Source organism: Amblyomma americanum, chromosome 5, assembly GCF_052857255.1.
Source record: "Amblyomma americanum isolate KBUSLIRL-KWMA chromosome 5, ASM5285725v1, whole genome shotgun sequence".
NCBI lineage: Eukaryota > Metazoa > Arthropoda > Arachnida > Ixodida > Ixodidae > Amblyomma > Amblyomma americanum.
In genome coordinates this window covers 179,680,793-179,752,881 of record NC_135501.1, presented here as the reverse complement: position 1 = coordinate 179,752,881, position 72,089 = coordinate 179,680,793, and the positions used below count along the sequence as shown (strand labels likewise).

The window sequence follows — 72,089 nt, the reverse complement described above, 5'->3', positions numbered from 1 at the left end:
ATTTGATGTGTTGATATTTGTTTAATACGGACGGAAGATTGTGACGTAAAGACTGGAGCTTGTAATCGGTGCGGAAAAAGGGTACGAGCCGTGTGTCTTTACTGCGTGTGTTTAGGATGTTAGTGTGATGCTGCAATGGACCAAAAATTGCTAAAAGTGACCGAAAGCTGACAGGTGAAAAGTAATGTGAGCGTACGATTCTGTATTTATACATGCAGTTTACATGAAGAATTTTGTACTGCTGGAAAAAAATATAGGGTGGAAGATAGATAATCTAGTCAAAATATATGACGAATAGCCCTTTTTTGTAGCACGAGAATTTTGCTTAGGTTCTGTTTAGTTGTTGTCAGCCACACCAAGCTGCAGTAATTAATTTGTGAGGCAAACAAAGAGTAATATATTTGAAGTTTTATTGTTACCGGAAGAATGGCGCGAGTACGTGATATAGCCCTAGTTGCAGAGGAAAGCTTCTTATATAATTTCTCAACATGTAAATCCCATGTTAAATATGAGGAGAATGTAACGCCAAGAATCGTGTGCTGCTAAACCACTTCAATATCCTGTCCATCAAATTTAATTGGTTGATCTAAAACGAATACTTTATTACGAGCCCGGAAAAGCATGACCTTGGTTTTTTAGGATTGATTTTAAGCTCATTTGATTGTGACCAATGACCAATTTTTTCAAGCAAATGATTACATCTGATCACTAAATTATTTGCATCTGTACCTGAAAGGAGGATATTGCAATCATCAGCATATCTAATGAAATTAACTGTCGTGTCGAAACAAACTATGTCGTTAATGAATAGATGAAATAAGAGGACCTAACACGCTCCCTTGCGGGACGCCATTTATTATCTGTGATGGGGATGACATTTGATTGTTAATACAAACGCACTGTGATCTGTTTTGCAAATATGACTTGAGTAGCTGAAGAGGTTTACCTCGAACGCCATTTATTAAGAGTTTTTCAGTTAAAATATCATGATGAAGAGAGTTAAAAGCCTTGCTAAGGTCTATAAACAATCCAAGGGTAATTTGTCGGTTTAAAAAAAAATGGGTATGTTATTTTAGCGTAAGGAGTGCTGACTCTGTTGACCTTCCCTTTCTGAAACGATACTGCGCGTCCGAAATAACGCCTATTCTATTGTAAAAGATATTTATTCTCGTGTATAAAAGTTTCTCAAAGCCCTTCGAGAACACGGGCAGAACAGATATAGGTTGATAGTTTGTGGGTTCTTTCGTATAACCGCCTTTATACAACACCGACACTCTAGGTCGTTTAATGGCACTGGGAAATTCGCCAACGTCAATGGCAGGGTTAAAGATATAACTAAGTAATGGAGCAATGATCTGAAGGACTTCTTTTCTTGGCTAGATTTGCAAATTGTCTATGTCCAATGATCTACTGTTTTTTAGTGAGATGAATGTTGCATATACTTCCACCTCATCTGTGGGAGTAATAAAAAGGCTACCAATAGGCTACTGCGCTATAGGCTACAGGGTACTGCGCTACGCAATCGAGCATTTCGCCCTGAGCCTAGGAGGCCGATAGTGCGCATGCGCGAAACCAGAGAGGAGAAGCATCTCCGCTGCGCATGGCCATTTTCCTTCACTTACAGCGCGGTTCGGGTGTTGGTCTTCAAGGGGCGTCAATAATTTGTAGGCAGCATTTAGACAACAGCGTGTTTAACCATCTTCGGGCGCTGTTTATATGTGTCAAAACAACTAAATAAATAAACAATGTGTTTCACGGAATACTTCTTCAATGCTTGACATTTTAGTCACAACAACAAGCTCGGCAACATGCGTAACCAGGGGGGGAGGGGGGGAACTGCACCTGTCGCTGAGTATATCATGGCGTAGCTGAGATAAGCCACTGCCAAATTTTGCTGCCCTGCTGTTTTATGCGGAGTATGATATGTGTGCACGTCAAACAGTCGTTTGTTGACAGCCCTAACACCTGGCTGTCGGCTACCGACGCAATCGTGCTTTGCGACGATGACTGCGCGACTGATTTTGGGACTTGAAGGCATAACACAGGGGCAGCGATGGGGCCCAGTCGGGGTTGCAATCGTCGAACAGTTTCGCCGGTTGACTTGGGAAATGTACGCTGTGTCGGCTGCAATTGAAACTTGCAGAACGTAGAGCGCAGTCTACAATTTTCCAACCAAGAACTCTCGTTCTCAGACGGCAACTTCTCATTCCTCTTCAAAAACGAAGGGGGAAGATGTCCCTTTATGTGCATGAGAGGGAAGCTGTTGAAAAGACACAATAAAGCATGGGTGGGAACCCGAGGAGCCGGCCGAGACAGGGACTAAAGGGAACGTATCATGGTAATCTTTTCCAGCATCCTCGGAATAGAAAAAATTTGCCAAAAAAGCCTCCTTCGCTAATCCTGCCCCAACCAAACTACCCCGAACAGCTTCAACCGCACAAAGGGAAACCTGCTTGCTCTGCAGCAAGACTCCAGTCTGCAACTTAACGAAAAAAGTCGCCATTCTGACTGACAGCCTTAATCCCCCATCCCTCACAGACGCCCTCTGACCAACCTAAAGTGTGCTGGCTTCCCCCCTCCCTCTCCAAACACTCTTGAGCTTCATCAAGAAAAAGAGGCCTACATAAAAGTTCTGTTCTCTGCAGCACGTTTCGCAGCTACGAGCGATCTAGGGGTGCTGCAGATGAGGCCAGGAAGGTATACAAAGCTTAACCCCACCTATTCCGAGAAGTCCGAGTGAGGGACGATGGCAACGACAATGCGATCGCCTCGGCAAACACGTGACACTAAATTGATTGCCTCGGGGAATGCAAAGTTGTGGCTCATCGCGACGTGCTTCCCAATGCACTTTCTTTCTGTAGGCTGACCATGCATGCAGAGTCTACGCCTTGTGCTGCGCTTGCGGTTGTGTGTCCTTCGAGGTGATTCCAAAACACAGGGAGTGACGGGTTGTTTAATCGGCATCACTTATCCAGCGCTAGTGTGGGTAACAGTGTCATGTTCTAAAGCTTTTCTAAAGTACCGTTTCTGAAAATCTCTCACACGACATCGCCGAAGCCCGATCAAAACGCACGACAGAATTTTTTGTCGCGCATGATTCGCGCGACCCAATGTTATGAAGCAAGACAAGCTGTCTTGTCGTGCCTTGTGTCGTGCGACAAGGTTCGTGTCGTGGGTTCTTTCGCGCGACAAAGTTGTTTGTTGTAGGCTCTGCCGCACGACAGACATCTTTCCTGCATTTTGTCGTGCGAAGAAGGTCCCTGTCGCAGCATTTGTCGCGCGACAGGTTTCTGTCGCAGGTACTGTCGCGCGACAGAGGGAGTCCTGCCGCACGACAGAGATTGCGTGCCTCAGCAAAGTTGCCTGTCGTGGGTTCAGTCGCGCGAGACTTCTAGCGCGCCTCTTTTCACGCGACCAAAGTACCTGTCGTGCGGCCTGTCGTGGGACACAACAGCTTGTCGTGGGATATGCCGCGCGACAGATACATGCCGTGGATTGTGCCGCGCGATAGATACCTATCGTGGGATGTGTCGCACGACAGATTCCTGGTGAGGGTAATTGTTTTACTGTAGAATTCTAGAAATACTGTCGTGCTGTCATGTGACAGCGATAGGATCAAATTGACAAAAGATGCTTCAAAGCGCGTTCACTGCGGCGAGTCGCGAAGAGGATGCGAGGTGCTCTAGTCTGTTGGTGACGGGCACCGAGCGAAATGAAGTGCTCATTCACATTGGCGAATCGAGTTTTCAACTCGCTTCCCGCGACCTGGCTCTGTCACCGAACGAGAATTGGCTTAGAGGAGAGGCACTGCTCGAGCACTCACCCAATTCCCTTGTGTTCCCACATGACAGTGTGACGAAAGTAGTGCATGCTCAAGAGTATAATGCGGCTTTGAAAGCCCAAAAAGCTGTAATGCACAAGTGACGAAGCCAGCGGTGGCTGCATATCCGCACGCGCTTGCTGTGGTGGCATGTAGGTGCAGCCACGACAGCGCCTGCACACCAATCGGTGTGCGCAAGTCGAATCGCGCTACTGAAAGTCAGTGTCCTCTTAGCTTCTGTGACCTGTTCAAGCTATGTAACATAATGCACCGCTTCTACTACATGCGAGGAAAAGGCCAAGGACACTTCTACGCACGTCGCGGAAAAGAATGTTGTTAATCGTCAATCAGGGAATATTACTCGCCATAATCATCCGGCTACACAAAGGCAGCACGTATGTATACATGCACGCAGTTCTCTGTATAAATGTTCAAAGCAACCCCGATATCATTTTTCCGCGGTTGTTTTAAGAGCGTCAACTCTGACTACTTACGTTTGTCAAGGACAAATCTCTCTGCAGGGAAGGTCAAATTGGCCAAGACAGTTACCACACTATATCACATAGCAATAGCGGGCGCGTAGAGCCTCAGTTGTCACGGATACCTTCGATCCGTTATACATATGCCAGTATAGCGGCTATCGAAGCGGAACCCCGGGAACCCCCATTTTCATCAAATTTGGGGGCCGCGCGTTTGACGCATAATGATCGAAGTGGTGTCATTTGACTTGTCATGTTCCTGAGGATAAAATAAATATTTAGATAAACCCCAAAATGTGTGTGGGATTCGCACCGACGACCTTTTAGCCCCCAAGCCGTGCATTCCGGGGACTTCAAGACAGCCATATGGCCTAATCGTTTGTCGCAGAGGGTTCCGGATGCGGTCAAACATTTCGTCTTGTTGTAATGTACACTTTTATACAATTCGTTAACTGATATATAAGGAGGAAATATACCGGATATAGAGAACGTGGCTGCAAATCGCAATAGTAGTGCAAAATCTTCAAAGTAGATGACGCTGCTTGTATCTTAGAATGAATTTTTCCAAGACGAAACGCCCTCAGATGTTTGTATTTTGTCTTCTCCGCGTTTGCTGAGAACCCCGATCTAGCAGCCCGATCTAAACACTTGAAGCTCTCGTAGCTAACGCTCTTTAGTCCAACACTGATACAGTGTTGGCGCAGAATTTTTTAGCGGCAGTGACGCGCTGCTTTTCATAAAATAGCAAAAAAAATATTTTACGACGTCGTTCATTGCCTTCACTGAAAATTTCATGACGGTGACACAAAAATGTCTCTAAATATAGACAACAGCTTATGTAGCCGAAGGTGAAATGCGGCGGCCGGCGAGTTTGAACCGATTTGATTCTCGGTCGAAATGAGAATAAAGTCTAGGGACTGACGTCAACCGCGCGCTTTCAAGAGTTTCGTCTGCTTTGACACAGTCTAGCTCCGGTGCATCCGCGCTCGGTCCTCTAAACTGCTCTGGTCCCAGTGTGACTGTGTGCTATGACAATCTGAGCGGAAAGGAGGATGTCTGGGGGTTTTGATGTGCACCACGGCCATACAGTTGAACGACATGATAACGTACGGGCACCCTTCTCGGGGCCGGCATGCCAGCCTGAATACCGGCCGCCAGCGTCAGAAAAATGCGACAGTAATGTTTGTTCGAGTCCATACTAAGCCGTCGGATGGAGTATCGTTGGCCAATATCGAATCGTTGGTAGAAGCGATAACAGGAATACAAACAAATGTCTTCCCACGGCGCCTTTATTTGCTGCTGCTCAATCGCGGCTCTACTGGCCTCAGCGTGCTCCGCTCCGGATGGTGTCGCGGAAACCGAACATATCTTTGTTTTACTATGAGACGAGGCTCACAGTAAAACGATGACGAGAGCAGCACCTCAGCGCTAGCCAGTTTCGAAGTGCACTCAGCTGCTGCATCGATGTGAAACCGGCTAGGCTTAGCGACGACTAGGGCAGCCAGGGGGTTTCGCGTAGTTCATTGCCCGGCGCGCCCGCGGGCGGCGTCGTTCCCGAAAGCTCGGCTCGCTCACTCCGGCTGGCTCACTGATTGGCTCAACAGCTTGCGACCTTGACTCGGAAGGCTGGAAAATCGAGCAGCGAGCGAATGGCGCTGCGACTGAGCGATACTTTATGCCCACGTTTGCAGTACTGGTGAACAACCTTTAACGCCCATATGCTTGGGTTATCGGCTGCGTTGCGGCGAATCTTAGTTAAGGTCGTCCGCGACGCCATCGTCACCATCCGTGACGCACAGGCTGAGAACTTCAATTCCAGTACGTGCCAAAACAGCTTGTATTTATCGCAACAATACGAACTCGAAAACATGGCTGCTTCGATGCGCTAGTGGGCTCTTGCTTGTTAAACAACACGCGATCAGGATGCGGCGAGTGCTAGCCGCTGTTTAATATTAGCTAATGTGAGACGCAAGTATCGATGTAGTTTCATAACACAGTTGATATAAAAGCAATCTGCTTGTACTGATCACAGATTAAGCTGTTAAATTTCATGATCTCCGTTGAGCGTTCCAGTGTCGCGCAAATTAATGCATCGCAGCTACTCTCCATCGTGCCAATTGCGTTCAACTTATACACGATATTCGCCAGCTTGAGATACGGCGCTTTTCTTCGCTGTTTTTGTCGCAACTTGGTGATATTATCTGGCATCAAACGAAATTGCATTCTGTCAACACCGTCGTCTGCTCCGTCGTCTGCTAGAGCATCCGGGTCACTTCAGGGATCACAGGATCGCAGCTTCTACAAACGACATGCCAAAAAAAGAACTGAAAGCGCATTAGTAATCCTAAATAATCAAAAAATAATTAAAAAAATGCAGCGTCTTTGTTGTGAAGATAATATAAATATTCATGGTATAAAAAGCAAATTTTTTTTTGTCGGTTGCATTTTTTCAACGAAGCGAAAGTGCAGCCGTCGGCGCCATTGCAGCGCAACCGACGCGTCGTGTTTTGTATTATTTGCCAGTTTGAGGCATTGCTTGAGTACTTGTACGGCGGACACGTGTGAAGAACTCATTCAATAGGAAGGTGAGCAGGAGTGTGTTTTGGAAGCCAACGACCAGGATTTCGGCCTGTCAACATTGGCGAGTTTCAATTGGTAAACCATGAAGAAAGACAGTGCTGCGACGTCTTGTCATCTGTAAAGGGAACGAAGACTCCTGCGCAGTTTTACTAAGCTTGGATTAATCGCATGACCGGTGAGTCCCGCTCTGCGTTTCTTTGCTAATGATCTGTGTTCACACGTGCTATATGTATGCGGCTATATAGGGATGTGAGTGGAGGCAGTCCGCCTGCGGTTGCGGCGCCAAATGCGGCGCCAAAAAAGCAGGACCTATATTCTGCATGACAAGTGTTGTTCTCATTGTTTTTGGGTGCGTTTAGTACTCGCGTGCCGTGGTAAATAATAATGGCACCAGATATCACAACAGAGTTACGCTTTCGCTTGCTAGCGCTTCGACATTCAGTGCAAAAGCATGGATTTGCACTGCGTAGAAGACGATGAGCGAGAAGTGCCGCGCGGCGTAGCGCTCGCGCTAGGACAGCTGCGATCAGACACCGCCCTATTTTGCTCAGGGTTAGTACTTATCGGATTAGTTCTTGTGCCCTAATATGCATCATACTAAATTATTCTGAGACAGTGATCGCATGCGAAAGGCTTGTGCATATTCCTCGCCTTGTCATTTGTAAACTTGTCTGTGCTTCGCCAGTGGAACAGGATTTGAGGCAGTGTTATGTCAAAGATAAATCTTGCGTCTCCTGAGCTGTAAAGGTTGATGCTTCCTCTCCTTCTGAGCACTGCGAGCTGTCGGAGATGCAAATGCACACTTATTTAGGATTTCTACCTTTTTACTATATCCCTCGCTTTTGCGGATCGCATTCAAGTCGTTCGCCATTGTCGATGTTTTTTGTTACTTATTTTCACTTTGTTATTTATTCTTGGTTGCGTGCCATCAGCTGTGGTGCCGGTGATTCTCCGAGCCCGGAACTCTTCCCAGGCACGGGATCCTACCCACAGACCTCCCTTCGCCGCACTCTCGAGGGTTCTTTGGTATTTTTTTTTGTTTCTCTTGCCCTTACTTGCATTGCCAGTCGACAAATTTGTGCAGCTTTTAATTGTATGCAGATTTGTTAAATGCGCTAGCAAGTTTTCTATGATGCTAAGCTGTGCTGTGAGATATCAAGCTCCTTGCTAGTGAAGGCGTGCTTTTTTTCATTCTCTCCTCATTGAACCAAGGAAGACTTGTTGCAACTTTCAATTTAATGCCTAGACATTGGTGCAAGGCACCATGATAGGAATTAATGAAAACCTGCACGTACTATATTCAAATTGGTGTGTGGTATTTCAGCCAGCTCATCTTTCAGTGTGGTTATAAGTCATTGTGACTCTTCTCAAAGAATGTATATGGGTGCATTACACAAAATCTCTTCATTTCTTTTGTCATGGGCTAGCTAATTGGTTTTTATTTGCTTATATTACGTCTGATTTTAGTCTTTAAAGCAGTAGACCATTTCCTTTCTTGTCATTCATGACATGGCTACAGCAACTGACAGCTGTTGCTCTGGATGTATTTATTTGCAGTTGCCAGCAGCCAGCATCTATTGGGCCATGCGTGCTTCCTGCCTTTGGCTGTGTCATATCTCCTGATCCGTTCATGGTAGTTATTCTTTTCCAGTGATGCATATCTTAGCTGCCTATTTAGAAAAATATTTTCAACATAGGCTTGCAGCTAGGTTTAGAAATGCATGCAAACTCTACATGCACTTCACAGCAGTACCTCAGCTTATAATTACCGGAACTGTAGACTTGTACAAAATATAGTCGCTGATGTAGCTCTTGACGCACCTGCTGTTAACATAAACATGCTTTGACATTGCACACCTGTTGCCTGCTTTGCATATGTGTCCTCGAAAAGGACCTATATGCTTATTTATCCCTTTAAAATCATTGTGCTCTACAATGATGGTTTACCAGTATTTCTGATACAGAGACCAAATTGTCAGTCAGTAATGTAACATTGCACGATGACACCCATCCTTGTATGGCATAGCATCCTTGCAATGCAATGGGCAAGCTGCTGTCAGCACAGATTTATTGCTGGTTTATTGCAATAGCATATGGTTATACTGCACAGTTTGTACATCTACCTTCTTAAAGCTGCATCCTTGAAAAATTTAAAATTAGTTGAAGGAAAATTCAAGGAAATGTAACAGTAACTGTCTCACATTTTGGTGGACACTTGAACCGTGATATAAGGGAGGGATATAGAAGGGAAGTAATGAAGAGCTGCCATAGCGGAGGGCTGATGCCCTGTTAGATGCCCCTCTTTAGTTAAACATACCTCGCAATTAACACAATTGGTGCAAAACAAACATGGGACTTGCACACTCATGAGCACCCTGATGTCAGTAAAACAAAGTGCCAATGTTGCCATACTTTAGAGCTTTGCTCTTAAAAGCACATCCGACTGCTGCTCAAAGTTGAGAGCAAAAATATGTCTACTTTTCCTCATGTACAGTCTGCGGTGCTGGTGCCATTTGCAATGGTGATTGACATTGAGTAGCATGATCCGCAGTCCGTTCCTGGAGTTAGTGATTTTGTCTGTCGTGTAAATGTGCTGTTAAAATTAGTGCAGAACGAAGGTTCTCCAGTTCATTTTAGGTAGCTGTATTCTGTGCCACATGCTACCACCCTTTTTTCCTCAAATTTTCCAATCTCATTTAGGCATCTGATTGCCACCAATTCATGCATTCACTTACTCTTGGAATCCTCCCAGTGTTTTAGTGTGGTATTGCTTATATATCCTCTGCATTACACATGCATTGCACTTCCTCGTTTTTCGATTTAGTCAAGATATTTCTGTTCCTGCTTCTTGCATAAGCATAAGAGACGACTCAAGTGCACCATCTGGGCTTGTGATGCAATGTGTAAGGCCCTTCGTTTTTGGGTAAAACCTGCTTTCTCCCTTCTGTTGCACCAAAAAAGATTCTTAAAGATCCGGTTCAACCCAAATTCTGTGCAAATGTGCCTGTAAGAAAGTGTAGTTTGAAGGTGCACAAAGCCGACGAACTGCTGAAGTGTGGTGGATGTCACATAATTCTTCTGACAGATTTTTAAACAATTCTGGTTATTTCCATTTTAATGTTTATTGTTTGTCAGTTGCTTATAATTTTTGGATAAATTGAAAATACATGTACTGACTGGTATTTCATTCCAATAATTATACCCATTATTATGAAGCTGTGTTGGAAGGTAGGTGTGCATTTAGTATGCGTGCTTTGAATTTCAGTGATTGTTTCTGCAATGCAAAATTGAGGACAGGTCTCTGCTGTGCGAGTTTTTTGCAATGGAGTGAAAGTAGCTGGAGCAGCATTTGCTACTGTGTCACCAAGCTGAAAGTTCTCCCACAGATCACTGAGCTTCTGAATACTTATGGCTTAAAGCTCGAAGCTCTGGTTGCCCTTTCCGAGGTTTTTTGCATTAACGAGTGCAAGCTCAAGGGCAAAGAGCTAACAAGCATTTGATACCATAGAGCTATACACAGTAGTGCTGGGACCGTGCAGTGGGTCAGTGTGAATTAGGTCGCGATCAACGTGGTTTACTGTAGAAAGCTAGTGTGCAAAAATAGTTGCGCTCACAGAAACCGCTGTGTTTTTCTTAGTCGGTCATTGAAACAAAGCAATGCATGTAAAATTTGATATCTCACTGATCCCTCAATTTTTTTTCTGCTTAAGACAAGAGTTGCATGGAAGTTGTGCAAGCCACCAAGTTGCGTGTGATTTGTGCCAGGGAGCTGGAGCAGGCTGGGAAATTAGTGGATGGCCAGTGGTATTCACTCAGTAAGGCAAGCTTTTTCTGTAAGTACAGTTTTTGGCATGGCATTGCTTAGGGATGCATAGACTAAACTGACTATTCTACACCTGCCCATGCTTCAAGAACAATGAAGTAAAGGAAAAAAATTGATTGCCAAAAAAATTGCCGCTTCTGTTATGTTTTTTCAGGAAAGTATTTGCCATTTAAAGGGCTCAGTGTGCTGTGAAAACCTTAAAAATGATTATGTGCTTGTTGTGGCTTTTTTTCAAATTTCTCCTTCCACGTCTATGTTGGCCTGACCTTGTAGCTTGTCTGCATGAGATTGGCTGCTACCTACAGTTCGCTTTTTTGTTGCTCTTTTATTGCCTGCCACATTCTTTGCGTGGCAGTATCATGCAGTCTAGGAAGTAATCTGATCAGATTTCTGCATTGGGCTGAAGTGCAAGCTTTTGCATGTGGGGCAGGTTTATGGTCTCCTTTTGTTTGCTGTAACTGCAGTTTTTCCATGAGGGTTAGACCTTTTTTATTTTGATGCAGTGTCATATACTTCATGCATAAATAATGAAGTAAGCACTATTTTTTGCATTAAATGAACATTCATTATAGCTGCGGCCATTATAAGTGCACTTGACTCTAAAATGGCTGTCTTCTGGCATTCAGCATTACATGATAAAACCAGCCGGAAGACACAACACAAGAGAAGATACACAAGACGACGCTGGTCTAACAACTGAAATTTTATTGAAGGAAAGCAGCAAAAGAAGACCTGCAAAGAGATTCAAGAGCGCAAACCTCAAAGCAGTGAGAGGGCAAAAACAATCGAAAGGCGCTGGCATTCTAGTAAACCATCTAAAAAACTAATTCCTTACAGTGAAGGTTCACCGACGGTTTAACCAGGCACAAGTTTTTAGCCTTACCGATGTAGTAAGTCTCAACTATATCAGGACAGATTTATCACCCCTAAACCACTGACGTGCCGTGGAAATCAGGCGTGCAAAGGGAATGGTCGTCCTCTGATTGCATTCATGAGATTGAACGTGCAGTGTCGGGTGAAAATTCGCCTTCCTCTCTATACAACGAAAGTGCTCTCAGCCAGGCGCACATATAGATATCTGCTTGTCTGCCCGTAGTAGTTTCAGCTATGAGGCAGTGGATTGCAAAAAAGCCATTAAATTTTGCAAGTGGTGAACATTTATCTGCCACTGTGCATAGTGGACGATTACTTATAGTTGTATCAAGCCTAGTTTGAACGGAGAAGCAAAGGGCTCCTACCTCACTTTTAGCGGTCAACACAACAGCAACATCATACTTTGATGCAACTTTCTTGGGACGGTGCGAAATGGCGTGGACGTAAGGTATAGAGCTTGCCTTTTTGTGGTGCTCAACTACGTCAGCATCATGCGAATGGTGTTCCGTTCCCTCGAGAGAGTAAAAACACAGTGACAGGTGCGCGAGATGGGCAAGTGGGAACCCAGGTGCCATTGTATTGGAAACCTGCTCCGAGAATGCATTGTAAACACTGTGATGGCATGACTTCCATAAAGCGGTCGTGATGCATGCGATTGCCAACCTGTCCGTCACCAGCCTCGAGTGGTTCGAGGCGCCACAGCCCAATTTTGGGCTGTGGCGCCAGCATATGTGGTCGTCCGCAAAGCGCAGGTCTAAGTCAGGAAGCTACAAACGGTTATGCTTAGTGAAATTCAGACATAAAAGATAGGCTTTGACCGCATGCCTAAAGATTTCTAAAACATCTTGTGCCAATTATGAGCCCTTCTTGTGCAAAAAAATTAGGTAGCTATCAACATAACGAAATGCTACTTTGCCGAGGTCTTCCAAACAGGGCTTTGATGCGGTATAGACCCTGGGCAGAAGAATGTCGCAGAGGAAAGGTGCGACCTGGGACCCTCTGCTTATGCCTGATTTCTGATGTAAATGCCGCCTTGCCAACTCACAAAAGTGGAGTTCTGTGGAGTTCTAGTTTCTTGTGGACAGCAACCTGGGCAGGTGCTCTGCAGTGAGCATCGACATGGAAGGCCTGTACTATTCATTGTCACATGTTAGACATCTGAGGCATGTGCAAACTGCATCAGGGTGAACAATGAACATGCTTTTACAGATGACTGCGTGATTTCGGTTGCTGGTTTCATGGGGCTGTTGTCCTTTTACTGCAAATCCACATTTGTCAGTTGGCAGGGCGGTATTTACACCCAGGTCGTACCTTTGCTGAGCAACATTTTTTTGTCTAAAGTCGATAAGGCATTAGAGCCGTGTTTGGAAGACCTTGGCATAGTAGCATTGCGCTATGTTCATGACTACCTAATTTTTCTGGACATGAAAGGCTCAGATAAGTTGACACAAGATGTTTTAGGAGTCTTTAAGGCATGCGGTCAAGGCCTGCCTTTTACATCACAATTGTCTAAGCAGAACCGTTAGCAGTTTCTTGACTAGACCTGCGCTTTGTGGATGGATATGTTTGTCGGGGCTAGAGCTAAAGATTGGGGAAGGCTCTTTTTAGCTACGAGTCAGGCCATTCGTTGCTGGGGAAGGATGGCGAAGAGGTGTATTTGTCACTGGTTATGGTCAGTAAAGATGGAAACACTTGATAGGTGTGCAATCGTATGCATAACATCAGTTTTAGATAAGTCATGCCACCACTTCTGAGGACGCATTCTTGTAGCATGTTTCCAAGCAGCTGGGTTCCCACTTGCCCATCTCAACAACCTGTCATAGTATGTTTTCACTCGCTCGCGGGAAAGGAACACATACTCGGATGATGCTGATATACCTTACCTCCACAGTATTTCACAGTATCAAGAAAGTCGCGGGAAAGCGTAATACTGCTGTTGTCTTAACAGCGAAGTGCAAGACAGGAGGCCTTTGCGCCGCCATTAAAAAAAAGCCTTGATAAAATTGGGTACTTGTCCAAAATGGACAGTGTCACAAAAAAAAGGTTCACCACTTGCAAAAGTAACGGAGTTGCGTTCCACTGCCTTATGGCTGCAACTAACATGGGCAGACAGGCAGATATCTGAATTTGCACCTGACTGAGCACATTCACTCTATAGGGGAAGGCAAATTCTAATCTGGCACTGCACGCTCAATATTGTGAACGCAAATCTGAGGATGACCTCTCTCTTTGCACGCCTAATTTCCATGACACATCAGTGGTTTACGGAAGGGATAAATCTGTCGGTAGATAGTTGAGGCTTACTACATGGGTAAGGCTAAGGACACGTGTGGCTAAGCCATCGGTAAACCTTCACCGTAAGGAATTTGCTTTTTTAGATGATTCATTAGTATGCCAGTGACCGTTTATTGCACTTCGCTTTTCACTGCTTTGGGTTATTGTGCGCCCACATCTCTTCGCGGGTCTTCTTTAGCGGCTTTCCTTCAATGATGCCGCCGCGGTGGCTCAGTGGTTATGGCGCTCGGCTGCTGTCCCAAAAGACGCAGGTTTGATCCTGGCCGCGCCAGTCGAATTTCAATGGAGGCGAAATTTTAGAGGCCCGTGTACTGTGCATTGTCAGTGCACGCTAAAGAACCCCAGGTGGTCGAAATTTCTGGAGCCCTCCACTACAGCGTCCCTCATATCCTGAGTCGCTTTGGGACGTTAAACCCTCACAAATCAAATCAAATAATCAAAATCTTCAATGAAACTTTTGTTAGTCCAGCCTCTTGAGCTCATGTCTTGTTGTGTGTTCTGTCGTCTGGCTGGTTTTAAGGCGAGTCAGTACCAACTTGGCCAGTTGTAAGCCTTGTTCAGTATTACAACATTTTGAATAAAGTGAGAACTTTACTAGGCTATGTTGCCGGGGATCGTGTCCGCAGCAGTTGTGGGCAACTCAGAAGAGATAGCGTGATACGATTGGTTGTGTAATTGGATGAGGATGATGTGAGGATGCTGCTTGAAAAGAAAATTTCGTAATCGAATTAATATTTACAGCCAAAAATATCCAAAAAGTGGCTGAGCAAGAGAAAAAGTGCCGCAAAATTTGAAAACGCTAAAAGTAGGTGGAGCTACAGCATAGCGCCAAGTTTGAAAAACTGGAAGATGGACAAAGCCAAAGTTTGGCGCCAAGTTTGAAAACTCGAAATGAGCAATCACGTGACCAGTGATCAGTGTCCTATACTTAGACAGGAGATAGGAAAAAGAATGATAAATTAGAGGCAATTAGGTAATTATTGAGAACCAAAAAGCAATGAACGGGTGATTAGACTGGGCGGGTATTCAGTGAGTGGGCAGGAGTGATGCATGGAGGAAAATTTGAAAACTCGAAATTGTTGCTGGGATGAAATGAGGGTAAAATAAGAGTTAATTGATAACCAATCAAGTCAACGAGAAAAGAACCATGGCGCCAAATTTGAAAGGTTACCACTGTCGAGGAGGCGTCAACGCTTTCACAATTTTTTCATGCAGGTAGCAGCAGTGATCTCTATTTTTTCTTTTTTTCAGCTAAGACAAAGACCACTTTTCTTGGCTCATGGGCGATGTATCTAGGAACCTGCGGCTAGGACAACGCTGGACAGCATGCATCAGCAAGGTTGAAAAAAGCACGGAACAGTAAATAAAAATTGATCATTTTCATTTCAATTCAAGTGGTTTTGTGCACGAATTACTCTGGAATGCACAAAGCTTGTGTTAATCGACCGGCGACCGTTATCAAGCTGTGCATTTCTGTGCATTGCCTACTCCAGAACACAAATCCTGTGTTGACAGGTGACACAGTAACAACTGTTACACAGTGTATGAGCACTACACCAGACACACTACAGAAGATAAAGGAAACTACAGAAGACAAGGCAGACTACAGAAGTCAAGACAGACTACACAAGACAGGAGAAACTACAGATGACAGACTATAAAAGACAAGACAGACTACAGAACACAGGACAGACTACACAAGACATGCCCAAAATACAAGACTACAGAAATTTTCTGTCTTAGAATCCTGTAGTGTGTTTTGACTGGGAGCCGTTTAGGCCAAGGAAGTGTTTATCCTCACGTGGCTGATTTGTGCGGTGCCTTTGCAGTAATGGATTTCAAAGTAGTGTCCTTTAAGGGACTCGCATAGGTAGTGACGTAAGCGTTCGCTCTAGATGTTATTAATAGACTATATGGCATGCCCGCCCCACATCGTCTGCTGGGCACTGTTCACCGTTTCGAGGGTCTCAGAAGACGCGGACAGGCAGCACTAAGTTTTCTTGTTTAGTTAAGTGAAACAGCAGTAAATTTTCTTTAATAAAACAATTGTTGTGTATGTTGTGATAATCCTTCTCTAAGTGGGCGGGTTTGTGGCACAGTTGTGACTTTCGAGGACGCAGAAATCAGTTGAGCATGTTTTATGTCAAAATCATACATTTAAAAAGACATTTGCAATTGAAAAAACACAAGCGCTAGCGTTTTAACGTTTCTGTAGTGAGAGCTACACTACGCTACCGTCTCCAGAATTTCGCCCTGATTCTGGGAGGCCGATAGTGCGCATGCGCGGCAACCGGAGAAGGGCATATGAGGCGCGGCGCATGACGTCAGAGTTCGCCGCCGTGCGAGGAGCCGCGTCGGCCCGACTACCCGCACATGAATGCGCCTCCGTGGCAACCTGAGAAGGGCAGATGGTGCCCGGCGCATGACGTCAGTGCTCGGCCGCTGCGCTGCCGCGTGGATAAGCTGCGTATGTGCGGCTGTGTGTATAAAAGCTGAGGTGATAATACTTGGTGTGATGATTTAAATAGCTAAGAAGACATTCTTAGTCGATACATGAAAGAAGTTTGATCTTAATTTAGCTAGCGAACATCGCATTCAGACTACACAGTGAGGAACTACCATTCACTTTGTGTATCTGAGAGAAACCAACCAGTATGAATACTGTGTAGGCAGCATTTAGACAACGGCGTGTTTACCGATCATCGGGCGCGGTTTATGTCTATCAAAGCAATTGAATAAGTAAACAATTTGCTTCACAGAATACCTCTTCAATGCTTGACATTATAGTCGCAACAACAAGCTCGACAACATGCGAAACCAGGAAGGAACTGCAGCTCTAGATACCTATAACCTGGCAAAGCTGGGCTAAGCCACTTCCAATTTTTAAAACTAGTAGGCGTGCGAAAGCATGCATTCATTATTGGCCTCTTCTTTCTGGCATCTGAATGTGCACGCAACTGCGTTTCTCACTCTTCATATTCACTCTGTCCACCTGGCGGCAGCTGGCGCGACGCTCTTCTACCACTGGCTGCCGCTGGCTCGATGCTTATTCGAACTAATCCGATCTTCCTCCGAGGCTTCACACAAGACTTTTGGTCGCGTTAGGCCCCATTAAGTAGTGCTTTAGTGCTAAAGTTAGAGGGGCATCTAAGCAATTCCCAAGGGGTGTAAATGCGAGATAATTGTTTTTCGCTTCGTGTGTCGTTGAGTTCTTTTCAGGACGTCATGGTGAACGTTGTTTCGCGGAAACAGCTCTTCGGACGTTTCGATGAGCGGCAATGGTCGCATACTTCGTCGACAGTGAACTGCCGCTTTTGGTCCCGCTTTGCTGTCTCGCCTAATGATGTATACAAGAACGACTGAAGTTCGACAATGAAGACTCCATGGCCACGCAACCTCACTCTCTGAAACCTGAAGGCCAACTGACGGCGGAAGTGACGTTTCCTTTAGTGTAATCTCTAGCTTCGTTTACATGAATACTCCAGTGCAGCATCGTATTTCCGAGTGCATCTAACTGAGAGGACACGCCACCGTTTACATGTACCACATCAAGACAGGCAGGACAGTGGCATCTCGTTAAGTGCTCGCGGGGTAAGCGGCTAGCTGTTCGCATATACGGCATGGTCTGCTTTGTTATCCCAGTGAGGAGCTATCGCATAGTGATTCCAAAGAGGAGTAGGGGGGGTACCTGTTTTAATTCATCCAGGAAGTTGATCGCCTTTGTCCGAGGTGTAGAGTCACATTTCGCACTACGAAGGCTGTTGGCGTCACTTCACTGCGGCAGTTCTGCCAGGCGTTCCTGCCACGGCTTTTTGACGACGGTGCGGTTTTCGCACTAGGAGCCGCGTAATGTTACCACATTAAAATGGCTCTGAAACGAATTCCAAGGACAGCACTTTAACTCAATCACTGCACTGTATTGTCATGAAAACCAGAGCGAAATAATACTCTTCTACACGCATAAGACGACCCACAATCACGCGTCAAAGTTGGCGAGCCCTTCCCGGCGACTTTTTTCATGCTCGCGGCCTCCTCCGTCCCCAGCATCTGCGTAGACAAGGTGCGAGGTGGTTAGATTCTTTCAGACGTCAGGCAGCTACCGTGGCCCCGGCAAATAAGCAGCTTATCTCCAGCGGGTCGGGAAGCTCTGCTCCAAGAGGGCGGTCGGCGAAGGAGCGCCTAGCTTCCAGCATGCAAAATGTGACCAGAGGAGAGGGAATGGCGCGAAGACGCTGAAATTCAAATCTTATCTACAGATAACTCAGCTTCTACAAAGCGCATTTAGATAATTCTTGCTGGGCACTATTCCTGATGCGGCGTGCTTCAATATCCCAGGCATCCCGCAACTTTATTAGAACCCCCTTCACAGCCCCTTTAAAAAGAGTAACCTACAACCGTTGAAGCGGAATCGCACCGCTTGGTGGGGCGTCTCGCAACGGGTCGACAGTAACATTGTCTGGATTGACGCTCTGAACTGTGACCTGATAGAGACGAGTTTAGGAGAAATAGCTCTGAAGTCATCTGTTTGAAAAAATTTCGGAGAAAGAGGCAATTGAGTAATGAAAAGACGTCTGCTTTCCGCTTCCTGCGCAGCGCAGGACAGCGTTTCGCGTTGCTCTCACTCCTAGACATACACTAGACGACGCTGATGGCTGGCGGTTTTTCGGGAGCAGAAATCAAACAAATAAAACCAGCCCGCTAAAGGCGTCCCCGCTTGATGTGAATTACGGCGTCAGCATCAGTGGTGCAGGTTACTGAAGGCTTAATTTTTTGTCAACGGCGTCAGCATCAGTGGTGCAGGTTACTGAAGGCTTAATTTTTTGTCAACGAGCACTTAGTTTCTAGTAACACCTTTTGACGAGCTAGCTGGTTCATGATCTTTGGAAAACAAATGTGCGCTTAAGGGACGACCACGGAGAGCGTCTTGTGTGTCCTGCTTGTTCCCTCTCCGTCTTTGTCCGTTAAGCGCACGTTTGTTTATTAAAAACTTACTTTCTTGGACAGCTAGGCTGCATTGCGTCATTTGTCGAAATGTCTATACTGAACTGTTTAAGAGGCCATGGATATCATCTTGGATTGCTACGTGGACAGGCCATCTAAAGGTGCCGCCTAAATTCAGCATCTCCCTCAAGATGTAAGCGTGCGTAGTAATTGTTCTTGCAAGAAGTTTCGTAACACTTACTGTTCCGCTAGTTGGTTTCACAAGACGAGCGGGCAGCGTGAATTCTCGTGGGCGCCTGCTGAGAACCGACGGCGACAAACTCAATTCACTTGACACAATGTGGTCTGTAAACGACTTATTTTCCGTGAGCTCAATATTTTGTGAATTAAGCAGATGTTGCACTCTAATGATATTTCGTGGTCAGTCACTTTCGGGATGCAGCAGTGCCAGGCCCCATAGGACTCCCATAGGACATAGACGTAGATGTGCCAGCTTACGGCTCTTCAACGGCAAGCACTAATCGTTAACTGATATACAAGGAGGAAACATACCTGATATAGTGAAGGTGGCTGTAAATCGCAATAGTAGTGCAAAATCTTTGAAGTAGATGACGCTGCTTGTACCTTAGAACGAATGTTTCCGAAACGAAACGCCCTCAGATGTTTGTATTTTGTCTTCTCCACGTTTGCTGCGCACCCCGATCTAGCACCTTAATCTAAACACTTAAAGCTCTCGTAGCTAACGCTCTTAAGTCCAACGCTGATGCAGTGTTGGCGGAGAATTTTTTTAGCGGCAGTGACGTGGTGCTTATCATAAAATAGCAAAAAAAAATACTTTACGACGTCGTTCATTGCCTTCACTGAAAATTTCATGACGATGACACGAAAATGTCGCTAAATATAGACAGCAGCGTATGCAGCCGAAGGTGAAATGCGGCGGCCGGCGAGTTTGAACCGATTTGATTCTCGGTCGAAATGAGAATAAAGTCTTGGGACTGACGTCAACCGCGCGCTTTAAAGAGTTTCGCCTGCTTTGACACAGTCTAGCTCCGGTGCACCCGCGCTCGGTCCTCTAAACGGCTCTGGTCCCAGTGTGACTGTGTGCTATGACAATCTGAGCGAAAAGGAGGATGTCTGGGGGTTTTGATGTGCACCACGGCCATACAGTTGAACGACATGATAACGTACGGGCACCCTTCTCGGGGCCGGCATGCCAGCCTGAATACCGGCCGCCAGCGTCAGAAAAATCCGACAGTAATGTTTGTTCAAGTCCATACTAAGCCGTCGGATGGAGTACCGTTGTTCAATATCGAGTCGTTGGTAGAAGCGATAACAGGAATACAAACAAATGTCTCCCCACGGCGCCTTTAATTGCTGCTGCTCAATCGCGGCTCTCCTGGCCTCAGCTGGCTCTGCTCCTGAAGGTGTCACGGAAACCGAGCATATCTTTGTTTTACTATGAGACGAGGTTCACAGTAAAACGATGACGAGAGCAGCACCTCAGCGCTAGCCAGTTTCGAAGTGCACTCAGCTGCTGCATCGATGTGAAACCGGCTAGGCTTAGCGACGACTAGGGCAGCCAGGGGGTAGCGCGTAGTTCATTGCCCGGCGCGCCCGCGGGCGGCGTCGTTCCCGAAAGCTCGCCTCGCTCACTCCGGCTGGCTCTCTGATTGGCTCAACAGCTTGCGACCTTCACTCGGAAGGCTGGAAAATCTAGAAGCGAGTGACTGGCGCTGCGACTGAGCGATACTTTATGCCCACGTTTTCAGTACTGGTGAACAGCCTTTAACGTCCATATGCTTGGGTTATGGGCTGCGTTGCGGCGAGTCTTAGTTAAGATCGTCCGCGACGCCATCGTCACCGTCCGTGACATACCGGCTGAGAACTTCAATTCCAGTACGTGCCGTAACAGCTCGTATTTATCGTAGCGATACGAACCCGAAAACACGGCTGCTTCGATGCGCTAGTGGGCTCTTGCTTGTTAAACTACACGCGATCAGGACGCGGCGAGTGCTAGCTGCTGTTGCATATTAGCTAAAGTGAGACGCAAGTATCGACGTAGTTTCGTAACGCAGTTGATATCAAAGCAATCCGCTTGTACTGGTCACCGATTAAGCTGTTAAGTTTCATGATCTCCGGTGAGCGTGCCAGTGTCGCGCAAATATAATACATCGCAGCTACTCTCCATCGTGCCAATTGCGTTCAACTTATCCACGATATTCGCCAGCTTGAGATACGGCGCTTTTCTTCGCTGGTTTTGTCGCAACTTAGTGAGTTTATCTGGCATCAAACGAAATTGCATTCTGTCAACACCGTCGTCTGCTCCGTCGTCTGCTAGAGCATCCGGCTCACTTCAGGGGATCACAGGATCGCAGCTTCTACAAACGACATACCAGAAAAAGTAACTGAAAGCGCTTTAGTATTCTTAAATAATCTAAAAATAATTTAAAATAAATGCAGTGTCTTTGTTGTGAAGATAATATAAATATTCATGGTTTACAAAACAAATATTTTTGTCGGTTTCAATTTTTCACCGACACGAAAGCGCAGCCGTCGGCACCATTGCAGCGCAACCGACGCGTCATGTTTTGTATTATTTGCCTCTTTGGGGCATTGCTTGAGTACTTGTACGGCGGACACGTGTGAAGAACTCATTCAATAGGAAGGTGAAGAGTGTGTTTTGGAAGCCACCCAGACAACACCAAACATCCTGAGGACGTCCTCAAATGGTCCAAACGTCCTCGGGGCCTCTAAAACATCCTCAATATGTCCTCATAATGTCCCAGGTTGGACTGTCCTCAGAACGTTCGCAGAATGATGTTCTCAGGTCATACCAGCGGCTTCGTGGTCCTCAAAATGTCATTTTGAGGACATATGTTTGTGAACACGCATGCATGAAAATTATCAGAAAAATAATGCTTGTATATCTATATATATATATATATATATATATATATATATATATATATATATATATATATATATATATATATATATATATATGTGTGTGTGTGTGTGTGTGTGTGTGTGTGTGTGTGTGTGTGTGTGTGTGTAATTTGATTTCTAAGCATTTACTTCCATTAAGTTTTATTTGTGATGCATTACTGCGACGGCGCTCTGAAGTTTTATCCCATTGACAGTATGCATGCAGTTTTTTTCAACGACAACGCGCTTAGACCGCAAATTGCTGCACGCGGAAACGAGAGAAACCACCGCCTTTAGGTGACTACCGCGCATGCACGCTGGTTCTAACTGCAGCCCAGAGAACGCTTGCTGCGTGCCAACGACAGAGAAAAAAGTTTGAGGTGCGGTTCCGGTAAGGCTCGTGAAACGCCGTATTCAGCCACCCGCATCGCTGCTGGTTCATGTCCTGAGAAAATCGATGAGTTCTGGTCTACCGTAGTTGTGATTGCCGTTTTTTCATGTGACGACGCTATCGCGCACAATTAAAGCTTCTGCAAATCGTTTTCCTTCATGCAAGGCTACGTGTTGTACGCAATGCCGCTAGCTTTTCCTTTGGCGAAGGAGCACGATTTTAGCCCGATCACGGAAAGCGGGCTTGAATCCGGGGGCCCGTCTGTGTGTTGCTGGGTAGGCAAATTACAGTGTTTTTTATTTCAGTAAAAAATGTTCTTTTTCACAAAGTCAATCGTTCAGCAATATTTATTGCCTCTTAACATCGCATCGCACGATCAACATCATCATTACCGTGTGTTGCCGCTTCTCGTTTAAGCCAAGCCAAGCCTGCATCCGCAACGTCGTGATCGATCACTGTGACGGCGAAGCACACACGCTACTCGCACGTGCGTGTTATTCTGCGATGGATGCCTCTCAGAAAAGTGAGTGACGCCTTTTAGATTTGCACGATGTCAACGGAAAGTCGTGCGCGAAAGTTTCGCCGCACTAGGGAAAGACGGGTTGACGTTAGCCTGCAGCTCCCCGCGTGTGCCGAAGCTGGTGCTGATCCATTGTCAGAACAGTGCAGCCAGCTTCAGCGTGATGTGTGTGTGACCGAACGTTTTGTGCCCGATACTGAGGATGTGCCGACCCCAGACCCCACAAGTCAAGATGCTGAAGCTGGGACCTCATCGGTTTTTGTAGATTTAAGCTCCGATCAGGACCTTTGTCCTCAGGTTGACGGCAGGTTTGATTACGAAGCCGATCATGAACGCGCTGACGAGGACGTAGCGACTTTCCGCCACCAGCTTCAAACTTGGGCAGTGGAGTCTGGGCCGTCGCATGCTGCTTTCACGTCACTTTTGAAAGTGCTCCGCAGCCACAAGTGTTTTTCTTCTCTCCCATCATCGGCGAGAGCGCTGCTACAGACACCGAAAAAATCGAATGAACTTTCCGAAATTTCGGAAGGCCAGTACCGCCACTTCGGTGTAGAAGCAGGAATACGGGAAATCCTGGGACAGTGTCGAGACCTGCCGCCGGAACTGAATCTGACTTTTCATATTGATGGCCTACCATTATCGAAAAGTTCTAGAGGCCAGTTTTGGACAATTCTCGGCCGCATAAGCAACCTCAAGCATGCGGCCCCATTTGTGACGAGTGTTTTCTTCGGTGACAGCAAGCCGAGAGATGCAAATGAGTTCCTATACAGCTTTGTTGAAGAGCTAAATGTTCTTTTATCTACAGGAATTGCTGTTGAAGCTTTCATAATACCTGTAAAGCTAAAAGCCATTGTGTGTGATGCGCCTGCAAAGGCATTTGTTTTGTGAGTCAGAAACCACACGGGCTATTACAGCTGCACGAAGTGCACCGTTAAGGGTGCGTACATTGAAGGAAGAGTCTGTTTTCCAAACATTAGCAGTGAGCTGAGAACTGACTGCAGTTTTAGGCAGAGGTCGCAGGAGCAGTATCATACTGGAAGCAGTATTGTAGAGCAGCTGCCAATAGACATTGTGAGGAATGTCCCGCTAGATTATATGCACCTCGTTTGCCTAGGCGTGGTGCACAAATTTCCGTGGCCCGAAAGCTATAAGGCTTGGCAGCAAAGTCCGCATTGAACTGTCAGTGAAAAATGTCAAGGCCGCACCGTTTGTTCCTTGTGAACTTAACCGAAAGCCTCGTAGCCTCACAGATCTGGATCGCTGGAAGGCCACAGAGTTTCGTTTCTTTTTGCTGTATGGGGGACCCGTGCTCCTGTCATCGCTTCTTCCATCACAGATGTATGAGAATTTTCTAGCTTTGCATGTTGCTATTACCATTCTTTCAATGCCTAATGGCACAAAAAGTGAAGTGCAGCATGCAGGGCAGCTTCTGAACCATTTTGTTAAAGGCTTTACGAAGATATATGGCAAGGAGCATGCTTCGCACAATGTGCATGGACTATGCCATTTGGCATCCGATGTTGAGCACCTGGGGCCATTGGATTCATGGAGTGCGTTCCCATTTGAGAACCACATGTTTGCTCTGAAAAGACTGCTCCGAAAACCAGAGCGACCACTTGAGCAGCTCTCTAACAGACTATCACAGCAAGGAGCTGTACTGAAGGAGGCTCAGCAGATGCCAAACTTCCCACTGCTCACTGGACAACATGAGTCTGGGCCCCTTATTGCTCCATGTCAAGGGCCTCAGTTCAAAAAAGTGAAGCTGCCAGGCAGTGTAGTCCTTGTCCCTGGCAAGAGGACAGCTGCTGCATTCTGCAAGATGGATCTATAATTGTCATCGAGAACTTTGCACATCTGCCAACTGGAGCACCTTGCGTTGTAGGAAGAAAGTTCATTCAGCTCGTGGACCTGTACTCCTCTCCATGCCGATCATCAATGCTTGGCATATACAGAGCATCACAACTGTCTAGTCTGCGTGCCTGGCCACTAGAGAATGTTTCACGCAAAGCTTTGAAACTCTTTTTTAAACGCGATGCCATTATTTTTCCCCTCCTTCATTCAGAAATATCAGCATAACTGACTGTATAAACCATGAGTTTATGCCACAGTGGCAGAAGCTGAAGGCTTTTTCTATGGCGGGTGGCATGTTATCTTTTTCCAACTCCAAATGGATGCTTTCAAGCAGTATCTCTCATCATTGCATTTCAACTTGGCCAGTACTATTTATGTGTGCTACAGAATTATCGGCGGGATTTTATTAAATTTTACTGAGGGTTTTCTCAGTTTTCTGGTTCATGTCAGTGGGGCATTTGTACACAAAAGACGAGAAATTCTCTATTTACTTTAGGAAATGAGTGAAACAGAAATGTAATGCTTGCTGAGGGGCTAGTTTGTGCATATTTTCGTAAAAGGACCTAGTGCCAAAACAGACAGCATGCAGTAAGAGAGAAGGAACAAGCGCTTGTCTTGTATTGTTTGCTGCCTGTTTTGGTGCGGAGTCCTTTTATGAAAACATAAATGTAAAGAGGAAGGGAGTGAATAGCTTAACGAAATGATCGACTGACCAGTTCACCTATGGCTGTTTTTTTTCCTTTCCTGTGCCTGCGCATTTGTCATTTTTTCCAAGTATTTATATCGCTCTCGCACTAAATACACTCAGTTGTTAGTCAGCGCTCGAGTTTGTCTGTCTTTCTTGTCCTGTGTGTTTTCTTTTGCACTGTTTTCCCTCTGAATATCTCACCAGCTTGCCCAACAACACACCTTGATATGGCTGGATGTTTGTGTGCCTTTTCTTCCCAAATATACACTTTACTTATGTGCAAGTATTTATTATTTGCATGAATTATTTCCTTTTTGGATGCACAACATGCAAAATAATAACATGATTTGCCTGTGCTCCGGTGTTCTACTATGTTTGTTTTTGTTTTGTCAATGTGTGTCCTCAAATGCATATTCCATCTCTGATTTACCATCTCTATTTCTGTAGGCACCACAGAAGACAGTCGCAGCTCAGAAGAGCAGTAAAGGAGCCCGTGAAGCACACCGGGATAACACCAAATGGCAGCAAGCAGCTGAGGAATTTAATGAATAAATTATTTGCACAAATTTTTCGCGTTTTTTTTATGCAGCTTGACCAGTTATAACCTCCTCAGAATGTACTCAAAACATCAGAAATTGTCCTTTTGAGGCTATTCTGAGGATGTCCTGAGGCCGGACATGAGGACCTTTCTAGTACATTTTGAGGACCATTTGAGGATGTCCTGAGGATAAAGAATGTCCTCAAAAAAACATCCTCAGTATGTCCTCAGGATATTTCAGTGTTGTCTGGGCAACGACCAGGATTTCGGCCTGTCAACATTGGCGAGTTTCAACGGGTAAGCCATGAAGAAAGACAGTGCTGTGACGTCTTGTCATCTGTAAATGGAACGAAGACTCCTGCGCCGTTTTACTAAGCCTGGATGAATCGCATGACCGGTGAGTCCCGCTCTGCGTTTCTTTGCTAATGATCTGTATTCACACGCGCTATTTGTATGCGGCTATATAGGAATGTGAGTGGAGGCAATCCGCCTGCGGTTGCCGCAGCTATAATGCGGCGCCAAAAAAGCAGGGCCTATATCCTGCATGACAAGTGTTGTTCTCATTGTCTTTATGTGCATTTAGTACTCGCGTGCTGTGGTAAATAAAAATGGCACCAGATATCACAACAGAGTTCGCTTGCTAGCGCTTCGACACTCGGTGAAAAAACATGGATTTGCACTGCGTAGAAGACGGTGAGCGAGAAGTGCCGTGCGGCGGAGCGCTCGCGCTAGGCCAGCTGCGATCAGACACCGCACTATTTTGCTCAGGGTTAGTACTCATCGGATTAGTGCTTGTGCCTTAATATGCGTCATACTAAATTCTGAGACAGTGATCGCATGCGAAAGACTAGTGCATATTCCTCGCCTTGTCATTTGTAAACTTGTCTGTGCTTCGCCAGTGGAACAAGATTTGAGGCAGTGTTATGTCAAAGATAAATCTTGCGTCTCCTGAGCTGTAAACGTTTATGCTTCCTCTCCTTCTGAGCACTGCGAGCTGTCGGAGATGCAACTGCACAATTATTTAGGATTTCTACCTTTTTGCTATATCGCTCGCTTTTGCGGCCCGCATTCAAGTCGTTCGCCATTGTCGATGTTTTTTTGTTACTTATTTTCGCGTTGTTATTTATTCTTGGTTGCGTGCCATCAGCTGTGGTGCCGGCGATTCTCTGAGCTCGGAACTCTTCCCAGGCACGGGATCCTACCCACAGACCTCCCTTCGCCGAACTCACGAGTGTTCTTTGGTATTTTTGTGTTTCTCTTGCCCTAATTGCATTGCCAGTCGACAAATTTGTGCAGCTTTTAATTGTATGCGGATTTGTTAAATGCGCTAGCAATTTTTCTATGATGCTAAGCTGTGCTGTGAGATACCAAGCTTCTTGCTAGTGAAGGCATGCTTTTTTCCATTCTCTTCTCATTTAACCAAGGCAGACTGGTTGCAACTTTCAATTTAATACCTAGACATTGGTGCAAGGCAGCATGATAGGAATTAATGAAAACCTGCACATCCTATATTCAAATTGGTGTGCGGTATTTCAGCCAGCTCATCTTTCAGTGTGGTTACAACAGTTATTGTGACTCTTCTCAAAGAATGTATATGGGTGCATTACATAAAATCTGTTCATTTGTTTTGTCATGGGCTAGCTCATTGGTTTTTTATTTATGTTACGTCTAAGTTTAGTTTTTAAATCAGTAGACGATTTCCTCTCTTGTCATTCATGACATGGCTGCAGCCACTGACAGCTGTTGCTCTGGATGTATTTATTTGCAGTTGCCAGCGGCCAGCATCTATTGGACCATGCGTGCTTCCCGCCTTCGGCTGTGTCATCCCTCCTGATCCGTTCATGGTAGTTATTCTTTTTCAGTGATGCATATCTTAACTGCCTATTTAGAAAAATATTTTCCATATAGGCTTGCAGCTAGGTTTAGAAATGCATGAAACTCTACATGTACTTCACAGCAGTACCTCAGCTTATAATTACCGTAACTGTAGACTTGTACAAAATATAGTCGCTGATGTAGCTCTTGACGCAGCTGCTGTTAACATAAACGTGCTTTGACATTGCACACCTGTTGCCTGGTGTGCATATGTGTCCTAGAAAAGGACCTATATGTTCATTTATCCCTTTAAAAACATTGTGCTCTACAATGATGGTTTACCAGTATTTCTGATACAGAGACCAAATTGTCAGTCAGTAATGTAACATTGCACAATGACACCAATTCTTGCATGGCTTAGCATCCTTGCAATGCACTGGGCAAGCTGCTATCAGCACAGATTTATTGCTGGTTTATTGCCATAGCATATGGTTATACTGAACAGTTTGTACCTCTACCTTCTTAAAGCTGTATACTTGAAAAATTTAAAATTAGTTGAAGGAAAATTCAAGGAAATGTAACAGTAACTGTCTCACATTTTGGTGGACACTTGAACTGTGATATAAGAGAGGGATATAGAAGGGAAGTAATGAAGAGCTGATGCCCATGTTAGATGCCCCTCTTTTGTTAAACATACCTCGCAATTAACACTTTTGGTGCAAAACAAACCTGGGACTTGCACGCTCACAAGCACCCTCATGTCAGTAAAACAAAGTGCCAATGTTGCCGTACTTTAGAGCTTTGCTCTTAAAAGCGCAGCTGACTGCTGCTCAAAGTTGAGAGCAAAAATATGTCTACTTTTCCTCATGTGCAGTCTGCGGTGCTGGTGCCATTTCCAATGGTGATTGACATTGAGTTGCATGATGCGCGGTTCCTTCCTGGAGTTAGTGGTTTTGTTGTGTGAATGTGCTGTTAAAATTAGTGCAGAACAATGGTTCTCTAGTTCATTTTAAGTAACTGTGTCCTGTGACACATGCTACCACCCTTTTTCCTCAAATTTCCTAATCTCATTCAGCCATCTGATTGCCACCCATTCATGCATTCACCTACTCTTGGAATCCTCCCAGTGTTTTAGTGTGGTATTGCTTATATCTTCTCTGCATTACACATGCATTGCAGTTCCTCTTTTTTTGATTTAGTCAAGATATCTCTGTTCCTGTTTCTTGCATAAGCATAAGAGGCGACTCAAGTGCACCATCTGGGCTTGTGATGCAATGTGTAAGGCCCTTCGTTATTGGGTAAAACCTGGTTTCTCCCTACTGTTTCACCAATAAAGATTCTTAAAGATTAGGTTCAATGCAATTTCTGTGCAAATGTGCCTGTAAGAAAGTGTGGTTTGAAGGTGCTCAAAGCCAAAGAACTGCTGGAGTGTAGTGGATGTCACATAGTTCTGACAGATTTTTTAAACAATTTTGGTTACTTTATTTCCCTTCTAATGTTTATTGTTTGTCGGTTGCTTATAAGTTTTGGATAAACTGAAAACTACATGTACTGACAAGTATTTCATTCCAATAATTATACCCATTATAATGAAGCTGTGTTGGAAGGTAGGTGTGCATTTAGTATGCGTGCTTTGAATTTCAGTGATTGTTTCTGCAATGCAAAATGGAGGACAGAACTCTGCTGTGCGAGTTTTTTGCAATGGAGTGAAAGTAGCTGGAGCAGCATTTGCTACTGTGTCACCCAGCCAAAAGTTCTCCCACAGACCACTGAGCTTCTGAATACCTATGGCTTAAAGCTCGAAGCTCTGGTTGTCCTTTCCGAGGTTTTCTGCATTAATGAGTGCAAGCGCAAGGGCTCAGAGCTAATAAGCATTTGAAACCATAGAGTAGTAGTGCTGGGGCCGTGCAGCAAGTCAGTGTGAAATAGGTCTGGATAAACGTGGTTTACTGTAGAAAGCTAGTGTGAAAAACTAGTTGTGCTCACAGAAACCGCTTTTTTTTCTTATTCGGTCATTGAAACAAAGCAATGCATGTAAAATTTGATATCTCACTGATCCCTCAATTTTTTTCCAGCTAAAGACCAAGAGTTGCATGTAAGTTGTGCAAGCCACCAAGTTGCGTGTGATTTTTGCCAGGGACCTGGAGCAGGCTGGGAAATTAGTGGATGGCTAGTGGTATTCACTCAGTAAGGCAAGCTTTTTCTGTAAGTACAGTTTTTGGCATGGCATTGCTTAGGAACGCATGCACTAATCTGACTACTCTATGCCCGCCAATGCTTCAAGAATAATGAGGTACATGAAAAAAATTGATTGCCGAATTAAAATTGCTGCTTTTGTTATGTTTTTCAGGAAAGTATTTGCCATTTAAAGGGCTGGGAAAACCATAAAAATTATGTGCTTGTAGTGGCTTTTTTTTTAAATTTCTTCCACGTCTATGTTGGCTTGACCTTGTAGCTTGTCTGCATGATATTGGCTGCTACCTACAGTTCGCTTTTTTGTTGCTCCTTTATTGCCAGTCATATTCTTTGCGTGGCAGTGTCATGCAGTTTGGGAAGTAATCTGAGTTGATTTCTGCATTGGCCTGAAGTGCAAGCTTTTGCATGTGGGGCAGGTTTATGGTGTCCTTTTGTTTGCTGTAACTGCAGTTTGGCCATGAGGGTTAGCGGTTTAGTCCTTTATTTTGATGCAGTGTCATATACTTCATGCATAAATTAATGAAGTAAGCACTATTTTTGTAATAAATGAAGATTCATTATCGCTGTGGCCATTATAAGTGCACTTGACTCCAAAATGGCTGTCTTCCAGCATTCAGTATTACATCTCAAAACCAGCCGGAAGACACAAAGCAGGAGAAGAGATGAGCACAAGATGAGCCTGGTCTAACAACTGAAATTTTATTGAAGGAAAGTGGCAAAAGAAGACCCGCAAAGAGATTCAACCACACAAAACCCCAAAGCAGTGAGAGGGCAAAAAACAATCGAAAGGCACTGAAGTACTAGTAAACCATCTAAAAAACTAATTCCTTACTGTGAAGGTTCACCGACGGTTTAGCCAGGCACTTGTTTTTAGCCTTACTGATGTAGTAAGCCTCCACTATATCAGGACAGATTTATCACTTCCCTAAACCACTAATCTGCGGCAGAAATCAGGCGTGCAAACAGAAAGGTCGTCCTCCGATTGCATTCACGAGATTGAATGTGCAGTGTCAGGTGAAAATTCGTATTCCGCTCTATACAGTGAAATTGCTCTCAGCCAGGCGCACATTCAGATATCTGCTTGTCTGCCCATAGTAGTTTCAGCTACGAGGCAGTGTAATGCAAAAAACCCGTTTACTTTTGCAAGTGGTGAACATTTTTTATCTGATACTGTGCATAGCGGACGATTACCCGTAGTTGTATCAAGCCTAGTTTGAACGAAGAAGCAAAGGGCTCCTACCTTACTTTTAGCGGTCAAGACAACAGCAACATCATAATTTGGTGCAACTTTCTTTGGACGGTGAGAAGTGGCGTGGAGGTAAGGTATAGAGCCCGTCTATTTGTGCTGCTAAACTACATCAGCATCATGTGAATGGTGTTCCGTTCCCTCGAGAGAGTAAAAACACACTCTGACAGGTGCGCGAGATGGGCAAGAGGGAACCCAGGTGCCATTGGCTTGGAAACCTGCTCCGAGAAAGCATTCTAAACACTGTGATGGCATGACTTCCATAAAGCGGTCGTGATGCATGCGATTGCCAACCTGTCCTTCACCAGCCTCGAGTGGTTCAACTCGTAGCTAAGAGGCTTCCTGATCTTGGGCTGTGGCGCCAACATATGTGGTCGTCCACAAAGTGCAGGTCTAAGTCAAGAAGCTACAAACGGTTATGCTTAGTGAAATTCAGACATAAAAGATAGGCTTTGACCACATGCCTAAAGGTTTCTAAAACGTCTTGTGCCAACTTATCTGAGCCCTCCTTGTGCAAAAAAATTAGGTAGCTATCAACATAACGAAATGCTACTAGGCCGAGGTCTTCCAAACAGGGCTTTGATGCGGTATCGACTGGACAGAAGATTGTCGCGGAGGAACAGTGCAACCTGGGACCCTCTGCATATGCCTGATTTCTGATGTAAATACCGCCTTGCCAACTCACAAAAGTGGAGTTCTGTGGAGTTCTAGTTTCTTGTGGACAACAACCTGGGCAGGTGCTCTGCAGTGAGCATCGACATGGAGGGCCTGCACTATTCATTGTCACATGATAGACCACTGACGCATGTGCAAACTGCATCAGGGTGAACAATGAACATGCTTTTACAGATGATTGCGTGATTTCGGTTGCTGGCTTCATGGGGCTGTTGTCCTTTTACTGCAAATCTGCATTTGTCAGTTGGCAGGGCGGTTTTTACACGCAGGTCGCACCTTTGCTCAGCAACATTTTTTTGTCTAAAGTCGATAAGGCATTAGAGCCCTGTTTGGAAGACCTTGGAATAGTAGCATTTCGTTATGTTCATGACTATCTAATTTTTCTGGACATTGAAGGGTCAGATAACGTGGCACAAGATGTTTTAGGAGTCTTTAAGGCATGTGGTCAAGGCCTGTCTTTTACATCAGAATTGTCTAAGCAGAACCGTTAGCAGTTTCTTGATGCAGACCTGCGCTTTGTGGACGAATATGTTTTAGGAGTCTTTAAGGCATGTGGTCAAGGCCTGTCTTTTACATCAGAATTGTCTAAGCAGAACCGTTAGCAGTTTCTTGATGCAATCCTGCGCTTTGTGGACGAATATGTTTGTCGGGGCTACAGCTAAAGATCGGGGAAGGCTCTTTTTAGCTACGATTCGGACCACTCGTTGCTGGAGAAGGATGGTGAAGAGGTGTATTTGTCGCTGGTTAAGGTCAGTAAAGATGGAAACACTTGATGGGTGTGCAGTTGTGTGCATAACATCAGGTTTAGATAAGTCATGCCACCACTGCTGAGGACGCATTCTTGTAGCAGGTTTCCAAGTAGCTGGGTTCCCACTTGCCCATCTCAACACCTGTCATATTATGTTTTCACTCACTCGAGGGTAAGGAACACATACTCGGATGATGCTGATATACCTTACCTCCACAGTATTTCACAGTCTCAAGAAAGTCGCGGGAAAGCTTAATGCTGCTGTTGACTTAACAGCGAAGTGCAAGACAGGAGGCCTTTGCGCCGCCATTAAAAAAAGCCTCGATAAAATTGGGTACTTGTCCACAATGGACAGTGTCACAAAAAAAGGTTCAGCACTTGCAAAATTAATGGAGTTTATGGCGTTCCACTGCCTTATAGCTGCAACTAATATGGGCAGACAGGCAGATATCTGAATTTGCACCTGACTGAGGACATTCACTCTATAGGGGGAAGGCAAATTCTAATCTGGCACTGCATGCTCAATCTTGTGAATGCAAATCTGAGGATGACCTGTCTCTTTGCACGCCTAATTTCCACGACACATCAGTGGTTTATGGAAGGGATAAATCTGTCGGTAGATAGTTGAGGCTTAATACATCGGTAAGGCTAAGGTCACAAAACCTTCACCGTAAGGAATTTGCTTTTTTAGATGATTCATTAGTATGCCAGTGACCTTTGATTGAACTTCACGCTTTCACTGCTTTGGGTTATTGTGCGCTTGTATCTCTTCGCGGGTCTTCTTTTGCGGCTTTCCTTCAATGATGCCGCCGCGGTGGCTCAGTGGTTATGGCGCTCTGCTGCTGTCCCAAAAGACGCAGGTTCGATCCTGGCCGCACCAGTCAGATTTCAATGAAGACGAAATTTTAGAGGCCCGTGTACTGTGCGTTGTCAGTGCATGCTAAAGAACCCCAGGTGGTCGAAATTTCTGGAGCCCTCCACTACGGCGTCCCTCATAGCCTGATTCGCTTTGGGACGTTAAACCCTCACAAATCAAATATTCAAAATCTTCAATTAAATGTTAGTCCCGCCTCTTGAGCTCATGTCTTCTTGTGTGTTCTGGCTGGTTTTAAGGTGAGCCAGTACCAACTTGGCCAGTCATAAGCCTTGTTCAGTATTACAACGTTTTGAATAAAGTGAAGTTTACTAGGCTATGTTGCCGGGGATCGTGTCCGCAGCAGTTGTGGGCAACTCAGAAGAGATAGCGTCATACGATTGGTTGTGTAATTGGCAGAGGATGATGTGAGGATGCTGCTCGAAAAGAAAATTTCATAATCGGATAATTATTTACAGCCAAAAATGTCCAGAAAGTGGCTGGGCCAGAGAAAAAGTGCCACGAAATTTGAAAACGCTGAAAGTAGGTGCAGCTACAGCGTAGTGCCAAGTTTGAAAAATGGAAGTATGGACAAAGCCAAAGCTTGGCGCCAAGTTTGAAAACTCGAAATGAGCAACCACGTGACCAGTGATAAGTGTCCTATACTTAACCAGGAGATAGGAAAAAGAATGATAAATTAGAGGCAATTAGGTAATTATTGAGAAGCGAAAGGCAATGAACGGGTGATTAGTCTGGGCGGGTATTCAGTGAGTGGGCAGGAACGATCCATGGAGTAAAATTTGAAAACTCCAAATCGTTGCTGGGAGGAAATGAGGGTAAAATAAAAGTTAATTGATAACCAGTCAAGTCAACGAGAAAACAACCATGGCGCCAAATTTGAAAGGCGACCAGTGTCGAGGAGGCGTCAACGCTTTCACATTCTTTTTGCGCAGGTAGCAGCGGTGATCTCTATTTTTCTTTTTTTCAGCCAAGACAAAAACCTTCTTGGCTCATGGGCGATGTATCTAGGAACCTGCGGCCAGGACAATGCTGGACAGCATGCATCAGCAAGCTCGAAAAAAAAGCACGAAACAGTAAATAAATATTGATCATTTTCATTTCAATTGTAGTGGTTTTGTGCACGAATTACTCTGGAATGCACAAAGCTTGTGTTAATTGATAGGCGACCATTAACAAGCTGTGCATTTTTGTGCATTGCCTACTCCAGAACACAAATTCTGTGTTAATTGACAGGTGACACAGTAACGACTGTTACACAGTGTACGAGCACTACACAAGACACACTAAAGAAGACAAGGCAAACTACAGAAGACAAGACAGACTACAGAAGTCAAGACAGACTACAAAAGAGAGGACAAACTACAGAAGACAGACTATAAAAGACAAGACAGGCTACAGAAGACAGGACTACAAAAGACAAGACTACAAAAGACGAGAGACTACAGAAGACAAGACAGACTAGACAAGACATGCCCAAAATACGACAAGACTACAGACTACAGAAATTTTCTGTCTTAGAATCCTGTAGTGCATTTTGACTGGGTACTCGATTGCAGGCCAGCGGGCCATCACCGCTCGCGACGAGCAACCAACCAATCAATCCGGCCATCCCATCATAAAAGGATTGCGGAAAGTTTAACTGGGGCTGTGTCCAGGATTGATTAACTTTTTAACTCTTACCCTGCTAATCCTTCAAGCTGACGCTATGGAGAGGTGCAAACCGGGTCAGCTGTGTCATCCCTTCGATGAGAACTCATTTCGTGGATCTCATTTTCTAGGCGGTCTGCCGTATCACTAAGAGGCCTTAAGAGATATGAATACACTGTGGTACACATATCCTTTCCTCAATCTCGTCGGCCCTTCTCTCCATAAGGGATACGTTACGAGGTATGATTGTAGGGACCTAGAGTAGGTTTTATAGAAGAATAACTCATCTCATTGAGGATTCTTTGTGAAGCTCTGCTAGATTGCACTCTTCAGTTTACACCATCTTATCAATCAGCATGTAGTAAAACCTAGGCTTATAGTAGGTCAGATCAGATAAAAAATACTTAGTCACAACTTAGACTGTATAGGTATATCACCAAACAGATTTTGGTCACAGAATCTAATCCTACTTTACAGCTAACCGGTGATTAGAGCGTGTTTGGGGCCCTTGGTCTTAGGGTCAGGTGCAGTTTGACCTGATGCATGCAATTCGAGCTGAATTATTAAAAACCGGGTGAAAGTCTAATTCCGTTTTAAAATGCACTAAAAAGTCTACTTTATTAGGCTGTAAAATGAAGCTGTCGGGCGGTAATCAGTGGATATCAAGCGCCTTTTGTGGTGAGGCGTTTTCGGTTACCTGATTCTGCATGTAATCTTATTTCAGCAGATGTGCGTAAGCTCGTCAAGCACGTCTTGACAGCAAGATTCCAAAACACCGCTTCAGATGTGATGTTTCACCGGTGTCACTGTATCCAGCCCTACCCAGGGTAAAGATGTCATGTTCCAAGGCTTTTCAAATCTACTTTCGAATGGGCGCCTTAGAGGGTTCACCAGTTGGCAGAGTGCATAGGAAATACATCTGAATTTTGAGTAGCTGTAGTATGTCTAAACATGGTTATATTTTCATGACGTATGTGGCAGCGTTTTCTTTTTTAGTGAATACAGGAATTGTAGCAGACACATTTCATTTTTTTACAAATCATACTTGAATATCCAGAAAAAATGTGCTTTTAGATATGTTGTTTTTTTATGCCATCTCTTGGAAAAACTATGCCACATATCAAAATTTCATCTCCAACATTTCCTCTCTTTTCCTTTCTTAATTGTTCTGCCTCAGTTTTCATCCATAAAGATGAAGTATTTGCGTTTTACCGGCTCTGAATGTTGTGTATGCATTTTCTGCGGGGATTTTAAATTCGCGCCAAACATAACGTGCGACGTGACTCCATCTTGCGTCAGAGTATATTGGTTTTTCTCAGAACTTGGATGAACTCGACTTCTCCCTTTTCTTTTTCTATCTTAGGGCTGTATTTCTGAAGTTTTTCTGCCTTACTTTTTTGCTCGAGCTTGTGGAGCGAAAAGGAAGTGAGATGCAAGGCGACATCCAAAAGCTCCCCCTCCACCCTCTTCCTCCCCCCACACAAAATAAGGCATTCTTTCCATCAATTCACCGGTGGTTCTCAGGAAGGTGGCTACCCATTCAGGATGATGTGGGAGAACAACATTGTTCCTTCCTCAGCTCAGGGTTGCAGTTGAGGATACAAGTCAATGATACAGTGGCGAATTAACTTCCTTGGAGGTCCTTCGGCCAATAGCGGTGTTTACAGGAACTCGACAGGGTCGTTTGAGTCGAGTTATCGGGTAGAAAACCGTTTACTGGGTTCATGTAAACGCGCGTCGACTCGGGTCGGGAGTCGACGTGTCGGGTAGAGTCAACTTCGCCGCAAGGGGTAGGCTGAGTGGTGTTGCTGGCGTTTTTACATACAGAAAGAGCACACGCGGTTTGCGCGTTCAGCGCCCAGGTCGCCCATCTTTTCTTCTATACAAATTGCAAATTTATTATTTTTTTAAAAATAGACACCCATAGAAACTTTGTCCACCAATGGCAAGACGCTTGTGCAATGACAAAATTTGTGTTCAAAGTCACCACGAATAGCATCAGGACGATCTCAATGTTTTTGCAAGCCAAAAATGTCACCCTTTTACCCAACTCGGATTTCTTTGGTTCTGAAATTATAAGCAATGAAGGAGACTTGAAATGAAGTATTTCAGCAATAGTTTCGTTGAAAATTGTCAGGTGGTGGTGACAATGCCGATACAAAACAGACGAGCACATTACCTTGGAACGAAGTCGTTATCGAAGTGACTTTCGCCCATAAATAAACTGAAGAATTTGCTGACGCCGATAGCAACAAATGTGCTCGGTGGTCATCGAAGAGGAACCTTGGAGATATGGCGCTAAAGAAAAGTACAACCTAGAATATTGTCGAAATATTTTCGCCTTGCTGCAATCCTTCCAAATAACGCTTATCGCATGTCGCGTAACAAAGTGATATACCTCCAAGCCAACGGTTCTGAAGTCTAACAGACAAGCACAACGACAGTTTTTCGGCATTACTTCTCTCTCAAAGAATCATTGGCCGGAAGCTTTAAAGAAAAGTAAGGTCAACAAAAGCGAAGACAATGAAAATTAAACAATGAGAGTGCAAAAATCGTTTCACTGAGGCCGCGTCGTCGAATCGGCGTCCACGCTCGTACACGGTAACCAGGCTTGCATTCCGCGTGGCGACGACGCAATACAGAACAGCCGGCGGAATACGAACCGGCCAAAAGCGAGAAAGCGCAGTTAGCTTCGTTACGGACGAAAAATATGAAGTGCCGTAGGAGAGCTGTGCCCGAGGTGTGTCAAATGTCAGTCACCGATCTGCCTTGGCGATACAAGCACTGCTCTTAACTACTGCATGTATACCCCACCCTACCATTGTAAATGAATTTTCCTAGAAAAGTTGCAATGGAGCTTAGGAGACCTGAACAGGAAACCATACTTTGACTGACAGTAGATAGAACGGTAGGTTACTAGAAAAAGGTCCATTCTCTGACCCCACCCTTGAGAGGGGATAATTCTTTTGTGCTTTTGTCTCCCGGCTTTTGCAGCATATTCTCGGCTCTGCTTTTGTTCGCGGTAGAACTAATACTTTCGTGGCGTGGTGGAATTTACACACCTGTAGGGAAAAAGAAGTCACCTCCTTTTTGTGGTAATTAAGTGCTGACATCTATGCAGAGAAAAAGTTCAAATGGAGGTACCTTGCAACTGGTGAGCCCTCCACCTACATCGCGTCCGTCTAGTTGTCCAGTTCTTTGTGACCACGCCACGGAGTTAAGCGACTTGATAGACACCGCTCAGCGCTCGCCGCAGCTGCGCAAGTCAATACTTGCTTAGCCACAGTAACTACTGTAGTCACGTTTTCGAAATTCTAAAACCGACATGGCCAATGCTAACAGCCAGTTACAAACCTCTGATTGCACCGATGGGCATAACGCCGATAGTTAGGAAGTTATTCAATATAATATAGTAAAGCAGCTTGCTTTATAAGACGATTAGCCGGTTTTGTGGTGTCCGCCAACACTAATAATACCATGCCTCCAAAGCCATTTTTTTAACCTCAAAATGCCCATCTTGAAAATTATTTAAAGAATTTCCTTAAGCACACTTTATTGGATTTCTTGGTTTGTTGCTGGATGATGTACCAAACATAATTGCCGCTCTTGGTCAAAACCCATAAAGTAAAGCAAAAAAAAATCGAGTTATACTAAGGGGCCCGCGCAACTTCTCCGGAGCAGAGGTCACTGGCAGCAACAAAGTGTTTGCTATCTCTCCACCGTCTAAACATTCAGGTGCGCGCTTGAATAGCGTTCGACAGCATTGTGCTGACAGTTTTCTTCCTCAATCAAAGAACGTCTTCTCGGAGCCAATAACGAAGCTTAGTATTGAACGGTACGGACAAACCAGTCCGCAGTTCCCCTTCAGTGAGGCGAGCGCTGCTGAAGGCTTACAAAGTGCTTCAGTACAGACAAGTCGTGCTAACACAGGCGGAATTATACCCTAAGAGAACCTTTTTGTTCTAGCCGCTACGAGGCACGTCGCTAGCTGGCGGCCCCCTAGCATTCTATAACGTCATTGGGACACAGCAGCAGGCGCGTTGGGGACACGAAAAAAAACCTTCCGCGCTTTTTAGTTTGTGAACCTCGCGGCCGATCTTTCTCCAGGAAAAGGGGGCGCCTTGGCATTTCGCTAGAAAAACTGCAAATGCTCCCTCTGCGCGGAGATTAAAAAGCACGCTTCGCCACACAATCACTGACCGATGTCTGCAAAGAAAGGACCTGCGAATATTTTTGTACAGAATCTGCATTTAGAAGGACAAAAAGTCATGTTCGCAAAGGTATGGAGTGCAGCACTGCAGTTTTCGCCAACGTTCCATGGCCTTGGAACAACTGAAAATATATCAGGGGGAAAGCACTTCACCATTTATACAGGAAATTGATGGCTGCTGTGGAGAGCACCCACATACTTCTGACCCTTTCTAATTTTTTTCTTCTTTCTGAAAAACCACAGACCTGTCACACGGAAAGCTGGTAACTTTTGCCAAATGGGGTGCGGGCCGTTGGATTATGAACGCTGTGATTTCAAACGCTGGCTTGTGAAAGTAGCGTCTCCTGAACGCGGGACCACGTTTTCCAAAAGAACGTTAGTTGTCAATTTTCGGAAAAGTTTCTGCGCATGCGCGGTGAAGGCGCAGCTAGCGCCCTCTGTAGGCGATTTAGTTTTGGTTGGAAAACATGATCTGACTGTGCATTCCAGCGCTGTAGTGCGGCGACTGATGTGAGCTGTAACTGCCATGCAACTGCAACGCGTTTCTGACTAAACTAACCACACGTTTTGCAACAGCGATACTTGGACGCAATAAAAGCCGCGACGATATACAACGCGCAAAAAACAAAGCCGTTAACGGAGCCAGTAATTCGAGCATCCAGCACGTTTCGAAACGACTGTTCCTGCTACATTTCGCGCTTGCTTCCAAGTGCGCGCATCTCGGTCGTTCTAGAAGTTTTGCCATCGACGAACGTGCATATTCGGTGACAGCCAAATTATTTATACTAGTATGAACATTCACCAGAAATGTTAAAATGTCAAGCTGTGCTATCTGAACAGTGGAAGCGCGCGTCAAGGGCGGTTCACATGCAAGCGAATTGGCGAACAGAGCGAACAGCGGCGCGGCGCTGCGAAGCGGTTCGCGAGCTTTCGTTTCACATGCATCGCCGCTGCGCGTTTCCCACCGCTGCGAAAACCAATGTTGCTGGCAAAAGGTATGCGCCTGCAACCGGTTTTTGTGACCTACAAACAAAAAAAGCGTAATATAAAAGCATTATTTTGTCACTTCTTTTCACAGTTCATTTAAATAAATATTATTATTGCGTTCTAAGCATTAAACAGAACTTTATACAATTTTATTTTTTAAACAAAAGTTCGTACGTGCGGCGTACAAACTCGCGTGGCAACGTTGGGCCGTCATTGGTTGAGATGTGGTGCTGCCGCGTCGCCGCCGCGAAAATTTCCAACTTGCCCGAACCTCGCCGCTCCAGCCGCTGGGGCTTTCTCCGCCGCTTGAGAGAGGGTGTACTCGCCGACGCTGCGCAGTTCGCGAGCGGTTCGCTTGCATGTGAGACAGGCATCAAAGCGCAACCTCGCCTATATCCGCGCATTCTACGGTCCAGCGGGCCTGTTAACACGCAAAGCAATTCTCTATCGTATCAGCACGAGCCGTGATTGAGATAGTACAACGGTTCCTTTACTATAATCAGTGAAGAGTGGGCCAAGGCAGAAGGTGCTGCATGAAGTTAGCCAAGGCAGAAGGTGCTGCATGAAGTTAGCAGAAACTCCTGCAGAAAGTGCATTTCATTATGCTGTTACACTCGCCCGCACATAGGCGCACTTTCTTGCACACATTCATTTGGTCATTCGGCATTCCGGTGAGGTAGTAGACTGCAGGTTTAGCCACACATTGTCATTTTTCAGACTACAACTCGAAAACTCCTCGCTTCACCCAATTTCTAAAACGGAAATGGGTTGTTCTCCTCCTCTATCATCCTCTTTCGTTAGCAAACGCACGTTTCCGGCGAAGAAACAACGCTAAAACAAGCGCACGTGAGCAGCTGAAATTACCTTAGCACATGCCTGCTCGAGAAACCCTTTCCAAATGTGCCAGCGGAGCTTTCCTGTTTGAACGGCAGGCGGCGCTCGCTTTTCCGCAAATGGTCCATTAGCGATCGAAGATCCGTAAGAGCCCTCAGAAATAGCGGCGCATAACGCGACCCACGTACATTTTTCAAAGTTTTACACCTTTTAGCCGTGATTTATTACCGCACATGAGTTTTTCATGCTAGCCACTTTCGTCGCGGGTGAGCCTTGCGATGCGAAGTGGCGCACGACTCCTACAAATATATCATACCTACGATGTTGCCTGACACTAAAAAACAGTTGAGAGAAAACTGACGCCAACCAATATTTTAACTTCGCCCAAATTTTCGGGACCAACTCGGTCCCTTATTCAAGGGCGACTAAACTACGCCAGCTGCAGCGGGTTGCTGCCTTCGCTCTCCCTTTGTTAGCACGTGGCGCAGTCGACCAACGTACCCAGAGGGGGAGCGTTCCTGGATTCCTCTTCATCGCCTCCTTTGTGAACATGTGCCATGGCTCCACATGTCGCCTTTGGAACAGGTTTGGCGCCACGGCGAAGAGGCTCAGCTCATCGAAGACTATTCGGTGGTCGACGCACTCGCAGTGTTCTAACAAAGGGAGAGCGAATACAGCACCCTGCAGCTGCTGGCACACTTTAGTCACCCCTGAAGAAGGGACGAGTTGGTCACGAAACGTTGGGCAAAGTTAACATGTGGGTTGGCGTCAGTTTTCCCTCAACTATCTCAAGAATCCAACCAGACGAAATTCGTCGAAGATGTTTTCGTTCACACTTAAAAAATGATACATACATCCAGAAAGATAAGGTGAAACAATGCATTTTATTTATCAAGACAAGAAACGCACGTGGACGTTTGCGCCCAAAGGACCGACATGTTTAATGCGAGACGACAAAACCATTCTGCATAGCAGAGCATCAGCAGCAAAAGCCGTGGCAGCATAATGTGTTACAGGTAGTATGATGTCGCTCAAAAGAACACTCACGGTTCAGTTGGTGTTGTATTACAGACAACGTACGAGCACACAAGCACGAACACAGAGAAAGGCAAAACCAACACAGAGCGCTTTAGTTGTGTGCTCTTACATGGTGTACAGTGAAGTGGCGTCGCAGGATAAAGTGCTCTAGGCGAAAGCGGCACTCTCAGGTAGCATCAGCCTATGTTTGGTGGAAGGATAGGACCTCCTTTCGCATCAACATGTCGAACTCCTTTAGTCAGCTGGGCATATGAAAAGCAGGCCCTGCTGCAGCCACAGCGCTAACGTAGCCCAGGCGGCTGAGACTCAAATGCAGGATCGTTGACAGGACACCAGAACCCTCGATCGTGCTGGCTGCAGTGACAACCAGCTTTCAAATCATTAGGTAGAGAATCTTTCATGGGCACTGGCTGCGCAGGGGTTCACTGGACAATTGGAGTCGCAACAGCTGTCGCAAACTCCGCCAGAGTGCCAGGACTCGTCACCAGAGGGGAGCCACGGTAGCGGCGACGATATCTGGCCATCCGGTTGGTCACATGGGCTTATGGGAAACAGTCTCTGATGCAGCCACATGGCTGAGGTGTGTCGAGCGGCTGAATATCAAAGAAAATGTCATCCCGCGGGTAGGGGCACCACAACCCAGCCGCGTGCCGGCTACAGCGGCAAACAGCTTCTTCGACATAAGGCAGAGGCTGCTCTGTGGATCGTGGATCCGTGGGGGCGCATGAACAAAAGGGCTCGTCGCAGATGCACCATATTCCGCAATCACAGTGGAAACCATTATCCCAAGGCAGCTGGGACGATGGTGGTTCCTCGCCGTCTGACTGGATGTGGAGTGCGGCAAGTAAGGCCCGCAAAGCACGCTCTAGCTCTCCGTAATCTTCCTGCCCCGACTCGAACCTCCCGGCCTCTGTGAATGGCGGATCCGTAGGGAAGCATGAACAAGAGAGCTCGCCGCAGATCCAGCAAATTCCTCCAGAGCGGGGGCAATCATCCCAAGACAGCTGTGGCGATGGCTGTGCCTCGCCGTCTGACTGGACGCGGAGTGCCGCAAGTAAGGCCCTCAAAGCACGCTCTAGTTCTCCGTCATCTCCCTGCCCCGACTGGAACCTCCCGCTCTTGGTGGATGGCGGATCCGTAGGGAAGCATGAACAAGAGAGCTCGCCGCAGATCCAGCAAATTCCTCCAGAACGGGGGCAATCATCCCAAGACAGCTGTGGCGATGGCGGTTCCTCGCCGTCTGACTGGACGCGGAGTGCCGCAAGTAAGGCCCGAAAAGCAAGCTCCAGCTGTCCGACATCTCCCTGCCCCGACTGGAACCTCCCGGCCTCGTCTGGCCCGTCTTCATCCTCAGGGTCGATATCATCGTGCTCGTTCATGAATTCGTCTGCAAGTACGAAGGCAAAAAATCGGGACGTCAGGAAAACGCAAATAGCCAACTACAAAATCTCGGATGTCAAAACACAAGGACACTTTGTCCTGGAGATATGATATTTTTTTAATGTACCCAGTAAATCCATATTCTAACGCGAAAACGTTAAAGAGCTCTTGACGGCAGTGTCAATGACGCTACCGTCACCACAACCTGGCAGCTGATTGTGAGCAAACTGGCCAAAGTGGCAGATTTCGCTTAAATCAATTTTTGGTCACGCGAGGTTGCTCGGGGAAAACAACCTGTATCGCACAAGTCCCACCGGTGGCAACGCCTGCCATCCGAGATAAGTGGCGCATCCCTCAACCGCTCCACCAGAGCGCCAGAGCTGTATGAGGACTCGCAAGGATCTATGAATGCTCAGTAGAGGAAGACCAGTTCTGAATATACGGCCATTAAGCCATTGGCTATCGCGTGTTATAGCTTAGAAAGACGGAGCTTAAGTGTCCCCTCCAATTCTAATGAACATATATCCTCGATTTTTTGCTTGGTTCTTAACGTACCCGCTATTTACGCACTTCAAATCACACGAAAAGAAAAAGCTGTAGTTGTGAAATCACCAAGTGAGTCGAGGGCTTTGTATTACATTATCCGTTTATGTTTCATTTCAGCGACACCGCATGTGCCGGATGAGTAATAAACAACCCCGTTTTTCCTCTTGAGCTTTCTTAATGCGGCTCAGAAGAACATATAGTTGGCCTAAATGATACGTGTGACACCAAAGGAACTGCAGCGCAATCAAAGCGAACACAGGAAAAAACACAAATGACTGGCGCTAGTCCTGTCCGGTCCTTTCTTGTGTTCGTGTTGGTTGCGCTACAGTTCCTCGGTTAATGCGGGTCACGTTATGAACAAATGTTGCTGTTCAAGAAAAATGTTCTCTAAGCAAGGCACTGGAAAAAAGTTGTAAAAGCACTTACTAGAATGAACAGGAGCGCTGTCCGCTTCATTCGGATTTTCCCAGGGAGTCATCTCTCAGTGGTTTCCGCAGCGTCTTGTCCTTGAGACAAGCTGTACAGACCAGGTTCTGAGGCAATGGTGTGAGCCGGGGCCTTTTTATACCCTTGTTCCTTAACCCCTCCCTTGTCTTTCCCCACTCCCCTTTCCCCTTTCCCTTGGTGTAGCCAACCACACTGCCTTTCCTCCTCCTCCTCCTCCTTTTTCATCTTACCCTGCTTCTTTCACGTTCACCTTTGTTATCCCCGGGGCGCCTTCTTGCCCACATGGATTAAGAGGTGGGCGAGTGGACCAGTCTTCCTAGAAAAATAAACGTGGAGGGTGATGATACCTTTCATGGTGCAAATGATGTTTGCGGAGCGCTACAAAGATGGGCGCGCGGTAGCACACAAAAGGCACCAGAGTTGTCGGAGTTTACAACACACAGGAAATTGAGAGAGGCAAAATCACCTCTTCCGCTTTGGGTTCTTCAAGTAGCACCATGGTCTGGAAGCACGCCCACAGCATATTCTCTGCAAGGTCTTGAGAGAGGTGTAACTAATCAGCCTCTGAACTTTGGGGAAGCGTTGTCTGGTCAAGTAGCTGTCCGACCGCTCCTGCGCAGAGCGCGATTGAAGGGGCTGTGGATTCGCGAAATCGAGTTTCCGGTCGTGTTCCGGGGATAGGTGCTTTTTGTATATATTGTTTGTTTTTTCTTTCTCTTTCTCTCCTGTAGAAAGACGCAGACGAAGTTTTAAGCTTTAATGCCTACGTGGAATTTTGTATCTTCGTGAAATTTCGCTGTATTGATGTAGCCTTGAAGACTTTTCCTTTGTATGTGTCCTAACTGCTACACAGCTCAATGTAGCATCCACAAGCACTCAAGCAACACTCTTTTAAGAGCTGTAATCTCGCGCGCGCAATCATCTTATGCTTTGTTCTTCTTTCACGGCATCACTTATGCTTATATGAAGCTTGCACGAACGCCAGCGGCGCTATGCATGCTGGGTAGCCCGCCATCTTGCCGTCCTAGAGAGCAGTCGACGCCGCGCAACCACGCAGGCTTCATTGAACATACCGAGTGCCGCATCTTCATCGACGGTCATCCAGTCTTGCTCAGGGTTGCTCGTGCTACACCCCTGCCTGTGTGGTAGATGTCAGCTGTTTCTTCGGGAACTTGGGTGTCGATGCTCTGCCCGAAATAGCGGGCGCGCTGTGAGGAAAATGCAAAGCACTGCGGACTGGACCCATTCACATTACGCGCGGAATACTGCACTTCGGATTTCGACATATGGCCGGCCGCTGACGTTGTTGGCATTAAATAATTTACAGCTCGCAGAACTAGTTTTGTCACCCGGCAGCAACTTAAGGCCAGGGAAGCTTTGGAAGGCCATATCATTCTCACAAGTGTATGCGTACGCAAGCAATGCGTGAAAACGGTCACAGCCGACACCGCGATCCTCAAAACACAGGCAAGGATACTAATACTGAGAAAAAAATTCTTTTTTTTTGCCGTTGTGATCTATGCCCCGTGAACCACTCACAAAATCTGAACAAAACAGTGGACGTGTGGGTCCTCGTGAAAAGCGACGGCGCATTGCACATTGCATTTCAGAAAGCCGGCAACAGCGAAGCCTGATTACAGTTTGTAGCGAGAGCTACACTGAACTGGACTGAACTGAACTGATCTTTATTTACCAGAAAGGCTGGTGGGTCACCCGGGCTAAAAGCTGTAATCAAACAGCTTGACGAGGCCTAGGCAACCCTTACAAGGCAGTATAGACGAGACCACTAAATAATAATAACACTAATAAAAATGATCAAAAAAGGTTAACATAAAATATTCAGCTTTACAAAAAATAAGAAACACTTTCAGGTAGTTCGATAGAAAATGTGCACACAATGACTGCATTTTTTGTTAAGATTGACACAAATCGCATGAATAATGAGAAGGCATCTTCGTGAGCAATTGGAGAGAGGCTGTAAAAGAATAACTAAAAAACACTGTAGGGAGAAAAAAAACGCATTACAAATTGTAAAAAAGCTGTAGTAGTTGAACAGGGGTCAAGCATTTGATGTGTTGATATTTGTTTAATACGGACGGAAGATTGTGATGTAAAGACTGGAGCTTGTAATCGGTGCGGAAAAAGGGTACGAGCCGTGTGTCTTTACTGCGTGTGTTTAGGATGTTAGTGTGATGCTGCAATGGACCAAAAATTGCTAAAAGTGACCGAAAGCTGACAGGTGAAAAGTAGTGTGAGCGTAAGATTCTGTATTTATACATGCAGTTTACATGAAGAATTTTGTACTGCTGGAAAAAATGTAGGGTGGAAGATAGATAATCTAGACAAAATATATGACGAATAGCCCTTTTTTGTAGCACGAGAATTTTGCTTAGGTTCTGTTTAGTTGTTGTCAGCCACACCAAGCTACAGTAATTAATTTGTGAGGCAAACATAGAGTAATTTATTTGAAGTTTTATTTTTACCGGAAGAATGGCGCGAGTACGTGATATTGCCCTAGTTGCAGAGGAAAGCTTCTTACATAATTTCTCAACATGTAAATCCCATGTTAAATATGAGGAGAATGTAACGCCAAGAATCGTGTGCTGCTCAACTACTTCAATGTCCTGTCCATCAAATTTAATTGGTTGATCTAAAACGAATTCTTTATTACGATCCCGGAAAAGCATGACCTTGGTTTTTTTAGGATTGATTTTAAGCTGATTTGATTGTGACCAATGACCAATTTTTTCAAGCAAATGATTACATCTGATCACTAAATTATTTGCATCTGTACCTGAAAGGAGAATATTGCAATCATCAGCATATATAACGAAATTAACGGTCGTGTCGACACGAACTATGTCGTTAATGATTAGATTAAATCAAAGAGGACCTAAAACGCTCCCTTGCGGGACGCCATTTAATATCTGTGATGGGGATGACATTCGATTGTTAATACAAACGCACTGTGATCTGTTTTGCAAATATGACTTGAATAGCTGAAGAGGTTTACCACGAACGCCATTTATTAAGAGTTTTTCAGTTAAAATATCATGATGAAGAGAGTCAAAAGCTTTGCTAAAATCTTTAAACAATCCAAGGGTAATTTGTAGGTTTAAAAAAAATTGGGTAATGTGTTCGTTTAGCGTAAGGAGTGCTGACGACCTTCCCTTTCCGAAACGATACTGCGCGTCCGAAATAACGCCTATTCTATTGAAAAAGATATTTAATCCCGTGCATAAAATGTTCTCAAAGCCCTTCGAGAACGCGGGCAGAACAGATATAGGTCGATAGTTCGTGGGTTCTTTCGTATCACCGCCTTTATACAACACCGACACTCTAGCTCGTTTAATGGCACTGGGAAATTCGCCAACGTCAATGACAAGGTTAAAGATGTAACTAAGTAATGGAGCAATGATCTGAATGACTTCTTTTCTTGGCTAGATTTGCAAATTTTCTATGTCCAATTATGTACTGTTTTTTAGTGAGATGAATGCTGCATATACTTCTATCTCATCTGTGGGAGTAATAAATAGGCTAACAATAGTCTACTGCGCTATAGGGTACAGGGTACTGCGCTACGCAATCGAGCATTTCGCCCTGAGCCTAGGAGGCCGATAGTGCGCATGCGCGAAACCAGACAGGAGAAGCATCTCCGCTGCGCATGGCCATTTTCCTTCACTTACGGCGCGGTTCGGGTGTTGGTCTTCACGGGGTGTCAATAATTTGTAGGCAGCATTTAGACAACAGCATGTTTAACGATCATCGGGCGCTGTTTATATCTGTCAAAACAATTGAATAAATAATGTGTTTCACGGAATTCTTCTTCAATGCTTGACATTTTATTCACAACAAGCTCGGCAACATGAGTAACCAGGAGGGGGGGGGGGGGGAACTGCACCTCTCGCTGAGTATATCATGGCGTAGCTGAGCTAAGCCACTGCCAAATTTTGCTGCCCTGCTGTTTTATGTGGAGTATGATATGTGTGCACGTCAAACAGTCGTTTTTTGCCAGGCCCTAACACCTGGCTCTCAGCTACCGACGCAATCGTGCTTTGCGACGATGACAGCGCGACTGAATTGGGGACTTGAAGGCATAACACAGGGGCAGCGTGGGGCCCAGTCGGGGTTGCAATCGTAGAACAGTTTCGCCGGTTGACTTGGGAAATGTACGCTGTGTCGGCTGCAATTGAAACTTTCAGAACGTAGAACGCAGTCTACAATTTTCCAACCAAGAACTCTCGTTCTCAGACGGCAACTTCTCATTCCTCCTCAAAAAGTTAGGAGGAAGATGTCCCTTTATGTGCATGAGAGGGAAGCTGTAGAAAAGACACAATAAAGCATGGGTGCGAACCCGAGGAGCCGGCGGAGACCGGGACTAAAGGGAACGTATCATGGTAATCTTTTCCAGCATCCTCGGAACAGAAAAAAAAATTGCCAGAAAAGAATCCTTCGCGAATCCTGGCCCAACCAAACTACCCCGAAGAGCTTCAACCGCACAAAGGGAAACCTGCTTGCTCTGCAGCAAGACTCCACTCTGCAAATTAACGAAAAAAGTCGCCATTCTGACTGACAGCCTTAATCCCCCATCCCTTACCGACGCCCTCTAACCAACCTAAAGTGTGCTGGTTCCCCCCTCCCTCTCCAAACACTCTTGAGCTTCATCAAGAAAAAGAGGCCTACATAAAAGTTCTGTTCTCTGCAGCACGTTTCGCAGCTACGAGCGATCTAGGGGTGCTGCAGATGAGGCCAGGAAGGTATACAATGGTTAACCCCACCTATTCCGAGAAGTCCGAGTGAGGGACGATGGCAGCGACAATGCGATCGGCTCGGCAAACACGTGACACTCCTTTGATTCCCTCGGGGAATGCAAAGTTGTGGCTCATCGCGACGTGCTTTCCAATGCACTTTCTTTCTGTAGGCTGACCATGCATGCAGAGTCTACGCATTGTACCAAATTACCTGTCGAGCGGCCTGTCGTGCTACACAACAGCTTGTCGTGGGATATGCCACGCGACAGATACCTGTCGTGGGATGTGTCGCGCGACAGATACATGTCGTGGATTGTGCCGCGCGATAGATACCTATCGTGGGATGTGTCGTACGACAGATTCCTGGTGAGGGTAAATGTTTTACTGCAGAATTCTACAAATACTGTCGTGCTGTCATGTGACAGCGATAGGATCAAATTGACAAAAGATGCTTCAAAGCGCGTTCACTGTGGCGAGTCGTGAAGAGGATGCCAATTGCTCTAGTCTGTTGGTGACGGGCACCGAGCGAAATGAAGTGCTCATTCACATTGGCGAATTGAGTTTTCAACTCGCTTCAAGCGACCTGGCTCTCTCACCGAACGAGAATTGGCTTAGAGGAGAGGCACTGCTCGAGCACTCACCCAATTCCCTTCGGATCCCACATGACAGTGTGACGAAAGTAGTGCATGCTCAAGAGTATAATGCGGCTTTGAAGGCCCAAAAAGCTGTAATGCACAAGTGACGAAGCCAGCGGTGCCTGCATATCCGCACGCGCTTGCTGTGGTGGCATGTAGGTGCAGCCACGACAGCGCCAGCACACCATCGGTGTGCGCAAGTCGAATGGCGCTACTGAAAGTCAGAGTCCTCTTGGCTTCTGGGACCTGTTCAAGCCATGTAACATAATGCGCCGCTACTATTACATGCGCAGAAAAGGCCAAGGACACTTCTACGCACGTCGCAGAAAAGAATGTCGTTAATCGTCAAGAAGGGAATATTACTCGCCATAATCATCCGGCTACACAAAGGCAGCATGTATGTATACATGCACGCAGTTCTCTGTATAAATGTTCAAAGCAACCCCGATATCAGTTTTCCGCGTTACAGTTTTAAGAGCGTCAGGTCTTACTACTTACGTTTGTCAAGGACACGTCTGTCTGCAGGGAAGGTCAAATTGGCCAAGGCAGTTACCCCACTATATCACATAGCAATAGCGGGCGCGTAGAGCCTCAGTTGTCACGGATACCTTCGATTCGTTTTACTTATGCCAGTATAGCGGCTATCGACGCGGAACCCCGGGAACCCCCATTTTCATCAAATTTAGGGGCCGCCTGTTTGACGCATAATGATCGAAGTGGTGTCATTTGACTTGTCATGTTCCTGAGGATAAAATAAATATTTAGATAAAGCCCAAAATGTGTGTGAGATTCGCACCGACGACCTTTTCGCCCCCAACCCGTGCATTCCGGGGACTTCAAGACAGCCATATGGCCTAATCGTTTGTCGCAGAGGGTTCCGGATGCGGTCAAACAATTCGTCTTGTAATGCACACGTTTATACAATTCGTTAACTGATATATAAGGAGGAAACATACCGGATATAGCGAAGGTGGCTGTAAATCGCAATAGTAGTGCAAAATCTTTGAAGTAGATGACGCTGCTTGTATCTTAGAATGAATTTTTCCGAAACGAAACGCCCTCAGATGTTTGTATTTTGTCTTCTCCGCGTTTGCTGAGAACCCCGATCTAGCAGCCCGATCTAAACACTTGAAGCTGTCGTAGCTAACGCTCTTAAGTCCAACACTGATACAGTGTCCGGAGATTTTTTTTAAGCGGCAGTGACGTGCTGCTTTTCATAAAATAGCAAAAAAAAAATACTTTACGACGTCGTTCATTGCCTTCACTGAAAATTTCATGACGGTGACACGAACATGTCGCTAAATATAGACAACAGCGTATGTAGCCGAAGGTGAAATGCGGCGGCCGGCGAGTTTGAACCGATTTGATTCTCGGTCGAAAGTAGAATAAAATCTTGGGACTGACGTCAACCGCGCGCTTTCAAGAGTTTCGTCTGCTTTGACACAGTCTAGCTCCGGTGCATCCCCGCTCGGTCCTCTAAACTGCTCTGGTCCCAGCGTGACTGTGTGCTATGACAATCTGAGCGGAAGGGAGGATGTCTGGGGGTTTTGATGTGCACCACGGCCATACAGTTGAACGACATGATAACGTACGGGCGCCCTTCTCGCGGCCGGCATGCCAGCCTGAATACCGGCCGCCAGCGTCAGAAAAATGCGACAGTAATGTTTGTTCGAGTCCATACTTAGCCGTCGGATGGAGTATCGTTGGCCAATATCGAGTCGTTGGTAGAAGCGATAACAGGAATACAAACAAATGTCTTCCCACGGCGCCTTTAATTGCTGTTCAATCGCGGCTCTACTGGCTTCAGCGTGCTCCGCTCCGGAAGGTGTCGCGGAAACCGAGCATATCTTTGTGTTACTATGAGACGAAGTTCATAGTAAAACGATGACGAGAGCAGCACTTCAGCGCTAGTCAGTTTCGAAGTGCACTCAGCTGCTGCATCGATGTGAAACCGGCTAGGCTTAGCGACGACTAGGGCAGCCAGGGGGTTTCGCGTAGTTCATTGCCCGGCGCGCCAGCGGGCGGCGTCGTTCCCGAAAGCTCGGCTCGCTCACTCCGGCTGGCTCACTGATTGGCTCAACAGCTTGCGACCTTCACTCGGAAGGCTGGAAAATCGAGCAGCGAGCGACTGGCGCTGCGACTGAGCGATATTTTATGCCGACGTTTGCAGTACTGGTGAACAACCTTTAACGCCCATATGCTTGGGTTATCGGCTGCGTTGCGGAGAGTCTTAGTTAAGATCGTGCGCGACGCCATCGTCACCGTCCGTGACGCACAGGCTGAGAACTTCAATTCCAGTACGTGCCAAAACAGCTTGTATTTATCGTAAAGATACGAACTCGAAAACATGGCTGCTTCGATGCGCTAGTGGGCTCTTGCTTGTTAAACTACACGCGATCAGGATGCGGCGAGTGCTAGCCGCTGTTGAATATTAGCTAAAGTGAGACGCAAGTATCGATGTAGTTTCGTAACGCAGTTGATACCAAAGCAATCCGCTTGTACTGGTCACAGATTAAGATGTTAAGTTTCATGATCGCCGGTGAGCGTGCCAGTGTCGCGCACATTAATGCATCGCAGCTACTCTCCATCGTGCCAAATGCGTTCAACTTATCCACGATATTCGCCAGCTTGAGATACGGCGGTTTTCTTCGCTGTTTTTGTCGCAACTTAGTGATTTTATATGGCATCAAACGAAATTGCATTCTGTCCACACCGTCGTCTGCTCCGTCGTCTGCTAGAGCATCCGGGTCACTTCAGTGATCACAGGATCGCAGCTTCTACAAACGACATGCCAAAAAAAGAACTGAAAGCGCTTTAGTAATCTTAAATAATCAAAAAATAATTTTAAAAATGCAGCGTCTTTGTTGTGAAGATAATATAAATATTAATGGTATAAAAAAACAATTTTTTTTTGTCGGTTGCATTTTTTCAACGACGCGAAAGCGCAGCCGTCGGCGCCATTGCAGCGCAACCGACGCGTCGTGTTTTGTATTATTTGCCTCTTTGAGGCATTGCTTGAGTACTTGTACGGCCTACACGTGTGAAGAACTCATTCAATAGGAAGGTGAGCAGGAGTGTATTTTGGAAGCCAACGACCAGGATTTCGGCCTGTCAACATTGGCGAGTTTCAACGGGTAAGCCATGGAGAAAGACAGTGCTGCGACGTCTTGTCATCTGTAAAGGGAACGAAGACTCCTGCGCGGTTTTACTAAGCTTGGATTAATCGCATGACCGGTAAGTCCCGCTCTGCGTTTCTTTGCTAATGATCTGTGTTCACACGTGCTATTTGTATGCGGCTATATAGGGATGTGAGTGGAGGCAGTCCGCCTGCGGTTGCCGCAGCTATAATGCGGCGCCAAAAAAGCAGGACCTATATCCTGCATGACAAGTGTTGTTCTCATTGTCTTTGTGTGCGTTTAGTACTCGCGTGCCGTGGTAAATAATAATGGCACCAGATATCACATTAGAGTTACGCTTTAGCTTGCTAGCGCTTCGACATTCAGTGCAAAAGCATGGATTTGCACTGCGTAGACGACGATGAGCGAGAAGTGCCGCGCGGCAGAGCGCTCGCGCTAGGACAGCTGCGATCAGACACCGCACTATTTTGCTCAGGGTTAGTACTTATCGGATTAGTGCTTGTGCCTTAAAATGCGTCATACTAAATTATTCTGAGACAGTGATCGCATGCGAAAGGCTAGTGCATATTCCTCGCCTTGTCATTTGTAAACTTGTCTGTGCTTCGCCAGTGGAACAGGATTTGAGGCAGTGTTATGTCAAAGATAAATCTTGCGTCTCCTGAGCTGTAAACGTTGATGCTTCCTCTCCTTCTGAGCTCTGCGATCTGTCGGATATGCAACTGCACAGCTATTTTGGATTTCTACCTATTTGCTATATCCCTCGCTTTTGCGGCCCGCATTCAAGTCGTTCGCCATTGTCGATGATTTTTTGTTACTTATTTTCACTTTGTTATTTATTCTTGGTTTCGTGCCATCAGCGGTGGTGCCGGCGATTCTCCGAGCTCGGAACTCTTCCCAGGCACGGGATCCTACCCACAGATCTCCCTTCGCCGCACTCACGAGTGTTCTTTGGTATTTTTTTGTTTCTCTTGCCCTTACTTGCATTGCCAGTCGACAAATTTGTGCAGCTTTTATTGTATGCAGATTTGTTAAATGCGCTAGCGATTTTTCTATGATGCTAAGCTGTGCTGTGAGATCTCAAGCTTCTTGCTAGTGAAGGCGTGCTTTTTTCCATTCTCTCCTCATTTAACCAAGGCAGACTGGTTGCAACTTTCAATTTAATGCCTAGACATTGGTGCAAGGCACCATGATAGGAATTAATGAAAACCTGCACGTACTATATTCAAATTGGTGTGTGGTATTTCAGCCAGCTCATCTTTCAGTGAGGTTATAATTCATTGTGACTCTTCTCAAAGAATGTACATGGGTGCATTACATGAAATCTCTTCATTTCTTTTGTCATGGGCTAGCTCATTGGTTTTTATTTACTTATATTACGTCTAATTTTAGTCTTTAAAGCAGTAGACGATTTCCTCTGTCATTCATGACATGGCTACAGCCACTGACAGCTGTTGCTCTGGATGTATTTATTTGCAGTTGCCAGCAGCCAGCATCTGTTGGGCCATGCGTGCTTCCTGCCTTTGGCTGTGTCATCTATCCTGATCCGTTCATGGTAGTTATTATTTTTCCGTGATGCATATCTTAGCTGCCTATTTAGAAAAATATTTTCAACATAGGCTTGCAGCTAGGTTTAGAAATGCATGCAAACTCTACATGCACTTCACAGCAGTACCTCAGCTTATAATTACCGGAACTGTAGACTTGTACAAAATATAGTCACTGATGTAGCTCTTGACGCAGCTGCTGTTAACATAAACGTGCTTTGACATTGCACACCTGCTGCCTGCTTTGCATATGTGTCCTCGAAAAGGACCTATATGTTCATTTATACCTTTAAAATCATTGTGCTCTACAATGATGGTTTACCAGTATTTCTGATACAGAGACCAAATTGTCAGTCAGTAATGTAACAATGCACGATGACACCAATCCTTGTATGGCATAGCATCCTTGCAATGCACTGGGCAAGCTGCTGTCAGCACAGATTTATTGCTGGTTTATTGCAATAGCATATGGTTATACTGCACAGTTTGTACCTCTACCTTCTTAAAGCTGCATCCTTGAAAAATTTAAAATTAGTTGAAGGAAAAATCAAGGAAATGTAACAGTAACTGTCTCACATTTTGGTCGACACTTGAACCGTGATATAAGGGAGGGATATAGAAGGGAAGTAATAAAGAGCTGCCATAGCGGAGGGCTGATGCCCTTGTTTGATGCCCGTCTTTAGTTAAACATACCTTGCAATTAACACATTTGGTGCAAAACAAACATGGGACTTGCACGCTCACAAGCACCCTGATGTCAGTAAAACAAAGTGCCAATGTTGCCGTACTTTAGAGCTTTGCTCTTAAAAGCGCAGCTGACTGCTGCTCAAAGTTGAGAGCAAAAATATGACTACTTTTCCTCATGTACAGTCTGCGGTGCTGGTGCCATTTGCAATGGTGATTGACATTGAGTCGCGTGATGCACATTCCATTCCTGGAGTTAGTGATTTTGTCTGTCGTGTAAATGTGCTGTTAAAATTAGTGCAGAACAATGGTTCTCCAGTTCATTTTAGGTAACGGTATCCTGTGCCACATGCTACCACCCTTTTTCCTCAAATTTCCTAATCTCATTTAGGCATCTGATTGTCACCCATTCATGCATTCGCTTGCTCTTGGAATCCTCCCAGTGTTTTAGTGTGGTATTGCTTATATCTTCTCTGTATTACACATGCATTGCACTTCTTCTTTTTTCGATTTAGTCAAGATATCTCTGTTCCTGTTTCTTGCATAAGCATTAGAGACGACTCAAGTGCACCATCTGGGCTTGTGATGCAATGTGTAAGGCCCTTTGTTTTTGGGTAAAACCTGGTTTCTCCCTTCTGTTGCACCAAAAATGATTCTTAAAGATCAGGTTCAACACAATTTCTGTGCAAATGTGCCTGTAAGAAAGTGTGGTTTGAAGGTGCAGAAAGCCAAATTACTGCTGAAGTGTAGTGGATGTCACATAATTCTTCTGACAGGTTTTTAAACAATTCTGGTTATTTTATTTCCCTTTTAATGTTTATTGTTTGTCGGTTGCTTATAATTTTTGGATAAATTGAAAACTACATGTACTGACTGGTATTTAATTCCAATAATTAAACCTATATTATGAAGCTTTGTTGGAAGGTAGGTGTGCATTTATTATGCGTGCTTTGAATTTCAGTGATTGTTTCTCCAATGCAAAATGGAGGACAGGTCTCTGCTGTGCGAGTTTTTTGCAATGGAGTGAAAGTAGCTGGAGCAGCATTTGTTACTGTGTCACCCAGCCAAAAGTTCTCCCACAGACCACTGAGCTTCTGAATACCTATGGCTTAAAGCTCGAAGCTCTGGTTGCCCTTTACAAGGTTTTCTGCATTAATGAGTGCAAGCTCAAGGGCAAAGAGCTAACAAGCATTTGAAACCATAGAGCTATACACAGTAGTGCTGGGACCGTGCAGCAAGTCAGCATGAATTAGGTCGCGATAAACGTGATTTACTGTAGAAAGCTAGTGTGCAAAAAGAGTTGCGCTCACAGAAACCGCTGTTTTTTTCTTAGTAGGTCATCGAACCAAAGCAATGCATGTAAAATTTGATATCTCACTGTACCCTTAATTTTTTTCCAGCTAAAGACCAAGAGTTGCATGGAAGTTGTGCAAGCCACCAAGTTGCGTGTGATTTGTGCCAGGGAGCTGGAGCAGGCTGAGAGATTAGTGGATGGCCAGTGGTATTCACTCAGTAAGGCAAGTTTTTTCTGTAAGCACAGTTTTTGGCATGGCATTGCTTAGGGATGCATGGACTAAACTGACTACTCTACACCTGCCCATGCTTCAAGAATAATGAAGTAAATGAAAAAAATTGATTGCCAAAAAAAATTGCCACTTCTGTTATGTTCTTTCAGGAAAATATTTGCCATTTAAAGGGCTCAGTGTGCTGTGAAAACCTTAAAAATTATTATGTGCTTGTTGTGGCTTTTTTTTTTCAAATTTCTCCTTCCTCGTCTATGTTGGCCTGACCTTGTAGCTTGTCTGCATGAGATTGGCTGCTACCTACAGTTCGCTTTTTTGTTGCACCTTTATTGCCTGTCACATTCTTTGCGTGGCAGTGTCATGCAGTTTGGGAAGTAATCTGATCTGATTTCTCTATTGGCCTGAAGTGCAAGCTTTTGCATGTGGGGCAGGTTTATGGTCTCCTTTTGTTTGCTGTAACTGCAGTTTTTCCATGAGGGTTAGTCCTTTTTTATTTTGATGCAGTGTCATATACTTCATGCATAAATTAATGAAGTAAGCACTATTTTTTGCATTAAATGAACATTCATTATAGCTGCGGCCATTATAAGTGCACCTGACTCTAAAATGGCTGTCTTCCGGCATTCAGTATTACATCTTAAAACCAGCTGGAAGACACAACACAAGAGAAGAGATGAACACAAGACGAGGCTAGTCTAACAACGGAAATTTTATTGAAGGAAAGCAGCAAAAGAAGACCTGCAAAGAGATTCAAGCGCGCAAAACCCCAAAGCAGTGGGGGGCAAAAAACAATCGAAAGGCACTAACGGACTAGTAAACCATCTAAAAAACTAATTCCTTACAGTGAAGGTTCACCGACGGTTTAGCCAGGCACATGTTTTTAGCCTTACCGCTGTAGTAAGTCTCAACTATATCAGGACAGATTTATCACCCCTAAACCACTGATGTGCCGCGGAAATCAGGCGTGCAAAGAGAAAGGTCGTCCTCCGATTGCATTCATGAGATTGAACGTGCAGTGTCGGTTGAAAATTCGCCTTCCTCTCTATACACTGAAAGTGCTCTCAGCCAGGCGCACATATAGATATCTGCTTGTCTGCCCATAGTAGTTTTCAGCTATGAGGCAGTGGAATGCAAAAAACCCATTTACTTTTGCATGTGGTCAATATTTATCTGCCACTGTGCATAGCGGACGATTACCCATAGTTGTATCAAGCCTAGTTTGAACGGAGAAGCAAAGGGCTCCTACCTCACTTTTAGCGGTCAAGACAACAGCAACATCATACTTTGGTGCAACGTTCTTGGGACGGTGCGAAATGGCGTGGAGGTAAGGTATAGAGCCCGCCTTTTCGTGCAGCTCAACTACGTCAGCATCATGCGAATTGTGTTCCGTTCCCTCGAGAGAGTAAAAACACACTGACAGGTGCGCGAGATGGGCAAGTGGGAACCCAGGTGCCATTGGCTTGGAAACCTGCTCCGAGAATGCATTCTAAACACTGTGATGGCATGACTTCCATAAAGCGGTCGTGATGCATGCGATTGCCAACCTGTCCTTCACCAGCCTCGAGTGGTTCGACTCATAGCTAAGAGGCTTCCCAATTTTGGGCTGTGGCGCCAGCATATGTGGTCGTCCGCAAAGCGCAGGTCTAAGTCAAGAAGCTACAAACGGTTATGCTTAGTGAAATTTAGACATAAAAGATAGGCTTTGACCGCATGCCTAAAGATTTCTAAAACGTCTTGTGCCAATTTAACTGAGCCCTCCTTGTGCAAGAAAATTAGGTAGCTATCAACATAACGAAATGCTACTATGCTGAGGTCTTCCAAACAGGGCTTTGATGCGGTATCGACTCTGGACAGAAGAATGTCGCAGAGAAACGGTGCGAACTGGGACCCTCTGCATATGCCTGATTTCTGATGTAAATGCCGCCTTGCCAAATCGCAAAAGTGGAGTTCTGTGGAATTCTAGTTTCTTGTGGACAACAACCTTGGCAGGTGCTCTGCAGTGAGCATCGATATGGGGGGCCTGTACTATTCATTGTCACATGATAGACCTCTGAGGCATGTAAAAAACTGCATCAGGGTGAACAATGAACATGATTTTACAGATGATTGCGTGATTTCGGTTGCTGGCTTCATGGGGCTGTTGTCCTTTTACTGCAAATTCACATTTGTCAGTTGGCAGGGCGGTATTTACATGCAGGTCGTACCTTTGCTCAGCAACATTTTTTGTCTAAAGTCGATAAGGCATTAGAGCCCTGTTTGGAAGACCTTGGCATAGTAGCATTGCGTTACGTTCATGACTACCTAATTTTTCTGGACATGGAAGGCTCAGATAAGTTGGCACAAGATGTTTTAGGAGTCTTTAAGGCATGCGGTAAATTCTTGCCTTTTACATCACAATTGTCTAAGCAGAACCGTTAGCAGTTTCTTGATGCAGACCTGCGCTTTGTGGACGAATGTTTGTCGGGGCTACAGCTAAAGATCGGGGAAGGCACTTTTTAGCTACGAGTCGGGCCACTCGTTGCTGGAGAAGGATGGTGAAGAGGTGTATTTGTCGCTGGTTAAGTTCAGTAAAGATGGAAACACTTGATGGCTGTGCAATCGTGCGCATAACATCAGCTTTAGATAAGTCATGCCACCACTGCTGAGGACGCATTCTTGTAGCAGGTTTCCAAGCAGCTGGGTTCCCACTTGCCCATCTCAACAAACTGTCATAGTATGTTTTCACTCGCTCGATGGTAAGGAACACATACTCGGATGATGCTGATATACCTTACCTCCGCAGTATTTCACAGTCTCAAGAAAGTCGCGGGAAAGCGTAATGCTGCTGTTGTCTTAACAGCGAAGTGCAAGACAGGAGGCCTTTGCGCCGCCATTAAAAAAAGCCTTGATAAAATTGGGTACTGGTCCACAATGGACAGTGTCACAAAAAAAGGTTCACCACTTGCAAAGGTAATGGAGTTTATTGCGTTCCACTGCCTTATGGCTGCAACTAATATGGGCAGACAGGCAGATATCTGAATTTGCACCTGACTGAGCACGTTCACTCTATAGGGGGATGGCAAATTCTAATCTGGCACTGCATGCTCAATCTTGTGAATGCAAATCTGAGGATGACCTGTCTCTGCACGCCTAATTTCCATGACATCAGTGGTTTACGGAAGGGATAAATCTGTCGGTAGACAGATTTAGGCTAAGGACACGTGTGGCTAAGCCATCGGTAAACCTTCACCGTAAAGAATTTGCTTTTTTAGATGATTCATTAGTATGCCAGTGACCTTTGATTGCACTTCGCCTTTCACTGCTTTGGGTTATTGTGCGCCCGTACCTCTTCGCGGGTCTTCTTTTGTGGCTTTCCTTCAATGATGCCACCGCAGTGGCTCAGTGGTTATGGCGCTCGGCTGCTGTCCCAAAAGACGCAGGTTTGATCCTGGCCGCGCCAGTCGAATTTCAATGGAGGCGAAATTTTAGAGGCCCGTGTACTGTGCGTTTTCAGTGCACGCTAAAGAACCCCAGGTGGTCGAAATTTCTGCAACCCTCCACTACGGCGTCCCTCAAAGCCTGAGTCGCTTTGGGATGCTAAAGCCTCACAAATCAAAACAAATAACCAAAATCTTCAATGAAACTTTTGTTAGTCCAGCCTCTTGACCTCATGTCTTCTTGTGTGTTCTGTCTTCTGGCTGGTTTTAAGGTGAGTCAGTACCAACTCGGCCAGTCATAAGCCTTGTTCAGTATTACAGTATTTTGAATAAAGTGAGAAGTTTACTAGGCTATGTTGCCGGGGATCGTGTCCGCAGCAGTTGTGGGCAACTCAGAAGAGATAGCGTCATACGATTTGTTGTGTAATTGGGAGAGGATGATGTGAAGATGCTCCTAGAAAAGAAAATTTCGTAATCGAATCATTATTTACAGCCAAAAATGTCCAAAAAGTGACTGGGCCAGAGAAAAAGTGCCGCGGAATTTGAAAACGCTGAAAGTAGGTGGAGCTACAGCGTAGCGCCAAGTTTGACAAACTGGAAGTATGGACAAAGCCAAAGCTTGGCGCCAAGTTTGAAAACTCGAAATGAGCAATCACGTGACCAGTGATAAGTGTCCTATACATAACCTGGAGATAGGAAAAAGAATGATAAATTAGAGGCAATTAGGTAATTATCAAGAAGCAAAAGGCAATGAACGGTGATTAGACTGGGCAGGTATTCAGTGAGTGGGCAGGAGTGATGCATGGAGGAAAATTTGAAAACTCGAAATCGTTGCTGGGATGAAATGAAGATAAAATAAGAGTTAATTGATAACCAATCAAGTCAACGAGAAGACAACCATGGCGCCATATTTGAAAGGTTACCAGTGTCGAGGAGACGTCAACACTTTCACAATTTTTTCATGCAGGTAGCAGCAGTGATCTCTATTTTTTCTTTTTTTCAGCCAAGACAAAGACCACTTTTCTTGGCTCATGGGCGATGCATCTAGGAACCTGCGGCCAGGACAACGCTGGACAGCATGCATTAGCAAGCTCGAAAAAAAGGACGAAACAGTAAACAAAAATTGATCATTTTCATTTCAATTCTAGTGGTTTTGCGCACGATTTACTCTGGAATGCACAAAGCTTGTGTTGACAGGCGACCATTATCAAGTTGTGCATTTTTGTGCATTGCCTACTCCAGAACACAAATCCTGTGTTAATTGACAGGTGACACAGTAACGACTGTCACACAGTGTATGACCACTACACCAGACACACTACAGAAGATAAAGCAAACTACAGAAGACAAGGCAGAGTACAGAAATCAAGACAGACTACACAAGACAGTACAAACTACAGAAGACAGACGATAAAAGACAAGACAGACTACAGAACACAGGACAGACTGCACAAGACAGACAATAAAAGACAAGACCGCAGAAATTTTCTGTCTTAGAATCCTGCAGTGTGTTTTGACTGGGAGTCGTTTAGGCCAAGGAAGTGTTTATCCTCACGTGGCTGATTTGTGCGGTGCCTTTGCAGTAATGGATTTCAAAGTAGTGTCCTTTAAGAGACTCGCATAGGTAGTGACGTAAACGTTCCCTCTAGATATTATTAATAGACTATATGGCATGCCCGCCCCACATCGTCTGCTGGGCGCTGTTTGCCGTTTCGAGGGTCTCAGAAGACGCGGACAGCCGGCACTAAGTTTTTTTTTGTTTAGTTAAGTGAAACAGCAGTAAATTTCCTTTATTAAAACAATTGTTGTGTATGTTGTGATAATCCTTCTCTAAGTGGGCGGGCTCGTGGCACAGTTGTTGTGACTTTCGAGGACGCAGAAATCACTTGAGCATGTTTTATGTTAAAATCATAGATTTATAAAGACATTAGCAATTGAAAAAACACAAGCGGTAGTGTTTTAACGTGTCTGTAGGGAGAGCTACACTACGCTACCCTCTCGAGAATTTCGCCGTGATCCTGGGAGGCCAGTAGTGCGCATGCGCGGCAACCGGAGAAGGGCATATGAGGCGCGGCGCATGACGTCAGAGTTCGCCGCCTCCGCCGCCGTGCGAGGAGCCGCGTCGGCCCGACTACCCGCACATGAGTGCGCCTGCGTGGCAACCGGAGAAGGGCAGGTGGTGCGCGGCGCATGACGTCAGAGCTCGGCCGCTGCGCTGCCGCGTGGATAAGCTGCGTATGTGCGGCTGTGTGTATAAAAGCTGAGGTGATAATACTTGGTGTGATGATTTAAATAGCTCACAAGACATTCTTAGTCGATACATGAAAAGTTTGATCTTAATTTAGCTAGCGAACATCGCATTCAGACTACACAGTGAGGAACTACTATTCACTTTGTGTATCTGAGAGAAACCAACCAGTGTGAATACTGTGTAGGCAGCATTTAGACAACGGCGTGTTTACCGATCATCGGGCGCGGTTTATGTCTATCAAAGCAATTGAATTAATAAACAATTTGCTTCACAGAATACCTCTTCAAAGCTTAACATTTTAGTCGCAACAACAAGTTCGACAACATGCGAAACCAGGAAGCAACTGCAGCTCTAGCTACGTATAACCGGGAAAAGCTGGGCTAAGCCACTGCCAATTTTTAAAACTAGTAGGCGTGCGAAGGCATGCGTTCATTATTGGCCTCTTCTTTCTGGCATCTGAATGTGCACGCAACTGCGTTTCTCGCTCTTCATTTTCACTCTCTCCACCTGGCGGCAGCTGGCGCGACGCTCTTCTACCACTGGCTGCCGCTGGCGCGATGCCTATTCGAACTAATCCGATCTTCCTCCGAGGCTTCACACAAGATTTTTGGTCTCGTTAGGCCCCATTACGTAGTGCATTAGTGCTAAAGTTAGAGGTGCGTCTAAGCAATTCCTAAGGTATGTAAATGCGAGATAATTGTTTTTCGCTTCGTGTGTCGTTGAGTTCTTTTCAGGACGTCATGGTGAACGTTGTTTCGCGGAAGAAGCTCTCTTCGGACGTTTCGCTGAGCGGCAATGGTCGCATACTTCGTCGACAGTGAACTGCCGCTTTTGGTCCCGCTTTGCTGTCTCGCCTAATGATGTATACAAGAACGACTGAAGTTCGACAATGAAGACTCCATGGCCACGCAACCTCACTCTCTGAAATCTGAAGGCCAACTGATGGCGGAAGTGACGTTTCCTTTATTGTAATCTCTAGCTTCGTTTACATGAATACTCCAGTGCAGCATCGTATTTCCGAGTGCATCTCACTGAGAGGACACGCCACCGTTTACATGTACCACATCAAGACAGGCAGGACAGTGGCATCTCGTCAAGTGCTTGCGGGGTGGGCGGCTAGCTGTTCGCATATACTGCATGGTCTGATTTGTTACCCGAGTGAGGAGCTATTGCATAGCGATTCCAAAGAGGAGTAGGGGGGGACCTGTTTTAATTCATCCAGGTAGTTGATCGCCTTTGTCCGAGGTGTAGAGTCACATTTCGCACTACGAAGGCTGATGAGGTCACTTCACTGCGGCAGTTCTGCCACGCGTTCCTGCCACGGCTTTTTGACGACGGTGCGGTTTTCGCACTAGGAGCCGCGTAATGTTCCCACATTAAAGTGGCTCTGTAACGAATTCCAAGGACAGAACTTTAACTCACTTAATCACTGCACTGTATTGTCATGAAAACCAAAGCGAAATAATACTCTTCTACACGCATAAGACGACCCACAATCACGCGTCAAAGTTGGCGAGCCCTTCCCGGCGACTTTTTTCATGCTCGCGCCCTCCTCCGTCCCCAGCATCTGCGTAGACAAGGTGCGAGGTGGTTAGATTCTTTCAGACGTCAGGCAGCTACCGTGGCCCCGGCAAAAACGCAGCTTATCTCCAGCGGTTCAGGAAGCTCTGCTCCAAGAGGGCGGTCGGCGTAGGAACGCCTAGCTTCCAGCGTACAAAAAGTAACCAGACGAGAGGGAAAGGCGCGAATACTCTGAAGTTCAAATTTTACCTACAGATAACTCAGCTTCTACAAAGCGCATTTAGAAAATCATTGCTGGGCACTATTCCTGAAGCGGCGTGCTTCAATATCCCAGGCATCCCGCAACTTTATTAGAGCCCCCTTCACAGCCCCTTTAAAAAGAGTAACCTACAACCGCTGAAGCGGAATCGCACCGCTTGGTGGGGCGTCTCGCAACGGGTCGACAGTAACATTGTCTGGATTGACGCTCTGAACTGTGACCTGATAGAGACGAGTTTAGGAGAAATAGCTCTGAAGTCAGCTGTTTGAAAAATTTTCGGATAAACAGGCATGTAATGAAAAGACGTCTGCTTTCCGCTTCCTGTGCAGCGCAGGACAGCGTTTCGCGTTGCTCTCACTCCTAGACATACACTAGACGACGCTGATGGCTGGCGGTTTTTCGGGAGCAGAAATCAAACAAATAAAACCAGCCCGCTAAAGGCGTCCCCGCTTGATGTGAATTACGGCGTCAGCATCAGTGGTGCAGGTTACTGAAGGCTTAATTTTTTGTCAACGAGCACTTAGTTTCTAGTAACACCTTTTGACGAGCTAGCTGGTTCATGATCTTTGGAAAACAAATGTGCGCTTAAGGGACGACCACGGAGAGCGTCTTGTGTGTCCTGCTTGTTCCCTCTCCGTCTTTGTCCGTTAAGCGCACGTTTGTTTATTAAAAACTTACTTTCTTGGACAGCTAGGCTGCATTGCGTCATTTGTCGAAATGTCTATACTGAACTGTTTAAGAGGCCATGGATATCATCTTGGATTGCTACGTGGACAGGCCATCTAAATGTGCCGCCTAAATTCAGCATCTCCCTCAAGATGTAAGCGTGCATGGTAATTGTTCTTGCAAGAAGTTTCGTAACACTTACTGTTCCGCTAGTTGGTTTCACAAGACGAGCGGGCAGCGTGAATTCTCGTGGGCGCCTGCCGAGAACCGACGGCGACAAACTCAATTCACTTGACACAATGTGGTCTGTAAACGACTTATTTTCCGTGAGCTCAATATTTTGTGAATTAAGCAGATGTTGCACTGTAATGATATTTCGTGGTCAGTCAGTTTCGGGATGCAGCAGTGCCAGGCCCCATAGGACTCCCATAGGACATAGACGTAGATGTGCCAGCTTACGGCTCTTCAACGGCAAGCACTAATCGTTAACTGATATACAAGGAGGAAACATACCTGATATAGCGAAGGTGGCTGTAAATCGCAATAGTAGTGCAAAATCTTTGAAGTAGATGACGCTGCTTGTATCTTAGAACGAATGTTTCCGAAACGAAACGCCCTCAGATGTTTGTATTTTGTCTTCTCCACGTTTGCTGCGCACCCCGATCTAGCACCCTGATCTAAACACTTAAAGCTCTCGTAGCTAACGCTCTTAAGTCCAACGCTGATGCAGTGTTCGCGGAGAATTTTTTTAGCGGCAGTGACGTGGTGCTTATCATAAAATAGCAAAAAAAAATACTTTACGACGTCGTTCATTGCCTTCACTGAAAATTTCATGACGATGACACGAAAATGTCGCTAAATATAGACAGCAGCGTATGCAGCCGAAGGTGAAATGCGGCGGCCGGCGAGTTTGAACCGATTTGATTCTCGGTCGAAATGAGAATAAAGTCTTGGGACTGACGTCAACCGCGCGCTTTAAAGAGTTTCGCCTGCTTTGACACAGTCTAGCTCCGGTGCACCCGCGCTCGGTCCTCTAAACGGCTCTGGTCCCAGTGTGACTGTGTGCTATGACAATCTGAGCGAAAAGGAGGATGTCTGGGGGTTTTGATGTGCACCACGGCCATACAGTTGAACGACATGATAACGTACGGGCACCCTTCTCGGGGCCGGCATGCCAGCCTGAATACCGGCCGCCAGCGTCAGAAAAATCCGACAGTAATGTTTGTTCAAGTCCATACTAAGCCGTCGGATGGAGTATCGTTGTTCAATATCGAGTCGTTGGTAGAAGCGATAACAGGAATACAAACAAATGACTCCCCACGGCGCCTTTAATTGCTGCTGCTCAATCGCGGCTCTCCTGGCCTCAGCTGGCTCTGCTCCTGAAGGTGTCACGGAAACCGAGCATATCTTTGTTTTACTATGAGACGAGGTTCACAGTAAAACGATGACGAGAGCAGCACCTCAGCGCTAGCCAGTTTCGAAGTGCACTCAGCTGCTGCATCGATGTGAAACCGGCTAGGCTTAGCGACGACTAGGGCAGCCAGGGGGTAGCGCGTAGTTCATTGCCCGGCGCGCCCGCGGGCGGCGTCGTTCCCGAAAGCTCGCCTCGCTCACTCCGGCTGGCTCTCTGATTGGCTCAACAGCTTCCGACCTTCACTCGGAAGGCTGGAAAATCGAGCAGCGAGCGACTGGCGCTGCGACTGAGCGATATTTTATGCCCACGTTTGCAGTACTGGTGAACAACCTTTAACGCCCATATGCTTGGGTTATCGGCTGCGTTGCGGCGAGTCTTAGTTAAGATCGTGCGCGACGCCATCGTCACCGTCCGTGACGCACAGGCTGAGAACTTCAATTCCAGTACGTGCCGAAACAGCTCGTATTTATCGTAACGATACGAACCCGAAAACACGGCTGCTACGATGCGCTAGTGGGCTCTTGCTTGTTAAACTACACGCGATCAGGATGCGGCGAGTGCTAGCCGCTGTTGAATATTAGCTAAAGTGAGACGCAAGTATCGATGTTGTTTCGTAACGCAGTTGATATCAAAGCAATCCGCTTGTACTGGTCACCGATTAAGCTGTTAAGTTTCTGATCTCCGGTGAGCGTGCCAGTGTCGCTCAAATTAATGCATCGCAGCTACTCTCCATCGTGCCAATTGCGTTCAACTTATCCACGATATTCGCCAGCTTGAGATACGGCGCTTTTCTTCGCTGGTTTTGTCGCAACTTAGTGATTTTATCTGGCATCAAACGAAATTGCATTCTGTCAACACCGTCGTCTGCTCCGTCGTCTGCTAGGACATCCGGGCCACTTCAGGGGATCATAGGATCGCAGCTTCTACAAACGACATGCCAAAAAAAGAACTGAAAGCGCTATAGTAATCCTAAATTATCAAAAAATAATTTTACAAAATTGCAGCATCTTTGTTGTGAAGATAATATAAATATTAATGGTATAAAAAACAAAATTTTTTTGTCGGTTGCAATTTTCAACGACGCGAAAGCGCAGCCGTCGGCGCCATTGCAGCGCAACCGACGCGTCGTGTTTTGTATTATTTGCCTCTTTGAGGCATTGCTTGAGTACTTGTACGGCGGACACGTGTGAAGAATTCATTCAATAGGAAGGTGAGCAGGAGTGTGTTTTGGAAGCCAACGACCAGGATTTCGGCCTGTCACCATTGGCGAGTTTCAATGGGTAACCATGAAAAAAGACAGTGCTGCGACGTCTTGTCATCTGTAAAGGGAACGAAGACTCCTGCGCGGTTTTACTAAGCTTGGATGAATCGCATGACCGGTGAGTCCCGCTCTGCGTTTCTTTGCTAATGATGTGTGTTCACACGTGCTATTTGTATGCGGCTATATAGGGATGTGAGTGGAGGCAGCCCGCCTGCGGTTGCCGCAGCTATAATGCGGCGCCAAAAAAGCAGGGCCTATATCCTGCATGACAAGTGTTGTTCTCAGTACTCGCGTGCCGTGGTAAATAATAATGGCACCAGATATCACAACAGAGTTACGCTTTCGCTTGCTAGCGCTTCGACATTCAGTGCAAAAGCATGGATTTGCACTGCGTAGAAGACGATGAGCGAGAAGTGCCGCGCGGCGTAGCGCTCGCGCTAGGACAGCTGCGATCAGACACCGCCCTATTTTGCTCAGGGTTAGTACTTATCGGATTAGTGCTTGTGCCTTAATATGCATCATACTAAATTATTCTGAGACAGTGATCGCATGCGAAAGGCTTGTGCATATTCCTCGCCTTGTCATTTGTAAACTTGTCTGTGCTTCGCCAGTGGAACAGGATTTGAGGCAGTGTTATGTCAAAGATAAATCTTGCGTCTCCTGAGCTGTAAAGGTTGATGCTTCCTCTCCTGAGCACTGCGAGCTGTCGGAGATGCAAATGCACACTTATTTAGGATTTCTACCTTTTTACTATATCCCTCGCTTTTGCGGATCGCATTCAAGTCGTTCGCCATTGTCGATGTTTTTTGTTACTTATTTTCACTTTGTTATTTATTCTTGGTTGCGTGCCATCAGCTGTGGTGCCGGTGATTCTCCGAGCCCGGAACTCTTCCCAGGCACGGGATCCTACCCACAGACCTCCCTTCGCCGCACTCTCGAGGGTTCTTTGGTATTTTTTTTTGTTTCTCTTGCCCTTACTTGCATTGCCAGTCGACAAATTTGTGCAGCTTTTAATTGTATGCAGATTTGTTAAATGCACTAGCAAGTTTTCTATGATGCTAAGCTGTGCTGTGAGATATCAAGCTCCTTGCTAGTGAAGGCGTGCTTTTTTTCATTCTCTCCTCATTGAACCAAGTAAGACTTGTTGCAACTTTCAATTTAATGCCTAGACATTGGTGCAAGGCACCATGATAGGAATTAATGAAAACCTGCACGTACTATATTCAAATTGGTGTGTGGTATTTCAGCCAGCTCATCTTTCAGTGTGGTTATAAGTCATTGTGACTCTTCTCAAAGAATGTATATGGGTGCATTACACAAAATCTCTTCATTTCTTTTGTCATGGGCTAGCTAATTGGTTTTTATTTACTTATATTACGTCTGATTTTAGTCTTTAAAGCAGTAGACCATTTCCTTTCTTGTCATTCATGACATGGCTACAGCAACTGACAGCTGTTGCTCTGGATGTATTTATTTGCAGTTGCCAGCAGCCAGCATCTATTGGGCCATGCGTGCTTCCTGCCTTTGGCTGTGTCATATCTCCTGATCCGTTCATGGTAGTTATTCTTTTCCAGTGATGCATATCTTAGCTGCCTATTTAGAAAAATATTTTCAACATAGGCTTGCAGCTAGGTTTAGAAATGCATGCAAACTCTACATGCACTTCACAGCAGTACCTCAGCTTATAATTACCGGAACTGTAGACTTGTACAAAATATAGTCGCTGATGTAGCTCTTGACGCACCTGCTGTTAACATAAACGTGCTTTGACATTGCACACCTGTTGCCTGCTTTGCATATGTGTCCTCGAAAAGGACCTATATGTTTATTTATCCCTTTAAAATCATTGTGCTCTACAATGATGGTTTACCAGTATTTCTGATACAGAGACCAAATTGTCAGTCAGTAATGTAACATTGAACGATGACACCAATCCTTGTATGGCATAGCATCCTTGCAATGCAATGGGCAAGCTGCTGTCAGCACAGATTTATTGCTGGTTTATTGCAATAGCATATGGTTATACTGCACAGTTTGTACCTCTACCTTCTTAAAGCTGCATCCTTGAAAATTTTAAGATTAGTTGAAGGAAAATTCAAGGAAATGTAACAGTAACTGTCTCACATTTTGGTGGACACTTGAACCGTGATATAAGGGAGGGATATAGAAGGGAAGTAATGAAGAGCTGCCATAGCGGAGGGCTGATGCCCTGTTAGATGCCCCTCTTTAGTTAAACATACCTCGCAATTAACACAATTGGTGCAAAACAAACATGGGACTTGCACACTCATGAGCACCCTGATGTCAGTAAAACAAAGTGCCAATGTTGCCATACTTTAGAGCTTTGCTCTTAAAAGAACATCCGACTGCTGCTCAAAGTTGAGAGCAAAAATATGTCTACTTTTCCTCATGTACAGTCTGCGGTGCTGGTGCCATTTGCAATGGTGATTGACATTGAGTAGCATGATCCGCAGTCCGTTCCTGGAGTTAGTGATTTTGTCTGTCGTGTAAATGTGCTGTTAAAATTAGTGCAGAACGAAGGTTCTCCAGTTCATTTTAGGTAGCTGTATTCTGTGCCACATGCTACCACCCTTTTTTCCTCAAATTTTCCAATCTCATTTAGGCATCTGATTGCCACCAATTCATGCATTCACTTACTCTTGGAATCCTCCCAGTGTTTTAGTGTGGTATTGCTTATATATTCTCTGCATTACACATGCATTGCACTTCCTCTTTTTTCGATTTAGTCAAGATATTTCTGTTCCTGCTTCTTGCATAAGCATAAGAGACGACTCAAGTGCACCATCTGGGCTTGTGATGCAATGTGTAAGGCCCTTCGTTTTTGGGTAAAACCTGCTTTCTCCCTTCTGTTGCACCAAAAAAGATTCTTAAAGATCCGGTTCAACCCAAATTCTGTGCAAATGTGCCTGTAAGAAAGTGTGGTTTGAAGGTGCACAAAGCCGACGAACTGCTGAAGTGTGGTGGATGTCACATAATTCTTCTGACAGATTTTTAAACAATTCTGGTTATTTCCATTTTAATGTTTATTGTTTGTCAGTTGCTTATAATTTTTGGATAAATTGAAAATACATGTACTGACTGGTATTTCATTCCAATAATTATACCCATTATTATGAAGCTGTGTTGGAAGGTAGGTGTGCATTTAGTATGCGTGCTTTGAATTTCAGTGATTGTTTCTGCAATGCAAAATTGAGGACAGGTCTCTGCTGTGCGAGTTTTTTGCAATGGAGTGAAAGTAGCTGGAGCAGCATTTGCTACTGTGTCACCCAGCTGAAAGTTCTCCCACAGATCACTGAGCTTCTGAATACTTATGGCTTAAAGCTCGAAGCTCTGGTTGCCCTTTCTGAGGTTTTTTGCATTAACGAGTGCAAGCTCAAGGGCAAAGAGCTAACAAGCATTTGATACCATAGAGCTATACACAGTAGTGCTGGGACCGTGCAGTGGGTCAGTGTGAATTAGGTCGCGATCAACGTGGTTTACTGTAGAAAGCTAGTGTGCAAAAATAGTTGCGCTCACAGAAACCGCTGTGTTTTTCTTAGTCGGTCATTGAAACAAAGCAATGCATGTAAAATTTGATATCTCACTGATCCCTCAATTTTTTTCTGCTTAAGACAAGAGTTGCATGGAAGTTGTGCAAGCCACCAAGTTGCGTGTGATTTGTGCCAGGGAGCTGGAGCAGGCTGGGAAATTAGTGGATGGCCAGTGGTATTCACTCAGTAAGGCAAGCTTTTTCTGTAAGTACAGTTTTTGGCATGGCATTGCTTAGGGATGCATAGACTAAACTGACTATTCTACACCTGCCCATGCTTCAAGAACAATGAAGTAAAGGAAAAAAATTGATTGCCAAAAAAATTGCCACTTCTGTTATGTTCTTTCAGGAAAGTATTTGCCATTTAAAGGGCTCAGTGTGCTGTGAAAACCTTAAAAATGATTATGTGCTTGTTGTGGCTTTTTTTCAAATTTCTCCTTCCACGTCTATGTTGGCCTGACCTTGTAGCTTGTCTGCATGAGATTGGCTGCTACCTACAGTTCGCTTTTTTGTTGCTCTTTTATTGCCTGCCACATTCTTTGCGTGGCAGTGTCATGCAGTCTAGGAAGTAATCTGATCAGATTTCTGCATTGGGCTGAAGTGCAAGCTTTTGCATGTGGGGCAGGTTTATGGTCTCCTTTTGTTTGCTGTAACTGCAGTTTTTCCATGAGGGTTAGACCTTTTTTATTTTGATGCAGTGTCATATACTTCATGCATAAATAATGAAGTAAGCACTATTTTTTGCATTAAATGAACATTCATTATAGCTGCGGCCATTATAAGTGCACTTGACTCTAAAATGGCTGTCTTCTGGCATTCAGCATTACATGATAAAACCAGCCGGAAGACACAACACAAGAGAAGATACACAAGACGACGCTGGTCTAACAACTGAAATTTTATTGAAGGAAAGCAGCAAAAGAAGACCTGCAAAGAGATTCAAGCGCGCAAAACCCCAAAGCAGTGGGAGGGCAAAAAACAATCGAAAGGCACTAACGGACTAGTAAACCATCTAAAAAACTAATTCCTTACAGTGAAGGTTCACCGACGGTTTAACCAGGCACAAGTTTTTAGCCTTACCGATGTAGTAAGTCTCAACTATATCAGGAC

General features: G+C 45.5%; 2 long non-coding RNA genes and 1 pseudogene across 2 annotated transcripts; all 3 read left to right on the top strand.

Annotated features, from left to right (window-relative positions):
* The first annotated feature begins 22,661 nt into the window (after positions 1-22,661).
* Positions 22,662-23,898, top strand: LOC144133097 (uncharacterized; annotated as a pseudogene).
* Positions 23,899-25,982: 2,084 nt separating this feature from the next.
* On the top strand, positions 25,983-56,642 carry LOC144133098 (uncharacterized). Its single transcript, XR_013314986.1, has 4 exons — positions 25,983-26,121; positions 26,872-26,965; positions 54,367-54,442; positions 56,519-56,642. It is a non-coding gene; the product is annotated as an uncharacterized LOC144133098 (long non-coding RNA).
* LOC144135357 (uncharacterized) lies at positions 29,615-34,381 on the top strand. Its single transcript, XR_013315469.1, has 2 exons — positions 29,615-29,744; positions 34,246-34,381. It is a non-coding gene; the product is annotated as an uncharacterized LOC144135357 (long non-coding RNA).
* Positions 56,643-72,089: the final 15,447 nt, after the last annotated feature.